General features: G+C 42.0%; 4 protein-coding genes across 6 annotated transcripts in view; 2 read left to right on the plus strand and 2 right to left on the minus strand.

Moving 5' to 3' along the window:
- Positions 1-2,793, minus strand: part of cmc1 (C-x(9)-C motif containing 1) — a 7,793-nt gene extending 5,000 nt beyond the window's left edge. For both annotated transcript variants that reach the window (XM_079164751.1, XM_079164752.1), the window contains exons 1-2: positions 2,720-2,793; positions 2,220-2,312 (exon numbers count right to left, since the gene is read on the minus strand). In XM_079164751.1, the coding sequence (XP_079020877.1) occupies positions 2,220-2,312; positions 2,720-2,738 (112 nt within the window). In that variant the 5' untranslated portion in view covers positions 2,739-2,793. The remainder of the gene's footprint in view (positions 1-2,219; positions 2,313-2,719) is intronic.
- A 14,762-nt stretch (positions 2,794-17,555) lies between these two features.
- eomesb (eomesodermin homolog b) lies at positions 17,556-21,192 on the plus strand (the record flags this gene model as incomplete). Its single annotated transcript, XM_079164030.1, has 6 exons — positions 17,556-18,082; positions 18,216-18,370; positions 18,622-18,743; positions 19,100-19,258; positions 19,567-19,628; positions 19,889-21,192. The coding sequence occupies 6 exons, from the start codon at positions 17,556-17,558 to the stop codon at positions 20,673-20,675; spliced, it is 1,812 nt and encodes a 603-aa protein (XP_079020156.1). The 3' UTR covers positions 20,676-21,192.
- An 822-nt stretch (positions 21,193-22,014) lies between these two features.
- LOC306699604 (ankyrin repeat and IBR domain-containing protein 1-like) lies at positions 22,015-50,512 on the plus strand. Of its 2 annotated transcripts, XM_079164258.1 has the most exons (20): positions 22,015-22,325; positions 25,106-25,385; positions 26,371-26,671; positions 27,473-27,655; positions 28,338-28,455; positions 30,991-31,199; positions 34,343-34,431; positions 34,555-34,699; positions 35,101-35,267; positions 36,684-36,772; positions 37,588-37,718; positions 39,767-39,901; positions 41,033-41,119; positions 41,472-41,538; positions 42,749-42,894; positions 43,368-43,546; positions 43,727-43,778; positions 47,018-47,129; positions 47,807-47,847; positions 48,782-50,512. In XM_079164258.1, exons 2-20 carry the CDS (start codon positions 25,198-25,200, stop codon positions 49,691-49,693), a joined length of 3,351 nt encoding a protein of 1,116 aa, XP_079020384.1. In that variant the 5' UTR covers positions 22,015-22,325; positions 25,106-25,197; the 3' UTR covers positions 49,694-50,512. The 2 variants fall into 2 exon arrangements, with proteins under 2 accessions (XP_079020384.1, XP_079020385.1); XM_079164259.1 differs by lacking the exon at positions 25,106-25,385 and having other exon boundaries at positions 22,016-22,325.
- A 721-nt stretch (positions 50,513-51,233) lies between these two features.
- Positions 51,234-59,266, minus strand: LOC306699605 (protein lifeguard 1). Its single transcript, XM_079164260.1, has 11 exons — positions 59,203-59,266; positions 58,149-58,275; positions 57,700-57,865; positions 57,251-57,329; positions 56,747-56,800; positions 56,350-56,440; positions 56,114-56,151; positions 55,390-55,477; positions 53,463-53,552; positions 52,783-52,830; positions 51,234-52,229 (listed from the first exon to the last, which is right to left on the minus strand). Exons 2-11 carry the CDS (start codon positions 58,251-58,253, stop codon positions 52,077-52,079), a joined length of 912 nt encoding a protein of 303 aa, XP_079020386.1. The 5' UTR covers positions 58,254-58,275; positions 59,203-59,266; the 3' UTR covers positions 51,234-52,076.
- Between the last annotated feature and the right edge of the window lie 9,186 nt (positions 59,267-68,452).

Here is a 68,452-nt window from a genome sequence, read left to right on the forward strand (position 1 = left end):
AACTTTTGTAGTCTAGATTAGCATCAGGACTCTCAGTTTGCATTGGTAATAACAGATACACTCAGCTGACGGTCTATTAAACACCTCCTGCCGTGTAATACAACAGCCCGACTATACATCCTACCTTCAGGAAGCTTATAGTGGTGAGATTTTATGAAGACATTACTCAATACAACTTCATTATGACCACATAATACAATTCTTAGTTGGAGGGTTTTGCTGACGATGGAGTTGAAAGAACATTTAGTTTTCTCTATTTTCATTACAGATCCACAAATGAACGCAGACATGACAAAAGAATCGCAGGTCCTTATTGAAAATCAAATATATTTGTGAACACAACTGTGATGTCACTGGTGTGACCGAGACCATCATTGTTCGGTACAGATTGATGGATTTTGATAACGATGGCTCACTTCAATGGCCTCGGGTCCATACAGTGCTCCAGTGAGCCAGTCTGCAGAACACCAATGGAGCGGACATCCAATGGAAAGACAACGAAACAATGACAAAATCTCAACTAATAAAGTTCCATCAGAAACTGCTCTGACGACCCAAAGGACTCTCAACTCACCGTGTGCCTGGACAAACGCAATCTTGACACTCGAACCAATTTATGAACTAGAAGACCTTAGTTAAGAGTGACACTACATGGTTTTACATGGCGGAAATGTTGAGTTTAATCCTCGCCATTCATTTATTATGCATATTAGGTACAGAGGTCTGTCTGTATCACAATAACAATGTCTATCTATGTTGTGATTTATATCAACTGTTTGATACTGTTCCACAGCGGAGATAGCTCACATTTCAAATACGGAAGAATTAAATAGACTGTAAGTAACTAGTATTCATTTGGTAAAATAAGGTTAAATTAAATAATCAAGACAGTTGATAGGGTGGGAGTGGTTTACATTTCACGCCATAAAATTGCCCCCCCCTCCCCCCTCCTTCTCAAGAAGATAAAGCAAGATGCACTTCGACGGGTGGTCTCCTTCCCCCGTTTCTAAAATACTACAAATATGATTGAGAACTTTTAATCCTGCACACCAGATCGCTCCCTTACGGTTCCACCGGTGCCGTCTAATGTGCCCTGCAGCTCCGACCTGCGATGCACCATTTACTCCAGCAACTATTGAGAGCAAGACACTCAAAAATAAGACTTGAAAATGAAAGACAATTTGAAACTGGCAAAGATGCCGCAATGACCCCCCGCAGCTACAAAAGGTGATAAGATGACTCAGCATCTTGCTGAGAGAGATGGAGATGAGGAAGAACAGTTCAAGCCCAACCTCAACGAAGAAGACGACCACATTCCGACGGTCTCAGAGGAAGCCGAACCAACTGCCACCGAGCGAGAGACGGAACGATGCGATTTAATCGACTACGATCATCCAACATGATGCGGAGGCCGTCAGAGGAACAGCATGCAGCTTTACCTCCCATCAGCCCATCAGAGCCGTCAGGTGAAACAATACCATTTCCAAATGTAAACGAGTTTGATGTTCTCTGGCCAAAAGACGGATTTTATTAATCACTCAATGATACGAGTCACTGATTCTACCTGGTCACGTGCAATCCTTTTCATTTTGTTGAGGTTCATCTGTATTGATTGTGCTCTTCATCATATTCTTCATTCATTCTATTCGTTTTGTTTATTCATTCACTTCATGTTTAGTAGTTTAGTTATGTGGTTCGTCTAATAAATATTCCATTTATAAAGAACTTGATCATTTGATTTGTGTGTATATGAAATAATCGGTCCCTGTACACCTCGAGAAGAACTCCGTAGCAACCCTGAGATTAGGGTTTAGTTGATTCATATACAAAATTTAAGTTTTCCCTATTTTGCCAAAATTGGATTGCATCAAAAATGGAATCTTATATTAGTTGAACTAATGGTGGCTTATGAGTACCATCATTCTTTCATACTAATTCATGAGTTTATAATTCACACTTAAATTATAAATAATAATTACATATCTTGATATAAATTCATTATTATTTATTAAATCTGCTACCAGCAGCAACGCTACACCAAGAACCACAAACTGCATCACCTAAATTAAACGCAGTCGCCTCTTTCTGCATAAAACCTCATCCTTATTGACAAAACAAGTATGGCTGTGGTCCTGCTTACCTAAACTCATTGTTTTTATGTGACTATGAAGTTGGGAAGGAAGAGAAGTGCTCTATCTGTCGCACATAGACACACACACCTTCAACTTTCTCAACACAGAGCTCCTTGGCTTTCTCCCTCATCATTTTGGGGATAAGGACATCTTTCTCCACGTGCCTCAGTTGGATCTCGTCTGAAAAAGCAGGGCACACATGAAGACAGATACACAGGTAAACGATCAGGACCATGGTTAGCACCAGCATTAGTGCTCGTCCCTGCCTCTTATACGTTCGTTCGGGGTGACGTTTGCCTCCGTAACGTACTCACACACGAGAGACACAATCTGGGGCTACCATTAAGGAAGGCTGTGAACATAAAACGATAAGCTAATGGAAACACGAACAATCATTTCCCATTACGTAGAGATAGCGACTTCAGTGTATTTATGCTAGCTTACGTTAGCTAAACACGAGTCCACATAACGTTGAATAACGTTAAAGCTGAATAAAGAGTTACGTGACTTGGATACTTAACGCTAGCTAACGTTATGTCATAAAAAAAACCCCGTCATGCACTTAATAGAGCAGAAATGTGTAATACCTGTGTTAGCTGCCTCCATTGTGTTTCTCAAAACATTACAAAACTGGACCAATGTGACCTCGCGTCCGCTCAAAATACTTCCGCTGACGTAGTTAGGCGGCGCAGGAAACTACAAATCCCAGTGTTACTCACGGAGTCATTTTTATGGAAAGGAGTTTCTGATGCTTTTGCCCTTTCCATTTACATTAACAAGAGACCCATAATATTAGAAACACGTTACACGCACTATGTGGTTAAGCATATAATAATAATAATAATAATAATAATAATAATAATGTTTTCATTGTAATTGCCCAAAAAATGAGGGGTGACCAACCATGTAGCCTATGTCTAAAAATATGTCAGTTAATCCCAATCCAAATAATGTGCTCCAGAAAGACATAACCTATACTGTTATTCCCTCCTGGTTGGACACATTTACAGTACAGAGGGGAGACATAATTGTAGAAATGCCATCCCATTAGCTGTTTTATTTTGTGAGAGATGTTGTTGCTAAGCATCATAAGTATTAAGGTCTTTTTTTTTTTTTAATAATGTAAAATAGTGTAACGGTGCAATGTTGTCAGAGCCAATGTGAATTTAGTGAAGACCACGTGCGTCCTCCCATAACCATTATTACATGACTTTTACTTAGATTTTAATTCATTAAAATGGAATAATTGTACAAATCCCTTTGCCAAAGTCACATTTACTTTTACGGCAGAAGTAGACTGTCAGTTATGATATGTATTAGCACTGACAAATTAAACTATTTCAAATTATGACTGAATTATTATAGCTTTGGTTTTGCAGTATTTAATGACTGAATGCAATAATGAATAATTCTTCTTTCTTTGTTCTTTCACATGGAAAAGAATACATAATCAAAAAATATCTGGTATTTGAATTTACTGGCTTGAGGGGAATGAAGCCATAAGATTGGTAAACGAGTACTCCGCTGAAAGTATCGTCCAACCACAATGTTTCTGAGCCTGCATCACAGACTGCATGTTGAGCAGTAAGCCTGACCACAGTCAGTTGTGGGGGGGACTGACTGTCTAGATCCCATGCAAGGAGGCCCCACCTGTTCAGTCAAAGCGACAGGTACACACTCACAGACATTCACACACACCTTGAAGCAAAAGACAAGATTCACACGTTTGACTACACTAAGAAATAAGCGTAAACTACCCACCTCCACATCCAAACCACATATACACCCAGTGCGCCTTCACCACTTACACTCACCCACTCACCCACTTGCCTGTCGACTTGAAGTTCTAACGGCTCTCTGACCTTACAATGCTAAAGCTGACACTTTACCTCTGTGGAGGAGCACATTCTTTTCATCTACAAAGCAAAAGCCAGAAAGAAAGAAAGAAAAAAAACAATGATTTCTACAAGCAAAAAAGAGACCCCCGTTAACAAACAGAGATCACAAGCCATCACCTGTATGAATTGCATGCTTTTTAAAATGTTTTTTTTCTTTCTACCCTAGACAGTTACAGCAGATGGACGCAAACATCTCCAAGCCCTACCAAACACCTCCCAGACTGCACACTCTTCTGTTTCCATCCCTCCTGACACCAGGTGGGCATCTGCAGATTTTAATATCAGCAGATCTTTCCAAAGTGTAGCACTAGCCAAGTTGTCACAACAAGGCCAAATGCAGCACATGTGAATGATTGCACACACTGAACCGAATATGACAAAAAAAGCTATATTTTATCTCTTGAATACTTGACAGAACATGAGCATTATTTTATGTTTCATCCTGCAATTAATATGTACCTTCCAAAAAAATAATCCACTCAGCTGAAGACAAAATTTGCTCTATCCACAATATCGTCAAATCTCTCAGACACAGTGTATGGTAACTATGTATATCCATATATATATACATAAGTAATATTTTGTTGATCAAATTAGTATATTAACAAATTTAAAGCAGAAGCCATAACATTAATGTCAAATGATGAGGAGGAAATATGTTACAATGGAAAAATAGCACATCATCTCCTTTTTTGGTTTACGAAGAAAATCAGATTCTTTGATGATGAGAAATGTTAAGTATTTTTCACCAATTCATCATAAATGCAAATTGTAATGCAAAACAATCATAATTATAAAAGCAGAAATTTGGACCAAGTAGCATGAGAAAACCAAGCAATTAGCAAAAGGGTTCTGATTCATCACTTTTCATGCAGAGTGTGCGTTTAACCAAGTTCAAACCATTCATATCCTTCATAAGAGAAAATAACTGAATCATTGCAGGTTTTCTGTATTGGGAACACAATATCGTAGCATGCAGTCTAACTGAATCCTTCTGATTTTCTCTGACAGTGTTGCCTGCCTACTGAAATGCTATAATGCTCACCCGTTACTCAAAGAAAACACTCTTTTCTCCTTCCTTATATTCTTGTTTGGCCACAGTATAAATATACAGAAACACCAGATGCTTATTCAGTGTAAGTGTGAACCCTCTTTGGGTTTTATAATGAGGTTATCAAACAAAAGATAAAGAATAAGAGAGCCAAAATGCAATAGTCGAACAGCTATCAGGTGGTTTTACTAATTCACTTACTGACTTACTATGCAAGACAAGCAACTAGTGGAGCAATTGCATATTGTTGTTTTGTACAACAGTACAAACCGGAAGCTCCACCTTTAAGGATAGAAATCTTAACAGTATTTGTTGATTTCCAGCTCAGCAAACCTATTAGACTCTCACACACGTCATGTTCTTTTTTTTTTGTCATAGGAGAGTAAACATCGAGCATAATGTGCCTTTAAAACAATATCCAAATCTGTATAATATTGAACAAGAAGGGAAAGGAATCAATTCTGTGTCTTCGGAAGAGAGCAAGTAAGCAAGTATCAAGCCCAGTTGGCTCCATGGGTGAAATTGCTCACTACCCCAGGTAGCATGCTGGCTTGTATGGCAGGGGCATGGGCTCCCAACACTGATCCAATATTACCCAAGCAGCAGGGCCCCATGAACCTGGCAGAAGGAGGTTAGCAAAGTTAAACCCTCTTACTGCATGCCTCACTGCTCAGGGCCAACAACCAGCTCCTCCAACTGTCCACTGACAGCCACAAAACAAGGCCCCTATCAGAGAAAGTTGAAGGATCATTGACACTGACACCTCTTGTGCACTTGTGAGTCTCCAGAACAACAGTTATTGTTATAAGATTTATATATATTCTTTATCTAAATGTAGAATCCACTAAAGAGCAATGTTAAAAGTGGAGGAAACTGTGTTGCAGAAGGGATGATAAAGCCTGTGTTGCAACAAGGATACTACTTTTACCTCGCATTGAAACATATACTTAAAACTTAAAAAGTCATTTTGAGTAGCATTATACCTACAACAGACTGTTTTACTATCGGCTCCTCTCCGCTCCACACAGCCACAGCGTGAAGGAGGAGGTGTGTTTGGATGTATTCCTCTGCTGTGCTGCCTCAGACCCCACTCCTCCGTATCTGTGACTTCCAAGACGTCGTGCGGCCGGCAGATGGGGTGTAGAGATGAGATTTTAGAGAGTGTTTAAGCCCGAGCAACGGGGAGCCTCTTCAGGGTCGATGGAGAGCAGATAATCCAACGACTCGGGTGAGGGGATTACAAACCTGCAGGCAGACCTCTGCTGTTGAGTCCTGCTGTGGGGCACCTTCCGTAGGTCACCCCTGTGAAATTTGGCAATGGTAATTATTGCCAATATCAACTAAGTGCAACTTGATGTTAGAGTGAGTCACAGCTTGGTGGCTTCACCTTGCCTTCTTGCATGGCTTTTGGTACCGATTTATTTGACACAAGATAGTAAGTATTCTGATGAAATAGCCATGGTGATCTGTGATGGAGTTTGTTGAATGATGGTAAAGGCAAGTCTTCCAATAATCAATCCCGTTGCCTTCCTGTTTTTTAATAAAGCTCAGCTCTTTAACCAGACCTATTATGCGTCACAGAGATTTTACTTTTCTAAAAAGACGGCAACAATTAACTCCAGCTCAACTGATACAAGTTTGAAGCATTAACTGCACTGGTGTGAGTGCCAAATGAAATCACCAGACAGCTATATGTAAAAAGCGTACAACCCAAATTCAGCAATATAAGAAATAACACAAATATTTTCCGGGCAGAATAAAGTTATACCATGATATTCAAATGAGCCAGAAAGCCTCTTTTGTTTTTTTTGGTCCTGTTGGCAACACCCGAGCAATGTCAGGATGCATTTCCTCTCAAGCAAGTGAAGGGGTCTGCCACTGTGCCACAATCTGCACCCGCTTCTCAGGCAGGCTAAACCCTTTGACACCACCATTTTTAATTAAAATTACATTAGGGGTAATCAGCCGGAAGAGTTGGGGATGGAGGTCAGAGGCATAGAGGGAGGCTTGGGTGAGCGGAGGTACGTTTTGCATAGATGATAGAGGGGGAGAGATTGACCCTAAAGCAGTGATATCTGCTGCCAGGTCAAATAGATGTTGCTATCGTCATGGCTGGTTAGCTCGTGGTTGTTTTAGTACTTTTCTGGAGCTGTAACAATACAGTAAGAAAAAAGAAATGGCACATTTCTCTCAGTCTTTAGTTTCGCACGAGAGCACTGCACATCTCAAATACACAATTAAACAATTCAACTGGACAATTTGCTAATTATTATAGATTAAACAGTAACTATGAGATTAAAGTTTGATAACTTCCTGCAGTGACTGCGTTATGCTGTCGTTCTATTCTGCCATGCTCAGTGGGGATTTAGAAAATATGTTTGTAAAATTAAGTTGTTGAAAGGTTTTTTTTAGACAAGACACATCTGGCTTTCTCACTGCATCTGTAAAAGTGGAAGACCAAATGTTAATATGACTTCCTTCTTCCCAGAAACAGGAGAGAGCTGAAGAGAGAAGGCTACAAAGACCCCATTCGTTCTCACTTGAGAGGCTCTCGACAAGATAATTATAAGCTTTATGAAAGTACACAGCGAAAAAAAGTGGAAGAAACCCACCAAAAGAATGGACAGGACAGGAGAAGAAAATTACTTTTCCCCTCTGCCTTCGCTTTATGCCCCCTTTAACAAGAGATGAGACGGCAGTGGATGGAGGAGGCCTTCTTCAGGAGGCATCCCGGGGCTTTTGCGGCGAGGCAAACGGGAACGAGGGAGAGCATTCACCCTTCTTGTGTTCCTCCCATTCATTAAGCCAGCAAACCTCTGACCATTCTACAATGACCAGAGTTTTCCCTCATTACATGGTCCATCCTGATGAAAAGATGAAGAGGACAGCGATGAGGACAACAAGGAGAGAAGAAATGAAGGCCAGGCCATTTGAATAGGGGTTTGGTATAGAACCCACTAGCACTAAACAACACCAAAGAGAACATCTTGTCTTTTGATCAAGTTTTTTTTTCTCCATCTCTCTCCCCTTTCTCTGTCCTTTTTTTTTCTAGAATATGAGCCTCCCTAGGCTGCTGTACCCACATTGCCTACACTGCGCTGAGTGTCTGAATGCGGTTAATTATCTAAAAGGAAAAGTTTGTACCTGTTGAAAAGCTATCCTCGGTTGCTTGGCTTGTTAATGCCAACAAAAAGCAGCCATAGCGGATGGTCAGAGGACACCACATGCTGCGGGAGCCTTTCAGACATGTCCCTAATAAGAATGCAGTGGTGAGAGCGCCTCTGAATGCACACAGGGGAGAGAAAGATGGGTAGGAAGGAGAAAAGAAAAGAAAGGGGAAAAAACATCTTTTACCTCTCCATCTATAATTACTCCAAATGAAGAATAGGCTGAAGAAATGGCTGGGGAGACTTTCCATTATGACAGAAAAAAAAAGACGTCAAGTAGAGAAGGGAAAGCGCAAGATCGATAGATTTTTAATGGATAAAAGAGACTTATTTTTTTTATAACATCTCAGAAGTAACGACGTAGCGTATGTGCATCAGCGTGCGTGGGAGTGTGCTTGCGTGTGTGCTCAAGTAAAATCACATTTGTGACTTTTAAATGTAAAAAAAAAGCACTGTCCAGACCGCCATTATGTCCCCACTCCATCAGTCCCACAGTCAGTATACTTCAGTATGCTACGGCAGCTGTCTGAATCTTTGCGTTTTTGAATGCAATGCTCAGAGATCTTTATCAATTGCTCCCACACTATGCAGGCACAGTCTTCTCTCTTTCCTCCTCTTTACTTCATCTGATGAAAGGAATTACTGAAGTAAGAAGAGGGCTGCCTCCTCTTTCCTCTCGGTCAGCGTTAAAGAGAGACGTTGCTGTCTGTTGGGCCGACAGTGATGATCTGTGTCTGTGTGTGTGTGTGTGTGTGTGTGTGACCCGCTGACCTGGGAGGAAGTGTCATCTCGTGCTGTAAATGGTTTCACACTCTCACAGGGAGGGTCGTGTGTGTGGTGAAGCTTTTGATGTCCGGCAGTGTTCATCTAGTCATCAGGCCCTTCATACCTTAAAACAATACACTAATACACACAACACTCACACATACAATGTGCAAGGTGTTGCACAAACCCCAACAAATCCATGTGCACTTGTTCACACTAGTGAACACAAGGTTTGGTCTCTCTCTTTTCTTATTTAGTACAGATCAATGTACAAAACATTTGCAAATGTCAACTAACAATTTTATTTCTTTGTCAATCTTGATATATAGTTCTTGACTATTGCGTAACTGTAACTGTTAAAATAGTTAAATGCTGAAACAAAATGAATGAAATAAGGGATTTGTTTTACGCAAATTCAATACTGCATTCACATTGGAATGCTATCCAATCCCAGATATTCTATTCCACCATCACAATATGAATAGTCTATTTTCTCAGTTTGATTTGGCGATGATCCTCTCTGAGAAGGTGAGTAGCACTGAAGGTTTGTGAGCAATTGACAGTGCTTTTATGGGATCAGTAGGTGTGTGTATGTCTATAATGAATTACACAAAAATGGTGAAAAATACACTTTGCAAAGGATGATGCAAATCAGGACCCTATCTAAAAGCAGCATGTTTATTCAATATAGACTCGTTGATTCAACGCTCTGTGCATGTGTGTGTGTGTGTGTGTGTGTGTGTGAGTGTGTGTGTGTGTGTGTGAGAGATGGGGACACGAGTGGGGGAACGGAAGAACACAGGCCTCACACAGGGGATAGGTGCTAAAATAAACAGTGAGAAAAACTGTGAATGTGACAGCTGAGCAATAGGGTGGATGTGGAGGAGTTGGGTTTTGTAGACAATAACAATCTATTTTTACTATCACTATCAGTAGTGGTATATATTTTCTTCAGAATACAAATGTGTGGTCTGAAATAAAGAAAATTGTTTTTTGCAATGTTTTCACTGGCCATTCTTCTCTAGGAGGTACTGTAGAGGGCATATTGATCATATTTAAAATCCTTCAAATGCATTTTTTCTTCTGCCAAGTGCAGACCTACTGTATAATCATAAGGAAAAGAATGAAAAGCAAATTATTCTCTCCTTACATACACTGACAACTTTTTGGAAAATGTCTTTTCCTGTGTACCGTTCCTATAGCACTCCTAAAGTAAGCAAACACATACGCGCACAGACAGCAAAGGGAGCAAGGAAGCAGCCTCTCAATTATCAACCTCTCTCCACTCCTCTCAACACCTCATGTTTCTCTGTTAATGACTGGATTAAAGCTCTGATTAAGATGCACTTAACCCATAAACAGCAGTCCCCATTCACATACTGTCGGAAAGCCAATTAAAGCAAGCCGGCACTTCAATTAGGACTGACAAAGGCCAGACAATATCAGAGGCTTTGTGGGTGAGGGGGAGCGGAGACCACATGTGTCACTTTAACTTCTGCCACGAGCAGAGATTTGGGTCAGGACATAAAAGTAGTATCATCTGATTCTGGGGGTTTGAATTGCCACAAAGTTTAATTAACGACTTACGCTGATTTGGTAGTGTCTGTCTGTAGGGTTGGGTTATTTGTTGTTTGGTGAGCACTGCATTTTTTAAGTGAAAGATGACTTTTAATGCCGAAATTGTGGTTTTTAACCAAGATACTTATAGAGACTTCTGAGACATGACAAAATCCCAAATTTCCATCTGACAAAAAAAAATGATATGAATATGAATCAAGGTGAATAAGATCTAGCAATCCTAATTATGTCTGTTTACCTGCTTAGTTTTGATCTTTTGCGGTAGTAAACAAGGGATTCTAAGTCACAGGGACTATTGCCTTCCAAGCAGTTACCAATTCAGACGGGCATTTTTTGCTTCCAAACTTCTAAACAAAGCCGATTAATTAACTCTCTGGCTTATACCTCTGAACCATAAAGAGCTTACAAATTACCGTGGGGGAAGTGATTACAACCATGGAAAACAATAAATCAATCAATGAATCTAATGAAGCCTGCGTGCCGTCGCTGGCATTTCGCTCTTACCCTCAGTGATCTGTGGAATAACAATGTGAAAGAGGGGGACCGTCGTTAAATTGTTAATCACAATGTGATACAACAGTCAGCAGATTCCCCATATGAGAAAAACATACCCAGGGTCCCGTCTATCGGCTCAAAGGGAAGGACATAATGCAGAAAATATTCTTTCCACCCCACTGGAGAGAAGGACACTCTTTTATACGGATAATGTGTTTATTCTTTTGCTATTGCTGGGTTATTATTGTGATGCTTTGTTACTGGTGGCTGGGTCAGTATATAGACCTGTGAATTCCCTATGCCTGTATGAGAAACAAAATTTATATTTAGCACCAAGTGTAATGGGATAATTGGTACAATGCAGTGATTAAGACACAATTTATTCTCATCATTATATATATTTGTAAAGATTATGAGCAGAATGGGACAATGTTGTAATAACATCATGTGATGCTGACACAGGCAGATTGGTGGGCAGGAGCTCTTTAACAGTACAGATTGGGTGATAACATGGAAGTGTTCTAAGCGGGCCCTAATTGGTCCTGGCCCGGAGACTTCTGCAACTTCCCTTCAGATAAGTGATTTTGGGAGTCACGTTTCTTGGCTGAGGAAAGCTTCTAGGAAGATGAGTCTCTTGTGTGAAGTTGTGATCAGGATGAACTGGCAGAGGAGGCCTCAGATCATCAGGGAAATGGAATGGGCTCTTGTAGCAAAGACAGTACAAAACAAGAAGTAAGCAGTGCCGTACTTTTGGTTTCAACAAAGGCTGGACTAGGTTGGGACCACATAATCTCATAAACCTGTCCTTTGCCTTTGTTGAATTTCAGCATAAGAGCTTTTACAGTATGTATTACTGTGAAGTTGTTACAACTGTTGCTTCCCTGGTGACTCACCATGTAGCCTCAGAATACTGATGTTGTCCCAGTGTTGCATCAAATTTGAGACTAAAACTATATAAGAACGCGAAGACCACGAACAAATACCTACACATTTACTGCGGGCCTTACTAACATCACCATCATGCTGCTCTCTTGGCCAGACCTCTCCTGAAAAAGACATTCCTTAATCTTAAATTGGACTAATTGGTTTGTAAAGGTTAAATAAATAGGACTTCATCCACCTCCTGTATTTGTAAAGAGATATTCATAGAGATAGCCTTCAGCATACAGTCATGCAAACAGGATCTCATTAGCAAATGCAAATGAGAAAACACCAAATCTTCGCGGCGAGGCAGAAGCGTATCTCCCTGGGATAGCTGGAACATGACAGCTCACCAACCGCCCCCACGCTGGGCACCAAATGTGATGGTCCGCTCCTGCTGCTTGTCTTAACGGGATGCAGGACCAAACCATAAATGTAAGAGTAGGGGGGGGGGGGGGGACAAGGAAGTGGGTCACTAGGGGTCTTCACCATTTCAAGTGATGACCATAAGAATAAGTATCCCATTTTATATATTTTTATAGTCTGCAAATACAACATTCTTCAAGTGTATCTGAGCATGAAAGTTTTAGTTTTGGCAAGTAGAATTTTGCACAAATTAAGTCAGTTCTTTATGCACTGGTAACTAATTAACATGGGCGGTTAAAAAAAAAAGGGTTGTAAACATTTTTTTTTAACAAAACTCCCATAATCCTCTATTACATCACAAAAGGTGAGAACATAATTGTGGTTTACTGCATGCTCTGCGAAGGCAGCTGTTCAGCTAGGAGGGCAGAACGCTGTGATCCCATTCAACTAAAGTGATAATTAATTAGGTTTCTATGTCTGTATGTTGTTGAGAGGGCATTTCCCAGGAAGTGAGAAATACAAACCCTCAGAGCCAATCAGAGCTCTCGTCTGCGAGCATGTCTGTCGTGACATCACAAGCTGCAGCGGGGAGAGTTCCTGGCATGGCTTCAGACCAACAGACCTTCTGCTCCCAGCAGGGTGGAAGTGGCCTAGGGCAGGGCGGCGATGGCCAGGTCACCAGCTTTTTCCTCCTGCCTGGCATGAACACTGCAGGAGGGGTGGCCGGCAGGATGGCAAGATGTCAGAAACAGCCCTTTAGACGTGTCAAAAAGCAAGCACAGCTAGGGGAAGCTGCTCATCGAGTGTGACAGAGAGAAGAGTGAGGCCACGATACAGAAAGCCAAGCCCAAAGGACGCATGATAACCAAGCAGCATTATGTGAAGTGTACTTGTTTTTGGCAATGAGATAAGCTGATTTAAGCTAGACGTTGTATGTTTTCATCATCACACAGAGCAGTGGCCTAAATAAGCAACGGGTGAACTTGTTTCAACAAATGCTGGAACGTTTATTTTCAAAGATCCCCTCAGACGTTTTAAAACATGCCCTAGTTTCAATAATAAATTGTGTCCGATATTGTTTTTTTTCACAAAATAAATCTAAACGTATTACCCGTTAAAAAAATCTGAAATTGATCTATATATTGTTTTTGTCAAAGGTTAAACTGCCCGACACAAGACGTCTCCTACCTGACTGAAAAATCCACTCACAGTGTGTGTGTGCACTGGTGGTTTTCCAGTTGCCACATCACATTTGTAAAGTTGCATATCAGTCTCGAAACTTGTGATGTCACAATATCATCCTTGCACATACCTACGTTCAATTCAGATTTAAAAGTTGCTAAATGCAAAATTGAGAGCATATCTATAGCCTCTCAGCGGCTCTCAACGTGGCAATGGTTGAGCCGGCTGCTCGCAGCTAACGGCGCTAACAGCGCCGTTATCAGCCGTAACCGCCATATTAGCTCACTGCACAGCGGCGGCCATGAACTAGCCAGTGGGGCATGCTAACATGCATCTAAATTGCACTTAAAGGCACACGCCGGCGCGCTATGTAAACAAAGCACAGAAAAGCTCGGATAACAACACGCAGAGGGAGAGTGACTTCATTCTCTGTTCAGGTAGACTTTACCATGTCTTTACATAGAAAATCATTGTTTTCTGCTATATTAATGTTCAGAATATCAAATAGAGAATATTTAAGGTGAGAACAGAGTATATTTCCCCCTTCAGCAGATGAATGTCAAAACAGCACACTCGTGTCAAACTGCACATACATCATTTGGCACGGTGAAGCCGAAACATCCAAGTGAAGTAACAATAAGCAAAAGACATGTTTGAGTGGAGGGAGGACTTCAAGGTATTTCTGAAGGAGGGTGAATCACAAATGTTTACATGAGTAATATAGTGAGTGTGTGAACCCCTGCACCACTGGGACAAACGGATGCTGAAATAGAAACTGTATAGAAACTATACAACCCTCAACACGTTCCCACTTCTGACTCATTGGTTTTACCATCAATGCACGTGGCTGAATGTGTTTGTGTGTGAAATGGGTAGTTTGCTAAATAAAGAAAGAGAAAGTTAGAGGGATAGAGAATATAATGTGAGATATAATATAATGAGAGTATAATGTGCTTGGATTTTAATCCAATACAAATTGACACTTGAGAAATGACATTTAACCCTATATGCATTTACCTAGACTCGCTGACGTACCAATGACGACAGAAAAAAGTAATGCAGTTGACAAAGGGGAAAAAAAATGGCCAGCAGGGAGAAATACTTCTAGGTCAAAGTAAATGTAAGACCACTGAAACCGCATGTGCACTCCGAGATCTGTGATCTCTTACTCTATATTCATGACTTCCTGAAATAATCAAACAACTCAATCAGTTTATCGGTGCAATCCGAGGAGGTGTAGCAGCTTTAGACTGTTTGCTGTGCAAACAGTTTACTCAAATAGTGTATTTGTCTTGTTTGATGTGCAATGTGTTTAGTTCAGGGGAGGCGACCTGCGTCATTAATCCTCTCACTGTCTTTATCATGTAAACGTTTCTCTCTAAGCATGCAGCAGCAGCAGCTGAGCATCGTCTGGTCTTGAGAGAAGAGACGGTCTTTAAAGCTGTTAATGGTGCCCCATTAACACAGCAAGGCAGCGTCATTTAAAGTCTGAATTTGTCTTCCTTTGAACTGAAGAAGTAGGAAGAATCAAGGAGAGAACAGTCTGATATGAGTTCCTTCACGAGCCCAAATGATCTGTGAATTCTTTGTGACACACCTATGTGTGTATTGGGGCGACAAATGGGCGACGTTAGTCATCACCACTCAACCTTTTTATCGGGGTGATCCCCAGAAATGAAAGTGTAGGTTTCCAGAGATCCTTCTTCATGTTCTCATATAGATATCTAAAACAAAAATGTGTTTTCTTTCTCTATGTCCGTGTCACTGTAACACAAATGTGTTTGTTTGTATAGTGTTTGATCTTTCCATCTTTTTTGTAACTCTCTTATAACAGTTCCTTCAAGCCTTGGCTGCTCTACATATTACGATATGGGGGATGCTATTGGTTTGCACATCTGTACTTCATCCACAAAGATACAGCTGAGTTTCAATCTTGTGCAGTTATTGATATGAAAATTAAAGAATTGTGTTTATTATATTTGTGTCTTATTGTCAGTGAGGTACATTTACTTTCCAAGTTTCCCATTTCACAGTCTGACACATTTTATACTACATGTTATTGCAGGTAAAGTATTACAATGGCTGCTTTCATTTCTTTAGGCTGATTTTGTAAATGTGCTGAAAGTTTTGAAAAGTTGTGGCCAACTTTAAATCTGCAACACCACCTTTCAGAAATCTGAACATTAATATCTTTGAAATAAGATGGTTTTTATATTTGTAAAAATCAGTGTTATAATGACAAAGAAAGCACAATATAAGGCCACCATAAATGCTGCACTATTGAAACCAGACACACTGATGGGACTGTTATTCTGGTGATTTCTTTGTGAGGATGATGAGATGGAAGCAATTCATGGATGGATCGAGGAGCAGCCTGGCTCTTATACACCTTGGCTGTAATGCCCCTCCCCTGGAGATCAGAGGAGAATCGATAATAGGCTGCTATCTGTGCGTCATGGCCACACGGAGAGAGCCTACGCTCTGATCAGTCCTCCTCCACATGGCTCAGGCTTTACCTTTCTACTCTCTCCTCAACCCCAAAGACAACATGATGTCCCGTACTGGTATGGGCTCAGCTTCGCAGGTCATTTTGCGCACTCTAGTTTTGATTTAGCTGAAATTACGCTGGTGTCTTGAACTTGATTATCAAACGGAAACAGGACGGACAATCGCTTGGTAAGTTTATATATATATATATATTTGTATACATATTATTTTTAAATGGGTTAGGCATATTGACATTTGAATGCTTGTGTTTTTATTTGGACGCTGCCCGGTGAAACATTTGTTTCATTCAGCACTGTAATTAAAACATTACTCGCACCAAAATACAACTGCAATTTAGGCATTGGAATTAGCAGGGATTCAAGCTACATTAAATAATTGTGTCTATACACAGATGTATTTGTATTTCTTTATTGTTTTTCCCCCTTGGACGGGATGGTTTATATTTGTTTGTTGCTGTCTGATCCAAGAAACATCACAGGTTTCTTCAAACGGAAAAATAATTGCCTATTTCCCTTTTTCACGTCGGGTATCCCGTTGGGATACAGAGTCGCATCAGAATTGAACGAATGCAAATTCGTCAACTCTGAATAATAATATAGGATTAACAGCATTCTGTCTAATAGAACAAGAGTATATATATATATATATATATATATATAAAAACAATTTCGCAAAGAAATGTTTGTGAAAATAAATATATTATTTTGTAAACACCTTGTGCAAATTATAGCACTATTTATTTTCACGAATTTCGCACGGTATTTTTCACACTGATTTCAAGAATCGTGGGTGTGCTTTCACTTCAGTTTTAACCTACACAATATAGCTACATCCCCCCCCCCCCCCCCCCCTAAAAAAAAGCTGTGATTTTGGCTACTTAAAGTTTGTCATGTGATTTACAAGAAATTGGCTCTTAGGTCGAGGCGATTCCCCTACAATATTAAGCTATCCTAAGTCACCACTTCACCTAATTTATTTTTGATCGGGTCAGTTGTAGCTATTACTGCTACAAATTGGTTATGGTTCATGTTTTTAGCTTTCCTTAATGGTGCCTTATTTTAATAGTGTTAAAAAGAATAATGTTCCTTTTTTTTTAAACAGAGAAAATCATTCAAAGAGACAGTGAGAGGAACACCTAGGCTATGGAAAATATGAACAGTTTTTAAGTTACTGTAAAGTCACTGACTTTTAATGAAATTCAACAGTCCAAGTTTTGATTGACTTCACAGCCACACCCTGATACGCGCACGGTCATTTGCTTTACTTTGATGTGAAAAAGGTCACTTTCCCCCACCATCTCACTGAAGGCCCGTACTCCTACGCGCAATTTGGCACTTTGGCCTTTCAAAAAAAAAAATGGTGAATCAGGTAGCCCCGTGACTGCGGATGTTGCCTATTGCCGAGGCCACTCTTAATCACAATCTGTTTCTGTCTCCAGATTTAAGACTTCAGTGGAAGTTGTTCTCAGTGTGACTAGACAACAGTAGCAGTCATGCTCGGCGGTGAAGGGGAGAGCAGCACCTTCACTTCTACGAAGGAAGCAGCGGAGGACAGGCGCAAATCTCCGGCTGTGGATGGGGACGATCCGACTGCTGGCAGCAGGTACACGGAGCACGGGATGGGGACTGACCGGTCCTACTACATCCCTCCTACGGGTTCTAAACAAAGCCCAGAAACACCGAATCCCTGCTCTTTTATCCCCTATACGCCCAGTGGGACGGTTTACGCCGCGTCCAGCGCTGGCAGGTACCCCTCATCTCTCCACCTGGGCTCCGTGTTGCCTTCCGCAGGGTTTCCCCCCTCCGCAGCCGGACGCAGTCACTTCAGCCCTGCTTACCAGCTCGGGCAGAGCCCCGGCTGCATTTACCCGTCCTACAGCAGCTCTGGGTCGGCTCTCAGCAGCATAACTCTACCCATCGCCGGCCCGGGGATGAGGGCCCAGGTGTACCTCTGCAACCGGCCGCTGTGGCTCAAATTCCACCGGCACCAGACCGAGATGATAATCACCAAGCAGGGCAGGTGAGATGGCAGGATGAGAGGATAAAGAGGATAACGAGGGTATCACTTTACATGTAATTTGCTGCCATTGTTCTGTAGTAAGACCTTGTTTTTATTCCATTATCATTTATTAGATTTTGTTTGGTGCTTTCAGACGGATGTTCCCGTTCCTCAGTTTTAACATAGCTGGCCTCAACCTGACAGCGCATTACAACGTGTTCGTCGAGGTGGTGCTGGCGGATCCGAACCACTGGAGGTTTCAAGGTGGCAAGTGGGTCACATGTGGCAAGGCGGACAACAGTGGCCAAGGTACTGAAACAGGTCAATATTTGACTTTACTAACATTTTATTTTGTTGAATGTTGAATTGAGATTTAAATTGAAGCGCTAACCCTAACCTCTGAATAATAATTTAAAAAAACACAATGATATAATGAAATAACTGAAATTATAAGATGTTTTACTTGCAAAAATAAACAAATTCGATACACATAAGGTCTGTATGCGTGTACTGCTGTTGTCTACTGGAGTTTGATGTTGGAATATTTTTTTTTATTTCAGGGAACAAAGTCTACATCCATCCAGAGTCTCCAAACACGGGGGCCCACTGGATGAGACAAGAGATCTCCTTCAGCAAACTGAAACTCACGAACAACAAAGGGACCAATCACAATACTTCACAGGTATGCCAAACTAATAAATAAATAGATAACCCTTAAACCCTCACCGAAGATTTTTAATAACTTGTATTACAATGTCAACATATATATTTTTTGCATTGAAATATACAGTTAAATATAAACCCTGGTAAATAACACGGAAACGACTCTATTAAAACGCACCATTAATCGTTTGACGTAAATCCCCAAAACTGTTTTATAAATGTTTTATTGTTTGGAAGTAAATTAATTTGCTTAATTAGACCAAACCACTTGTTAAAAAAAACGACGTATTTGCACAAATTGGGCATGTTTAGAAACTATTTTTTTTTTTTAAATGATCGGATGATTTAACGGATTTGACCATGTTGATTATGCAGATGATTGTCATGCAGTCGCTGCATAAGTACCAGCCCAGGCTGCACATCGTGGAGGTGACGGAGGATGGGGTGGAGGACATTAGCACTGACGTTAAGACTCAGAGCTTCACCTTTCCAGAGAACCAGTTTATAGCTGTGACTGCCTACCAGAACACCGATGTAAGCATGAGACCTTCCTCTCTGCTTCTCTTCTGTGACACAATGTGTTTTTTCTATAGACAGTTATCAATAAGCTACTCAGACTATCGCTGCTTTATGAGAATAAAAGAACATAAAAGTAAGAATTACATCTTGTTTTGATCAATTTGTAATTGAAACTCATTCAATGGATATACTTTTCTAATTCGTTAATCAACTGCTATTTACTTTGATATGTATATGGTTAATAGGCATGTAACTGCATGATGCTTGTTCTCTCTTTATCCTCTCATATCAATATAAAGCATATCCATTTTGCTTTGTTTTAGATTACACAGCTGAAAATTGATCACAACCCCTTTGCCAAAGGATTCAGAGATAATTATGACTCGTGAGTATTTTATTTCATTTCTCACCAACTACAAACTGAGAATAAATATCACACTTTTACAACACTGCAGGAATATCAAAATATATGTTTGATTGCATCAACTGTCGTACTGTTTTGTAAATGTTTTTTGAATTTACCATCTTTAGATCTGTTGTATGCTCGTGTCAACTCATTTTTAAAGAGGTTTTCACACCATGATTCTTTTCACCCAGACACTGCCCTCCCTTGACCTCAAGTTCATACGTACATGTATTTTCCAGGATGTACACAGCTCAAGAAAATGACCGCCTAACACCATCTCCGACCGACTCTCCCCGTGCCCACCAGATTGTCCCCGGGGCCCGCTACACCATGCAGCCCCTCTTCCAGGACCAATTCGTTAACAACCTTCCCCAGAATCGCTTCTATAACAGCGAGAGAGCAGTGCCGCAGACCAACAGCCTCCTCTCGCCTCAGACAGAAGACGGAACTTCGCAGAGGTGGTTTGTCACCTCCATGCAGCAAGGGGGAAACGGCACTAGCACCAGCAACAAACTCGATCTGACACCCTATGAGGGAGAATACTCAAGCTCCCTGCTTCCCTATGGCATCAAATCCCTGTCCATGCAAACATCCCACGCTCTCAGCTACTACCCAGACTCTCCTTTCACCACCATGTCTGCAGGGTGGGGGTCCAGAGCGGCATACCAGAGAAAGGTCTCTCCCAGCCTGCCTTGGACTCCCAGGCCCAGTCTCACCACTGGTTTCCCAGAAGACTCAAACAAAGTTAAACCACAGATTGAAGAGGAGGTGACCGGCAGTGGGAGCCTGATCTCCTCCTGGACGGACACACAGTCATCAGCCCTGTCCTTAGACAAGGCTGATTCTTATTCCACGGCCTGCAAACGAAGGCGTTTGTCACTCAATGGTCCCAGCACAGAGGACTCGCCCTCTGACATCAAGTGTGAGGACTTGGCCTCTGTTGCCATCAACGGTAGCTCCTATAGCAAAGAAGCCCCCTCAGCCAAAGGCATGGCAGCTTACTATTCCTTTTACACAAACCCTTGAATGGTTTTTCATCTCTCATTTAGTTTGCTCTTCATTTGCCACCATGAATCAGAACTAACATTTTACTTATTTTTTTATTATTATGTGATTATGTGCACACCCAGAATTTTTCTTGGTGGTGATAAATGTAGTGATCATATGTTTTTCCCCTTTTGTGGTGACAAAGGAAGGACACACAGAATAAAACAATGATGACATCAAAAGTCAAGGGGCATGTGGAAGAATAAGCATCAGCATCCTGAGTCACTATATATTTTTTTCACCACCTATGTAACTCTGTATTTGAAGTTTTGAAAGTGCAAACGCATTTGTTAAGTTACCCCCTTTAAAAAAAAAAAAACTAGTGTTCTGTGTGTGTCCTTGTGCATACATGACTGTATCTGCCTTTACAGTGAGGTTATGTGTTTACAGATTATTTATTGAAGGCCTGTTGATATGAAAAGTGTGCACTCATATGTGTGATGATGATATGCTGTATATACATACCTTCATTGCAATGTTCAGATATTTGATAATAAACGGCACATGTGTTCTATCGAGTATCGATTTTTATTTCAAGTTAAGATACCCATGTCCCTGTTTAAATACAAAATACGTTACATATGGTGGACTAATGGGTATATTTAATACAAGCATATGTTTGATATATAAATTCACCAGTTAAAGATTGTCTTTAATTCCTCGGTCATGTTTGATGCCGTAAATATATTTTAATTGATTAATTGCATATTAAGAACCAGCGCATGCATACGGGTGTGAAGGAGGGTAAAGCCACTTACGTTCAGCTGATCCACTTTTTTTTAATGTACAATAAATACAAAGTCAAAACTGACTCAAGTCATATCAAGACTGGACCGATCAAAGGACAACAAGCGCAACTTTATGCCCAACCAAAAGCACTATTTGTTTCCTTAGACTCTGTCGCACTCTAGTGGCATTTTATTGTACTAACAGCTACGAACTCAATCACTACAGCAGCCTGTTGAGTTGAAATCATAGACTGTACAGGTTGAGATGGACACTGAGCGCATCTGACGTACAATTCAACTATCATCCCATTTGATCCCATAGTTGGACCACAACATCCGAAAACTATTTGAAGTTGGATGACTTTGTTTGTATTCTCTGTCCATGGGGACCTGTGGATTGGTTACATATTTGAGTAGGACATGCTGGTATGTACGTCACGTTGCCATATTGCAGCACACATGCTGAGCCTTCGCAAAAACATAGGAAGACAACGGATACTAAGCGGGCGTCGAAAATAACAAACCAAAAATGCATGCACTTTGTTGACCATTGCATGTCACCAGTCCAGAATACTGCGACGTTGTCACATTAGGTTGCAAACCTCCATGAGTAGCGTCAGTTGTGTGAGTGTGTTTCTTCATCGTTAGTCTCTGAGGAAAACGAACCATTTCTTTCCTCCGCCTGTTTTGGGGTTTGAGCTGCAACCTGGCAACCCGTGTAGCAGGCAGCCAGCAGCAGAGCGAGTCAACGAAGAGTTTACAGGAACAACATCATTGGGCAACATTTTGGGCACACATTGTTTATGGATTGCCTCGCTAACAAGAACGCCCCCGTTTGTCGCTAGCGAGTGACAGTTGATTCACAAGATCAGGTCAAACAACGGCGACATGTACCATATGTGTAAGTCTGAATACTTGTTTCTCGTTGTTTACTATGAGTTGATTAACTGTGCTAGCTAAGTTGGGCTAGCAGCGCGGTTAGCATGCTAGCTGGTCCGCTAGCGTGTGCACTGACGTTAGCCAACGCAGATACAAGCGTCATGATGTGTTTTGTATGTTTTTTTTAACAACATCCAGCTAACAAGGGTTATGTATGCCGTGTATTGTGACATCTGACCCTGACAACAAACGGAGTGATTCGCAGTCAACGCTATCTACGGTCGGTTGGCAGGTGAATGTTTTCATTAACCCGAAACGTAACAACGCGTTAAAACGGACTGTTCGTTAACACAGCACAACACTCTGCCGTCGGTCTGAGCTAGCGAAAATGGTAAACACCAGACAACACGGGGAAAGGCCTGCATGAAGGACTTCACTGACAAGTGGAAAGCTACGCAGACAAACTGTTAACATCGATATATGCTTAGCTGCTACTGCTAGATGATCTTATTTAGATGTCCGTTGATGTTGTCATGGAGGAGTGTCATTAACAATTGTCAGATACGTTAATTAGTTATACATTGGCAGAGTGTCCTTATCGTGTCGTGTGTGTTATCAGCTACGGGGTTATATAACTCCGTTCAAAGATCAAGTGTTTCACAAGTGTTCAACAAGTGTTCACCAAGGTGTGACGTGCTCTGTTCGTCTCGACCTCTGACTTTGTTGTGATGATGGTGCCCGTCCTCACATGGCTCGAGCTTGTCACAGATTTAGTGATGCAAGTTAACTTGTGCCATCTGGCTCCCATGTTTGAGTGATGTGCCATTTGCTAACGTTTCAGTAAGCAGTTAAAGCAGCATTTCACCATTTATAATGGCCATCTAACCAAGTAAAGTTGTATCAATTAATCTTGAATTCTTGAAGAAAACTTTTTTTTTTTCTCGCGTGACTCCACGGGGAACGGAGGATCCGAAAACAGAGTCAATCCTTGATGAATTGAAGTTAACGGAGGCCCAAACTATTTCAAAACATCCGTTTACAAACTCCCGTATAACTTACAACCCAAGTCTCGTTTATTCAGTCGGCTGTTGTACTTTCCAAACACAAATATGCCAAAATATTGCAACACTTCCGCTGCAGCTACGTCCAAATGGTCCTTTTACGGGTGAAATATTCCTTTGCCTTGTTAATATTATTTTAATGTACGGGTCCTATTTAAAGGATGGCTGGAGATGATGTCATATCCTACACATGGCACTGGATTAACACATTTCAATAAGTATTCAGTATGTCGTTATTTAGGTGGTCTGCATAAAGAACAAATGATCCATCATGCATGTAAACTCACTCCCAGTCTTACAGAGGTCAGGAGTCCCATCTCTGGTCCATTTACCTCAATGGATGCTTTCTCTCACCAGTCTTCCTAGAAAGTTTAGAAACATTACATGATATAAACTAAACTTTGATGTAACATGTGAGCACCACATAGCTTTACCAGATTAACGTACTCTTACTAAATCGTTGGTTTATTAGCTACAACTACTGCAATACATCCTTACAGGTATTTTATTTTGTCCACCCCACTTATATCAATGATGATAGGAAATATAACAGCAACACCTCTCTTTGTATAGTATATGTACAGTTTCACAGTGACACAGACGACATCCTCCAAAAGTACATTGAATACACTTCTCACTAAATCAGTTTGAACAAAATCTGAACATCATAACCTTCATGGTGGTGGGATTTATTGCAGGAGTGTTATATTAGACATTAGTTTTAACCAGGTGTATCTGATAAACTGGCATCTGAATGTATACCGTTGCTTTTTACTTTAGACATGTTTAAATATGACATTGAAAATGCCCCAAATTACAGTGAGAATAACTTTTTCCTGCCAAAAAGGTAACAAAAAAAGACCTGGAACTCGCTCCTCTTCCGTTCCTATCTATGACAAAATACACAGAGTCCTTTTGGTAGTTTAAGCTGATAATGTGTAAAGATTACACCAGGGAGTCAGGTTCATCCACAGTCTGGACTCTGTTTACACAAGCTGCGAAAAAAAAAATCAATTGTCCTGCAAATGGAATGTCCACTTCCTTTGTTGTTGTTGCTAACTTATGGCGAGTTAGGCCGATGTTGTGTATTCTTGAGCTTTTCAGGAAGCGTGTTTTCCTTCTATTGTGTACACAAGTTGCCTCCACTAAGCCATTAACTGTGCAGAAGGATTTTCATGGCCCTGAGAATTCACTTTAGTTCCATGAGCTATATTATGCTGAAGGAGATCATGTGTTGTGTTGATTTGCGCTGTAGCTCACCAAAGGACACATAAAAGCGTCACACTGAACAAACAGCCATGACCATATGGTGCTCTGGTGGGAGCGAAATGCTGACTCGCTGCGTGTGGCTCTTCAGTCGAGGATACCTCGTCTCACAACGGCTCCCGGCCCCAGTGGGATGGGCAGCGTTGGCACGGAGAGGCGGAAGCTCCCGGTGATGCCAGAGGAAGTCTTGTCCTCTTCTCCGTGTGAGCTTTGTTGGCCCTATGTTTAGTTATTTAAAAAAAAAAAAGAGATAAAAAGAGAAACACAGCAAGGTTGTTTACTGTGCTGTGGAGATGCTGACATAGGGGCTTGTGGCAGAGCAGCCTGTGCAACCTCGGAGATGCAACTCTCGTCCTTGTGATTCAGAGGCAGTGGAAGTGATTAATACTCACCCTTCTTTTAGTCAAGAAGGCCTCATTTGACTCGGACACGGCCACTAAGGAACTAAACTCCTGCTATTCTTCTTTTTCTGAAGGACATTCAGTATGCTGGCCTATTGGACTTGAACAGGTTGAGGACACCCATCAGCTGCTGTGTCAGTCAGAGCTTGAACCTGCAGTAGGAGAGATGGGGAACACGGCGACCAAGTTCCGCAAGGCTCTCATCAATGGGGACGAGGTGCTGGCCTGCCAACTGTACGAGAGCAACCCGCAGTTCAAGGAGGCGCTGGATCCCAACTCTACATACGGAGAGTCCTACCAGCACAACACTCCACTGCACTATGCTTCCCGACACGCCATGGCCCGCCTACTCAGGTCAGGATATGGTCCAGTTACAATCAGACCAACAAGCAAGCAAGCAGACATAACGTAGACACAGTTGCCTATTTTTGGACTGGCTGCGGTTAGTGGAGGGAAAATGGATATCTAAGGGACGAGGGACTAATTTGTTGTGCTCCAGATTTTCGATATGGTGCAGTTTATTCATTCAATACGTTATGTATTTCTTATGTCGCACCGGTGTACTTATCTTATTTTTTTTTAGCACTCTGTTGCTGATCAGCTGGTCGCTTCTATTACTGTATTGCTGCGTCGTAAGATACGTTTTTTTGCATGTTTTGTCTCTATACGTCTCTGTCCCATCTGTCTCTCCACATAGCCATCTGTTAGCAGCTCTCAGGAATGCAACATGCTGGGATGGAACAGGACGGGGCTCCAAGAGCTTCCCACCGCACAAGCTACCAACCGTGCATGTGTTTGTCTTCTACTTTAAAGACACTAGATTTTAAAAAGCAGGTTAAGTGGAAGCAAAATATTGGACCGGACAGACGGATAGATATGAATCTGATGATCCTAGTTTCCATATAAAGCACCGGAAATCTGAGCCTAATAATAATCTCCACATGCATCTCTACTGTCATTTTCTAGAGTAGTACACTACTTAAAATGCTGTAGAATATTGAGTTACACTAATCTATGATTAATAAAGCATAACAGAAGTATGCGATATTTGTTATTTCCACTTTTTTGGGGTTTGTCAGAGGATAAAATGGCTTTCGCGTTATTTGCCGTGTTGCCAAAAAACACCTGCCAGGGGGCTACAAATAGGCTTACAAAAACAAAACAAGATAGGCCAATAATTATAAACCCTAGAAGGTTACTTTGTTGACCAAAGCAGAAATACAAAGTGAACAAAAAATATGCTAGTTTGCCCCAGATATTAGCATGCAAAGCCATTTCTGGGCCAATAAGCAAACGTTTGAAATCAATAGTTTTTCCTGTGTCCGTCTTATTCTTTTAGGTCCTTCCTCTTCAGCAAGGATGGGAATCCTAACAAGCGTAATGTGCACAATGAGACATCGCTGCACCTTCTCTGCATGGGGCCACAGATCCTGACCTCAGAGGGGGCCCTGCAACCTCAGATCTCACGGCCGTACGAAGACAGACAGCGTCGGGCTGAATCCCTTCAAATCATCCTGGCCTGGACCGGAGCGAAGCTGGACCATGGAGAGTATGAGAGCGCTGACATCAATGCCACCGACAACAAGAAAAACACCTGCCTGCACTACGCTGCTGCCTCAGGCACGAAGACGTGTGTTGAGGTGTGGACATGTTACAGTACGGCAATTTGAGTGCAATGAAGATAAAAGGGGGCCAGAGCAACCATCATTTTTAACTCAAATGATTCAGTGTCTGCCCTTTTGTACTATAAATATTTGTAGAATAGTGGCTGATGTGTGGTGTGTTGCTCACATCCGTTATGTTAAGGTTGATCAAACCGCAGGATGCATCACGTACACAAGTCACATTTATGAATCAAGCCATCGTTGTGTGTCTCTCAAAGACCTAGTTTTGAAACTGATTTTGTTCCCATGATTCATAATTGTCATCTTGCACTGTTAATGTTTTTTTTTTAAATTTCACCCTGAAAACCGTACAGTGGCATAGATGGCAAAATGTAACTTGCACCACTTGCAAAACCAAATATTTAAGTTGGTATACATGCAGGTCTGGTGGTGATAGAAGGAGAGAAACCTACATAGAACTTTGTAATTTGTAAAAAGCAAAGTGAACCAATGATTGGGAAGCTGAAATTACAGATTTATAATGCATGGAACAAGTCACTCAGCCCTAGCCATTGGGGAAAAAACACTTATTTCAAAGTGCAATCCACAATAGGTCCTGAAACTGAAACATTTTAAGTAATAATCATGATCACAGTATAGATAAAGATAAGTGGTGTAGGTAAAATTGTGTAGCCCTTCCATCAACTACCACCACAGAGTTACTGGCACCACTCCTGTTTCTGTCATGTAAGGTGTTTCAAACTACACAAGCCATTAAGCCCCTCGCATATATAGTGTGTGCCCCGTTATCTAAAGCTACATTTTCCTCTTGTTCAGTTTCTGGTGCAGAGAGAAGCAGACCTGTTTGCTGAGAACGACGACCGCGAGACTCCATGTGACTGTGCAGAGAAGCAACACCACAAGGAGTTGGCCCTGTGCCTGGAGTCGCAGATGGTCTTCTCTCTTGCCCCCGAGGCCGAGGGTATAGAGGCGGAGTACGCAGCCCTTGACCGACGAGAGGTACAGAATAACACACGGCTTTGGGTTTGTCCCCCTCAACTGGTGTCACTTCCAACGTTACCGACGTCAACCCCCTATGTAGCCCCGACCAAACAAAATCCAAAGACGGATACACGTTTTTTGTCCCTTTTTAGTGCTGTTTCAGATCAAACTCTTTTGAGTAAGATGCCCTGGATATCTTAACCTTGCCAAAGCCACTCAGGGGGTGTAAGAACTGAAAGCTCTTCAGTCATAGAGTGTGTAGGTCTGTCGTGTCCTCTTGGAGCCTATTTGTCTACGGTCCATTTTGGCGGAAGTTCTGCTTCACAGGCCCCCACACCGTAGATGCTTCGGTTAGACACAAACACACAAATTAGTCACACAACACAGCCTGCCATAAGGCATGTGACTCCCATCATCGTCACTCCGTTAGCTCACTGACTTAGTCGAGGCATCAGCAATTGTCTTATATTTGATTTGATTTAAATACTTCTACTTCCCTTTGCCCCATCTTTCCTTCTACTTCCACCCTGATTCCTCTCCCTCTCACCCTGATCACACCCTCTGTTGCTCCCTCTGCTCTCTTATTACTTTTCTCTGCCAACCCGTCTTCTTCTTTTTTTCCCCCCATACCTTCCTTTAATCTCTTGTCACCATCCTTCTTTCCTCCTCTCTTGTCTCTGTCCTTTGCCCTCCTCTCTAGATGTACGAAGGCCTGCGGCCTCAGGATCTACGGAGGCTGAAGGACATGCTGATAGTGGAGACAGCCGACATGCTGCAGGCCCCTCTCTTCACTGCAGAGGCACTGCTACGTGCCCATGGTACTATCAACCTCACACACACACACACACACACACACACACACGCGCAGAGTGTCTGCTTGTCCTTAAAATGGTTGGTACCGTCAGTGTCCTAGTAGCCTGGTATACCGTATATCTGAAACATCCCAGGTTTGATTCTGGCCAGGGACCATTGTTGCATGTTACATTACATCTACACTGTCACTATCTATTAAAGGCAAAAATGAAAAAAAAAGGTCCTGAATATTAAAATTCAAGGTGATATGCTACCTTTTTTTTTTTTTTACCTTGTTTCCACAAAGAGCACAAACAAAGCATAGTTTGCTGTTGACTTGTAAAGAAAGCTTTTGTTTGTAAATGTATCTTATACTTTATTTGTATTGGGATTAGAGGGGCTGTATCTCATATAAACTCCGTGCTACGCTCCAGTGATTCCCTTGCAGTGAAAGGGGCAAGATGTGAACAGCCTTTGTTATCTAAAAGAATTCCACTTGTATTGCCCTCAGTGGAGAGTGCCATTGTCACATGCTCTGAATGCTATTTTAGTGGGCTTGTCCTTTCCTCCAAATATGTGAAAACACCGGCGCATTCGAAAGCTAGGGTACTTAGACGGTTGACATTTACCATAAAGCACATTATCCGCAGCAGAGACTCTGGCTTTTCATACGTATAATAACACAGAGGTCTTTGCTTGTATTGCTTTGCTGTACTGCCACGGGAAAGAGCCGTCGCTCACATATTTGCACTTTTTTGTTTATTTCAAGACTTTGTTTTCTTCCTGTCTTGGCTTACTAGAAATAATTGCGTGCAGTGGAATGCTGCCTGTTTGAGTATACACACTTTTTTTTTTTAGCAAGTTTCTCGTTTACTTCTACTTCTCAATAGACGCTAAATAGGTTGCTTAATGTTCACAAATAGGTAATGGCATGCTGACATTGAGCTTGTGAAGTAATGTTAGAGTAAAAGTAAAATGTGAGTGAAGCAGAGCAATAATATATATGAATGGTTTACTTCAAGAACACACGTTTGTCTTTAACCTCGCTAAGATAACGTGTATGGAGAGCTATAAATGTTTAAAACAAAGTTATTTCATTAGAAGCCTACCCTACTTAATTCAACTTGGCTCAGATTATGTTAGTGGAGGACTTGAAAGATGTGTCACAGTCTTAAAATACCCTGTTCTCTAATTCAGTTGGCTCAGTGACTGGCTGTTGAGCTGTGTGTGCTACATATTAGACATATTTTTGGGAGATTAGAGGGGTGAGCCCCAGATTACGGCTATATTTATTCACCTCTATCATGGGATTGCCGTCTGTCTGTTTAATAGGGATGGAACATTTCAGGGTTTTTGTTAATCTCAAGGAGAAGAAGTTTTTGGATTTATTATATCATTACTTGTAAAACTTTATAATTTCCATATTTTTCAGTTCTCTTATCACAGTGCTTGGTGGTTTCCTGCTGAGCTGCCAGCCTGTCGATCGGTCTGTGCTTTGGACAATTTATATTTCCCGGCTAATTTTTTTTATACTTAAGACTAAATATGAGGACTTTTAATTTCAGACTCCATTTAAAGACCATAGGCTGGAAGATCGAGTCATACTCATTGATGAGTTTTAATTGAATGGAGATGGGGGAAATTGTTGCAATATTCATTATCTTAACGAGGCCATTTAGAGTCTGAGGCCTTTGATAGGTGGTGAAACGTGTCTCGAGGCTGATAAAGGCCTAATTGCACAGTTGACCGGGTCACGCTCTCGATGTTAAAAGGGGATTTATTTATTCTTTTTGGCAGAGAAAATTTGGATTCAGGCACAATCCACAAGTCATTTAATATTCATACTGAAAAGTTCTCCAACTTGTGCTAATGGGAGACAGAACAGCTATTCTAAAACAGAAAACCAGATGGCAGCAGGTGTATGTTGTTGTGTTTGAAAGGCTTAGGTGGTAGCGTTGCCACTATGGAGAGGAATCTGTGTGGGCTTTGGTGGATTTAGCATTCCGCTTACCAATTCTTACAAACATAAGACAGGAGGGAAGACAGAAAAAACAACAACACGTTTTTATGTTAATACATTTTGTGTGGATGAAACGAGAACAAGTCTTGTTTTATCAGGTTGAATGGGGATTATGTCATACGCTGCCCTTGAATGTTTATCCATGCGTACATTCCTGAGGACAAAAGCTTTTGTTTTCTGCTCTTGTGATTTACTCAGTGATTCTAGATTAGAGCTGCTTTGTGTGACGTGGTCGTGTCTGTTTGCCTATCACATGGTTTTAAAAAAAGTCAATGTTGTCATTAAAGATAACATGTTAGAATCTTTTTATTTCTTTTCAGGGCCAACTCACTTCTGGCCTTTTACTACATTTGTGTATGAATTTACCTTTTTCCCCTCTCAGCTTAATTTCATCCAAAATGTATTTATGCCTCACTGCGATGTGCTTAGAACAAAACTAATTGGTTTCTCATTTACTTTAATTCGGCCCAATTCCTCTCTGTTTGGTTTCATGCATTAGCATTCCACTCTCTTTAATTATGTCAATTTTTTTTTGCATCAGATTGGGATAGAGAGAAGCTCCTCGAGGCCTGGATGAGCAACGCGGGGGAATGCTGCCAGCGCTCAGGGGTACAGATGCCTAACCCGCCTCCAAGTGGTTGCAATGCCTGGGACACCTTGCCCTCGCCCCGGACGCCACGCAACACCCGCTCCTCCATCACTTCCCCAGACCAAATCAGCCTCATGCCTGCCGACGAGGAGTCCTCTCTGGTGAGAGATGTCTGCCGCTTCCTGTTCACCAAAAATAAATTACACAGTTGTCATCAAACGCCTTTTCACTTTTGATAAATGTAAGGTTAACATTTACAATAGCTGCGATCAATTTGCTGAAAACTGATGCCTCTCACAAGTGTCTACAAGAAATGGTTCATGAGTTATGAAAGAGGGTGTGGCTTAAGTATAGAGGGCAGGGCTAACCCACACCATTGAAACAGGAACTCTGCCGAGTGCAAGGATCAGGCAGCAACCTCCGGTTCTGCCGATTGAAGCCAAGTGTCTTAAAACTTGCTTTCTCTCGACTGACCAGCAGAGGGCTACTCCTCCTGCACCCAGGCCGACCTAAAGCATACTCCTTTAAAGCGGAGTATGCTTTAGGGCGGCCTTACTGTGATCGACAGGTCAATGCCGCTACCAGAGCAGTTCATGTCGTCTCTACGTCACTCCTCCGCATTCCAAATATGGTAACTTCCGTTTATCGGTTGCAAAAAAAACAACATGGCGACGACCGTAACCCAAGATTGCGACGGCAAAATGACCGAACTTGAGGCTCCAAGAACGGCAGTCCACAAACCGATGGGTGACGTCACGATGACTACGTCCACTCCTTACATGCAGTCTATGGCAAGGATGCATCTCACAAAGAGTCTATGACAAAACGGTTTGTGACACCTCCTAGGGCGAAAACTGTGGACCGACCGACAGAGTGAGCTATAGAGCTGCTGGTCTCAGCTAAAAAGTTTAAAGAAAACTTTAAATGGGAGTTGGAGATGTGGTAAATGAGAACACCATTTTAGTGAATGCTATCATTTAACTGTACTTCTCAGTGAAGAGCCATAAGATAAAATTAAACCACAAGACGAGTTGCCCCGGGGAGGCTCCTACAGCAGCAAAGGATAAAGCTAGCATGGAAGCCCACAGACTAGTAGTTGCTGGCAGTGTACCCATGAAAACTCCACACAAGTGTTTATTTAAATTGAGTCCCTCCGGAGTCCTGAAGAGTTTCTGCTGAATTCTTTAAATTTTCAACGCCGCACCTGTCTTTCTGCATAATGTTGCTTTATTTCCCAGCATTGTATTGCAAGCAGTCATTAGTATGCACGCCGGTGGTCTCGCCCGCCAACATAAACACAAGCAGTACTTCCTCTACTCCTCGGAGAACAAAGGGGTTTGTTAATTATGGTGTAAGCTCTGAACATGAGAGAATATTGTAATACTTTCCAAAATAATGTTATTAGTGTATAAAATTCGACTGTCGATAGGCCAATAAAAATAGGTGGTAAGAGTATTCCACAGCGGCCATCTGCTCCTGTGCCGAGCATGAGGGAATGCGTAATCAAATTGTAGAGACCCCCAGATGTTGTGTGGCACTGTCATGCTCTCTGCTTAATGATTTCACTCTACACCTAACATAAACCGGTACCAAGCACCGCCTGCAAAGTCAAATTTAAGCACCTTGCAAGTTTATCAAAGATAAAACAAATATCTGGTGAGCTTGCAATAACTGCAGCCCCCATGAGTCGTAGACATGCAAGTGTGCTCTCAAACAGGGGTACTTTCCACAGCTGTGCTACTAAAACTGCTCGTCTACAAGCACCTTATTGACCGACTCCTGCAAGAGGGTCCCCCCCCCCCCCCCCCCCCCCTGTTTATTTGCCCTCCCGTCCACCTGATCTGGGGTTTCCTGATAGTATTCAAACATGCTTGACATTTTCCTCAGCAGTCTTCTTTGTGAGCAGTTGTCAAGATGGAAATCATGACAAGTAATGTGAGATGTCCTTTATGCTGTTGGCCATTTGTCTGGTTCGACCACTCGCTATAGAAGACTGTCAATGAAGGGATCAAGTGTGCTTGATAACAAGCATGTGAAAGGCAAAGAGGCTGTCCTTGGCCTAAGGACATGTGTTCAAATTTGCGGTTAATTATCAATTTATTCCTGTAATTTTACGGTTAAAAAATTGGGCATATTTCGATTTTAGTGTGGAAAACAATATTATGAGCCTTTTAACATATTAAATGTGAGCAAAGAATATTCATGCTTGTTGTGATGTGTTTATAATGAATGCTGTTAATTGTGTACATATACATTAAAACGTATCTGTACGCATACATGTGGCATTTCCACTGCCATATTTGTAAGTTTATATGCACAATAATGATGGAAAGCTGATCTTCTCAAAACCCCCTGTGTGTGTCTGATGTTTTTGACACCTGTCATTGGTGACCAGGGACTTCTAAGCTTTTGAAATAACAATTCTACCTGTGGGGAAAATCACACAATCTTTTTTTTTGCATGAATGCTCATTAGCGTTTCAGAAATAAACTGTTGATAGATGGTAGCTGAAGCCGACAGCCTTGATATTCATCAACTACTTCATGAGAAATTACAGGTTGCGTTTGGCTGACAGTATCTTTTGTTGTGACTTTGTGCCTCAAACTGCACTGTGCCAATCGACCGGGTCTACTCAAGGGCCCGTTTAAAGGTTCCAGTTGATTATATCACATTCTGCTCTTTCACAAATCAATACTTACATTGTTGAAGTACACTGCCTCCTTTATGCCTTTTGTTCGGGTCAGTCTTTCACTGTAACGAGGCCTGTGTGTGGGACTGTCTGTGTGTGTGTGTGTGTGTGTGTGTGTGTGTGTGTGTGTGTGTGTGTGTGTGTCTGTGTGTGTGTGTTTGTCCCTGTTTGTGTCTCAAGTTTCTGTGGATGTGAGAAAATACGTCTTATGACAGAACAGTAATCCTAGAATCCCATGCTAATGAGAGCTCATCATCGAGGCCTGGGCGGGCTTTTAGGGCAGGAACTACCCTTGTGTGTGTGGTTAAAGTATGAAATCGGCTCGTTGCGACGGGGGTTTTCTGGTCTAGTCATCACATTGAATATTAAAATCAGGCCACATTTTTGAGAAGATGGGCCAGACAGCCTATTCTCAAGGTTGTTGAAATTCAAGCAAAAACCTGTCACTGACTCAAAGGCCGTGTGCGTTTGAATTCAAAGGGTGATGTAATAACGCATGCATTGTACTGGAGGGCCTTTTGAAATTGCTCTCCAGAGTTCTAAGAATTACTCTTTTTAATCTAGACTGAAACTAATTGCAGCGTGGCCTTAAGACTGCTTTCTTTTGTATCGCAGTGTGGCATCTGCATGTCTTCCATTTCCGTCTTCGAGGAACCCGTTGACGTGTCCTGTGGCCACGAGTTCTGCAGAGCATGCTGGGAAGGGTAAGTCATATGTTTGGTTAAGCCTGCGGATGATGCAGATAGGCGCAGGATGTACCTAATTTGCCAACTGCGTTTTTCACTGTCAACCTCATTGCTGTCTGCAATGTACATATGCTTCCTCAGGTTTCTAAATCTAAAGATCCAAGAGGGTGAAGCCCACAACATCTTCTGCCCGGCCGTTGACTGCTACCAGCTAGTGCCTGTGGAAGTCATTGAGAGTGTGGTGTCTAGAGAGATGGATAGGCGCTACCTCCTGTTTGACATCAAGGTGACAAGATGAAAAAACAGAGACGTGCACTAAACACATTACACATAATATTGACGTGATAACACCCTCAGGGTTAAGCACATGACTCCTGCAGTTCAATTTCAATGTAAAGAACCCAGTTGACTGACATGGTAAGCCAGAAAGGGGCAAACATTAATGAGAGTACGGAGAAATTATTGGTTTTGAAAGGTTAGCGGTATTACATGTTTTTATCAGCGTGATTCATGATTTCTTTTTTCAGGTTTTAAAGGCCTTTTGTAAATTAACACCAAGTGGAAAAGTGTTGTTTCATTGATCTCCTCTGGCAGACACTTTCGAACCTGTAACGGATAATGTGCTAGAAATGAGTGTCATACCCTCACTGAAATATCTTTAATCGACTTCGTTCCTTCTGTTGACAGGCATTTGTGGAGAACAATCCAGCAATCCGCTGGTGTCCCGAGGCTGGGTGTGAAAGGGCGGTGAGACTGAGCACCCAGGGCCCTGGGAACTCCTCCTCAGACCCTCTTAGCTTTCCCCTCCTTCGGGCTCCAGCTGTAGAATGTGGCAAAGGCCACCTCTTCTGCTGGTCAGTAATCAGTACCACACCTTATGAAAATGAAAACATTTCTGTAGTTATTTGCATTATAGTTATTGCAAGACATTCTAATGTGACATTAATGGAGCACATAACGTGCTTTGATCCATTAGAAGTCAGATAGGAGTTTACTACAATAGACATTTATTGTGTCTGACAGAAAAGCATCAGTGACATTAGAAGTGTGTTTCTCCATATATATCTTTTTACCGAGAAAAGTTAAAATGTATCAAGAGTCATCTGGAGTTGAGTGTGCCAGTAACTTGGAGAGATTGGCCGTTTTCAGGGAGCCACCGAAGAATCCAATGGCCTCTCCAACAGAGCGCTCTGAAGCTCTGTTGGGAACCATCCCTCCAACAAACAGCTCCGCATCGATCCTCTCATAAAAATAGAGTGGCCAGATTGTAGCCAGATTGAAGCCACTCCAGAGTAAAAGGCGTATGACAGCCTGTCAGGAGTTTAAGATATATCTGAGTATGAGGAAAAAGATTTCCTGGCAAGAACCAGGTACCACTCATAATCTGGTCCAATACCAGTCTTTATGATAAACTAAGCTAAAGTCCTCCCAAATCAAGCTTCATACTTAACGCAACGACATGAGATTGACATTGATAATATGCCTTTTAAGTGTATTTCCCCAAATACTGAACTACTCCTTTAACTTGTGATGAATGAACACATCTTTTGTTAAAATGTAAAAAACATTTTTCAATCGTGGGATATGTATTGGTGGACACAAAATAATTCAATCTGTTTTAAGTCTTTCACAACAAAATGTGTAAACTGTGAATTCATCATTTGTAATACTTTATGTGCCCATATGCACACGGCGAACATTGCCATTGAATGCCAAATTCCAACACCTATGCTGTTTGGATGCGTTTTGTTTGCATGGGTATCCATATACCTTCTGTGTACATATATTTGTAACTGTTGTCAGCTTGGCATCATGCCCAAGGGCAGAAGGGCCCTGATGCTGTGTAGTCCTCCACCTTCTGTCCTCTGTATTACATCATCATCATAACACGTCCTCCACCCCAACTAACACTACCCACCTCATCTCGCTAGCCGGTGTGTGAAAGTGTCCGTCAGGTTCACTTGTCTTGTTTACTCAGGAGTGCAGTTGACTTGATTGATTTGGTAATGGAGCTGGATGTAACACCGGTCCGACTTTAATAGTCCCCTTGACACGAGGAAGGCATTTAGCTGTGAGGCAGATATGGCCAATTGATGGTGGTCGACAGTTTTGACAGCGTCTCAGACAGCAGTGTGTGTTTGGTGTGTTCATATGTGTGTTTATGTGTTTATGTCTTCATTTTTATGTGTGGTCCAGGGACAGAATGTGTGCTTACAATACATCTCTTTAGCTGTCTGCATCACCGTAATCTGTCTGCACATATATTCCAGGGAGTGTCAAGGCGAGGCCCATGAGCCCTGTGACTGTGAGACCTGGAAGTTGTGGCTCCAGAAAGTCACGGAGATGAGACCCGAGGAATGTGAGTATTGCCATCAATTTACTGTTTCAGACATACAGCCAAATTTACAAACCGCACAGCATTCTGCCGTGAAACTTTCAAACGTTTTTGTGCCGTTTGAACAGACATGATGCCAAATGGTTTTAACGAGCCAATGTAGTTTTATTTTATCTGTTCCAACATCAACCGACTTAGTCATTATTATGTTAAGCTACCTGGTGGTAAAGTGCCAGTCCCTTTACTTGCCCAGATTTGTTGAGTTGCAGTCAATTGATTGATTTGGAGCTAAATTGCCTGGAACTCAACCACAGTAATTAGAGACAGTTTAACACTAAGCCAATTCAAATCCACCATGTTGATGATGAATTATTAAGTAAAATGAACAACCCACTCATTGAGAGTATGCAAGGTTTTGAAGCAGTAATTGGACGGTGGGATATCTAATAGATGATTTAAGATGGCCCAAGTCGCTCCAAAGTGCCACTTCCTTGACGCGACAGTTACAGATAAAAGCAATTATTTAGCTTTGGAACTATCTTCCCCTTCGATTTCCCCAGATTCTGTTTTATCTTGGCATTTCAAACGGCACATCAGAGGTGCTTTGATAACAGCCAATTATTCTGTTTGTGTGTGTTTGTGGTGGTGCTGGTGAAGGGGGGGGGGGGGGGGCGGTGCGTGAGCATCTTGGGAGATGTTAGCAAAATATATAAGCAATACACATTAGTCAGACAGGACAATTTCCCACTCAGTGCAGTGGTCTGTTTAGACGCCGGGGTAATAGTCATTCTCATTCTGTCTCATTATGCCTTTATCTGTTTACCTCCCCCTCCTCGCAGTGGCTGGTGTGAGCGAAGCTTACGAGGATGCCGCCAACTGCTTGTGGTTGCTCTCGAACTCCAAATCCTGCGCCAATTGCAAGTCGCCAATACAGAAAAACGAGGGCTGCAACCACATGCAGTGTGCAAAGGTAAGTCAGGGTGGGAGGTTTCGCATGCGTATCTAGATGTTGCAGGTAGTCTCTCACAATGGCTGAAAAATGGGGAGTTGAGCAACTGAGGGAGGAGAGTGGGACTGATAATATTCATCTGGTGTAAGGATAATAAAAAGTTAAGTGGGATTTGATTTGAGCATGCTGGTTTTAAATCAGCTTTAACAGAGGTTTAGGTGGGAGCATCACGAGGGAAATTTGTTCAACACGAGGAAGGAAGCTGAAGGCTCAGTAACGGCACTCACATCATTTTAGAATCTATTGCACTTCTGTCCATCATGGTAGAGGGGATCTGTCCTCTGTTGCTCTCCCACAGGTCTCTTCCTCTTTTTTTCCCCGTTAAAGGGGTTTGTTGGGGAGTTTTTCCTGTTCCGATGTGAGGGTTCTGGGACAAGAGGATGTCAAATGTGTACATATTGTAAAGCCCTCTGAGGCAAATTTGTGATTTTGGGCTATACAACAATAAATTGAATTGAATTGAACATTTGGTCCACCCGAGAAACTCAGTGAAAAGCTGCTCCATTTTTAAACTTCCGAAGCCTAATGGAAACAAAAGCTTTAAAGTAGGGGCTCATGAAATATTTTCCTTTAGGGCAGGTTTAGCAGTGTTCTAGCACTATTTGGGGTTCTTATGATTATACGCCTTATTTAACTTTCAAATATCTCACAAAACAGTTTTGGGTTATTCGCTTTTGGGCAGTACACAACGTTTTACACTGTCTGTTATTTTTACAATAGTCTGCCAGGTTATTATAATTTACACCTTGTACTCAACTGATATTTATGAATACATCATTGAGTATGAAACACTTGATGTGATACATCACTGAGAGCATTGTTCTTAAGAAGCTCTTTAGTGTTTGGTGAAGGTAATCGTAGCAATGATGTTGTAATACAATTATGAAGGTGAATATGAGTAATCGCATTCGAGCTGCCATCAGCCAAGTTTAGCAGTCATTATAAAAGATTGTTTTACAAGTGGCAGCGTATGATACTGTCGTGCTCACAAACAATCCACAAGCCTTCTGGGAAGTCCTGTAGTTATCCAGCAGCTTCTGTCTTTCTTAGATGGACAAGAGAGAGTAATACAGAGGTGACTGAGGCAAAGAAAGACACTCAGACAGAGTGTGTGAGGCTGATAATCACACAGACTGCCTGACTGCATCTCTGTTACTACCACTGTCGCTGGAGGGGCCAGGCCATGAAAGTCGCACAGTGCAGTCATACAGCCTCCTTTTGTCTCGGTGACAGCCCCTCTCACTGTCTCCATCCCGGTTAAAGAGGCCGACTAGAGATGGAGATTAGTTTGAGAGAAACAGAGCAGCTCTCACAAGCTGAGAGGCCACGGAGGGCTCAGCCTCTTGACCCGTTGTTACCTGGCAAGAAATGGCTTTGCCCCCGTTGCTTGGAAACACGGGACTCGGTGTTGCAAAGGACCATCTCTCTGTCTTTTCGCTGCCATTTCCTTCCCTCCGGTCTGGCTTAACACTTTATTTCTCACCATTTCACAAGCTATCTTGTTGTGTCTCTCTGCCCTCCCACTCTTTTATTTGGTATTGATTTTTCTGAAGCGTCATGTAAGCATGGTGTTTCCAGGACAACAGAGGTCTCAGCCTTTTAGGGTTGTGTGATGCGCTGGCTAACTTGTCGCCTACAGAAGTACTTGTGGCATGGGGAAAGAAATCACTTCCACCCAAATAGGATGCAGATTCGAGCGGCCGCAGTGTTTTGTAGTTTTACAATACCCAATGGAACTTGCGTTCTCAAATATAGTCTGAGTGCCTTCTAGTGGCAGCAGTGCAAACAAAAGCCTCTGTCCATTAAACTCTGCCATTTATAGAAAAAAAATAATAGATGGGAAGAAGATTGAGACAGAGACAATTAATCAAATTGTGTGTGTATTCAATTTATGAGATATAAATTACCCCGGTACATCTGGACTAGTATTGGTATTTACCTATCCGGTTTTTGATGTGACGGCTGACCAGAACAGGTTCAAGTCTGATATTTCCTTTCTCTCCCTGTAGTGCAAGTATGACTTCTGCTGGATCTGTCTGGAGGAGTGGAAAAAGCACAGCTCGTCAACAGGAGGCTACTATCGTTGCACTCGCTACGAAGTCATCCAGCAGGTGGAGGAGCAGTCGAAGGAGATGACTGAAGAGGTAGACACACGCACATTAGAGACGGGCACTGATTTTCAGATCGTCCTGCTACAAAATTAGGAAGCAGAGTGGCTCGAGTTAATCAACATCACATTCATCATGTGTTTCAGCACACTTGAATGTCCCATTTCCAAAAATGTGACTTCGCAGCAGAAAAAAATCCCCAAAACAAATCCTTCTACAGTGTGCTGTAATCATCCAAAATAAGGTTTTCACATAGCAGCTCTAAGACAAGGCACTTCCTGAATCCCTGCAGCTTTTTACAATGCATGAATTGGCCTAGCAGCTAGCAGACTTTTCCTTACTCATAGCTCTACTACTCCCTCTACATCTTTTAAGTCTCTGTATCTCCCAACAGAACAAATTTGCAGTTGAATTTCAGCCTGCATGATCGTTTTTCCAGCCCGACGACGTTGAAACAGAGCAGCTACTATTAGTAAGCGAGAGCAACAAGCTGGGCGACTGCCGAGTGATGGAATGTCTCAGCATCCACGCACACGTAGTGTGTGTTTGCAAAGCTCCGCCCTCGGTGAAACACAGAGATCAGAGGAGAGAAACTAGCGCGGCAGACAGAAAATGACAGCAAAGCGTAGTAAAGACTCCCTCTGAGCCCAAATGAAACCAACCTCATTATGTTCCATCACCGGATTGATGCAGAATCTTTCCCGTCCCCCTGGTGAGCCATCTTTTAAGAAAATCTTGGTAGAATTTCAACCGACCAACATGATCTTGGTTGATTACAGACCTACACAGCAATACATTGCTTAGCTTCGGTGCCGCTAGTCCTGTCCAAACTGGGGGGCAAGCCCACCGCCATCTCCTGTTCAAAAACTCTGACCCATCCCTTTAATACGTACTCTCTCTCTCTCAGTCGTAACTTTCACGGTTACACAGCCAAGAACAGTGCTTGTGTTTGTGTGCTTATACACTCCAACAGGAAAGCATTCGAGTCCATGGAACCTACAGAAATAAGATGGGAAAACACGCACACAAGCTATATGTCTAGATTCTTAACCATGGAGCCATCCACAATGTGCTCAACCAGAGTGTCTACTCGTTTCCTCTGTGAGGGGGAACAACATGCTCATGGCTTTATTGACTGTGACTGGTGTCTCATCACGGTTTTTGCAGGCAGAAAAGAAGCACAAGAGCTTTCAGGAACTCGACCGTTTTATGCACTACTACACACGCTTCAAGAACCATGAGCACAGCTATCAGGTAAGCAGGCCCGGCTTTGCCTTTCAATGATGTCCGCTTTGCATCGTGTACAGTCATGTAGGGGTTGAGGCAGCGGGAACTTGTCCTCCATTGTACTGGCACATGGCCTCATAGGTGGGCATACTCGCTAATGCAATAATAAAGTATGGTAATTCTGTATTCAGTGCATTTACAATATTACTGGCGACTGTCCTACTTTTTCAACGATTGCTGTGGCAGAAATAATTGATTTATTGCCAATATATTCAGCTTCATATAGTGGCATTCTATTCATTGTTTCGGCGGGCAGTCTTCTCCAGACATTTTTCGCTTCACCGTAAAACCTAACGCCGTCTTGTCTTCCTCACAATAGCTGGAGCAGCGCCTCTTAAAAACAGCCAAAGAGAAGATGGAGCAGCTCAGTCGGGCCCTGAGTGGAAGTGAGTGTGCAGTCTTCCATAACGGTGTCAGTCTTTATAGCACATTTAGACTCATCTTAATCTCGTCCTCTGATACTGAGCGCTTGGAGGTAGGCAGACGCAAAGGTGTGATGTTAATGTATTAACAGCACAACAATGGCTATAGTTCTTAGTCAGCAGGCAGGTCTACCTCACCAGAAAGCGGTGCTTTGTGAATCAGCTTTGTTTAGAGTGCTTTAAACCCCCATCGGTACAAGCAATTACAACCTGTTTAGAACAGCCAAGTTTTCTTCTGATCCACAACGCTCAGCTTGAATTTCTGTAGATTCTGATTGCAGTGGTGTTACTAATATAAGTCTGATCAGCTGACAGAGAAATGGAAATTGCCATAACTCGTTGTTTATGAGTGTGGCTCAGTTGAAAGTTTGCACAATTCATCTTGCACGATACGTTTGCAGACAGGTTTTAAACTAAAAAAAATAGCAAACAAGCACGATTGACTATATTCAGATGCAGATCTGAATACGGATGTGTTCTTTTATTGTATTCAAAAGAGCACATCATAATGTCATGGCCCTCCCCCGCCATCTTGATCACTTAAAGGGAACATTTGCAACCGTTTATGTGGATTTCCATACAGTGCTAATTATAAATGTTGTTCGATGAAGAAATAAATCCCCTGGTGCGAGCTATATTGATTATTCGTGTTTTTTTTCCATCTGTCGCTACTCCCTCAGAGGCAGACCATTAAATTAACAAAATACAAGTCGCCCTGCTGGTCTTGTTTGTCTTTTCATATTGTGGGATGCCATTTTTGCAGTTGAAAACCTTAATACAAGCGAAGAGAAGAGCAGGACGTTTTTTTGATTGGCATTGTGCCCCGCAGCACTCTGTAGTTCTTCCTTCACTCCGACGACTTCAAATGATGTCACTGGGTGCAGGAAGGACGACAGATTTTGCAGCTGCGCCCCAGAGAACATCGGTAAGAACTGCAGGCGATTTTCACTCTAGATTTCCCTATTAGATAGGTCAGGTTGAAAATCTGTGAATTTTCCCTTTAATATAGAATAACAGTATCTATAATAGCATAATTAATACAACTGAGCCATCATATGTACTAATCTACCTAGATGTGTAGGTCATTTAGGCTGGAATAAGGGATGCACTCCACAAAAGTAAAGCAGAGACCCATTTTTATTTTTTTATCTGACTCTCTACTTCTCTTCTCCAGGGGAAGGAGGCCCACCTGACACTACGTTCATTGAAGATGCGGTCCTAGAACTACTAAAGACTCGCCGCATCCTGAAGTGCTCTTATCCTTACGGGTTCTTTCTGGAGCCCAGAAGCACAAAGAAAGAGATCTACGAGCTCATGCAGGTTTCAGTCCTACTTATTCAGAAAAAAAAAACAAATGTTCACAGCAGCCGGTTTTATATGGGCCATTTAGAGATTTGAGACTAAAGCTTTCTACCACATGGTCTTCACAATCTGCCCCAGTTATACCCATACTGTTATGCCCATCTCAGCTTTTAGTTAAAGATCTAGCATTATATAATTCATGATTGCCGGTAAAGACGAGGAAAGTACTTACCTGCTATCTTTAATATTGTGGCCTTTTAAATACTGTAAAATTAATGGGGAGGCACACATACTTACAGCATTGTCTCTTAAAGGCTTGTAAAAATAATACATTTTTAAAGATACATACACACGAGCCCTAAAAGCAGTTCACTTCTAAAGTCCGTTTGTCCTTAGACTATGAAGTTAAACTTGAAATCGTGTATTCACACACCACTAAAATCACTTTGCCTTTCCAAAATAAACCCAGCCAGCTCTCTTTCTGTCCTCAGACGGACCTGGAGATGGTGACTGAGGACCTGGCACAAAAGGTTAACCGGCCCTACCTCAGGACGCCGCGCCACAAAATCATCCGTGCAGCATGTCTTGTTCAGCAGAAGAGGCAGGAGTTCCTTGCCTCAGTAGCCAGGGGAGTGGCCCCCAATGACTCTCCTGAGGCCCCCAGGCGCAAGTAAAACCAAGACATGCAGCTCAATAAAATGTCTAGTTTTTACTATGAAAAACAGCGCTGTTATATAACAGAACTGCAGTTTCAAATAATACAAAGTGACTAATTAGCTCTAACAATTCAGCAATTAATCACAATCTTATAGTGACTAAATCTTTCCTCCGTCTCTCTCCTCACTTGTAGTTTTGCTGGCGGAACGTGGGACTGGGAGTATTTAGGCTTTGCATCCCCTGAGGTAACAGCCGTTCTTCATTCATTCTCAGTTAGTTACAACATCCTCTGTGCTGTTAGAATAAAATGTGCGTGGGACTTTTGACACGCCTAATCACAGCCTGACAGAATTTTTACTCAAATGCATGTTTTTTTTTATATTTGTTGTCTTATTTTTCCAATAGAACCTTGACCTACCTGAACAAATTAGTAGTGCCCCTTAAGATGATATACTATTTTAGATCCTAATCATTCATCATGATGCTAGATGACTGATGAGAACACAAGTTTAATTGCACTTCAACGTGTGACAGAAGACTATTAATTAATAAATCTACAATTGAAATCAAACATTAGAATACTGTAAAAATAAACATCAAATTAGTTTAAATCCAATGAAGATTGGACCAAAAAATCTCAATTACAATGTAATGAAATGATGCAGCCCTACATTATACGTTGTTTTATAAAGTCAGTATGTATATCTAAACCTTTAAATACTGCTGGTTTAACTTCGGATGTGTAGCAGCACTGACAAACCACGGTGACCCAAAGATCACGGTGTTATTTAACACACTGGAACAAGCCAGATGGTTCAGTGTTCCCCTGTGCAGCCAGTTGGAATGATTGAAAGAGTAGCACTCTGGCAAACACCTTAAGCAGGTTGCTCCCAATCATTGCGCATTAGTAACAGGCATTTGCAGTTAACTTTTACAGTCATAAAACTGTCAACCACGTATTGGTTTGATTATTGACCTGCCTCCGTTTTCTGCACAGCTTGATACATGTAGTGGTGCATTAGAGAATACGCTGGAGTTACTCCTCTTAAGCTTTTATTATTGTTTAGTTTCTAGACTGTGGCGTACAGGCTCCTCATCCGGAACACATTCGCTCAGCTAAACAGCTCTCCTTAGGCTCCTTAAAGCACGATGCAAATCTTACCGCAAACCTGAGCCTCTCGGGTTTACTGTGCACACCTTTTTAACAGCATAAAGCTGGCATTTCCCTATTGACAGGAAAACTAATGGCGAGATCAGTATGCTCGGCCAGTTTGATGAATGAATTATGAATCTCCTTATCCTCTGCCTGCTCAGCACCATGCAGTGAGGCATAGGTAACGCTTTGTATAAGGCTTTTGTTTACTCAAGGATTACTGAGTAAAAGGTCACTGTTATCCAAACCTGGACCCAGTGTGTTAAGCTGTGTTCCAGACTTAAAGCATCAAAAAAACAAGACTCTTCACTCATGCAAAGGATGTCTGAACAAAATGTTCAATTATCTTGCCAAGGTACCATGATCCAGGTAGATCCTCTGTTGTCTGTAGATTATACATTATAAAACCTCGTGACATGGTCTTGCAGGATTTTGATCCTCTCTGCTGTTATGTGGACGTTTATGTTTTGCTACACCGTGAAGTAACTAGGAATACTATTTGTTTCGTTTGCTGACTATCATCTCAGTCATACCTTATTATGGAACCTATCTATTTGTTTACTGCACAAGATAAGATGATCTAGGCCAGGCGCACACTACAAAGATGGGACTTATCTTCAAAAGAACAAATTATCAATGTAAACCTCATCTCACCTCAGAAGGACAAAGGCGCTGGATTTAAACTACAAACAAATCATCAAAAACATATTTTGGGCACTTGTGTCTATGAGGAAGTTCACAATAAATGTTGCCACCAGATGCGAAACACTAAGCCACTCTTAAAAGAAAAAAAAGGGTTTTTTTATTTTTGTCCCCTAATTAAGAGCTTGTGTCTCTCAGCTGCAGTAGTTAATGGGAACACCACAGTAATAACCACGGCCTGATGACTCTGCCTCACAGGCACAGCTACAGATGGTCCGCTCCAGGCTTCTTACAAAGCCTGCAGATCACTTCATACTGGGCTATTTTTAGAGCGGTGGAAACATGAAAGACAGTGTTTGGGTGATAGGCTTTTGATTATATGAATGTGACTTTTGCAAATGTATGAGACGGGTGAATGGAGAATGCAGTTGATTCTGATATGCAGATGAACAAAGTCAGTATATGTGACCTTTTCATGTTGGTCTCCAACCAAAGAATACAAATTCTAGGTTGGCAGTGGCATTGCAATTGACTTTGAGTGTGTAATTGACCAGTACAAGTACCATCTGGTTGAAGCTGAACCCCGAAAATTATAATTCATACTCTGTAGAAATATTAGTTCAAAAATAACTCTTGCTTGGTTAGAAGTGAAACTAAGATGAAAGACGCATACACTATTATATTCAGTTTGAAATTCTATACATGTAATATATGCTTAAATTAGATATATGCTCCCTATAAAACTCTGTTTTATTGGACTTTTATGACTTAGAGCGTTCATCTTCTGACACCATCATATCATTGGATCTCAGTCTCTCATCAGTTAGCAACATGTTTAAATGAACACAACAATCACACGCACACAGACGTCCTATAATCAGAAATACATGCATGTAAGCACACAGCTATTACACTAGTCCTTTATTGTAATATAATTTAGACCTGCTGTGTCAAACACAGCGTGTGTTAACTGACTTAAACTCCAGAGTGATAACGTGCTAGAAATATCAGCTTAGAGTTTTGTTGTTTGTCATAATGGTAAAAGATATGCTGAGAACATGCAGTAGCGTAAGACTGCTTTAAAGCGAGTTAAATGTGGGATTTAACATTATTCCATACAAATTATAACTGAAGCTGGACAAAATACGTCTCATTTTGAATTCATTCTGATTAGTGTTTTTTAAACTTGCCAGTAAATGAATATTTCACTTTTTATTTACACCACTCCTGCTAAGATGTTCTGGTTGCTTTTGAGACTAGTTGGGCACACGCACACAAAGCATTTTCAAACATCTGAACCTCAGTACTGAATTTACAATTCCCTTCTAGTGCGTGAGTGGGTCCTCTGCTTGGATGCAGTCTAAACCGGAGCCTAATGATTGAAGGCCTGGGTAGGAGATGAAAGGGTTTGAATGAACTCTCAGATCGTTGATCTTTCCTGGAACAGAACACTCAGACCACATTTGAAGCAGACTGCATCACTTCTTGTTACAGTTTACAAATTCACCTTTTAATTGTTTATAACAAAAGGTAGGAATCAAGGAAAATGTGCAACCGCAGCCCCCAGATCAGCAGTAGATGACAACCTTTTCTGGTCAGACAGCGATGTGTTGATGATGAGAGTCAAGGACATTGTGACTCACGCAGCATTAAATCATTTGTTAATTGTTGTTATTGTCGTTATTTCAGGAGTACGCAGAGTTCCAGTACAGACGGAGACATCGGCAGCGGAGGCGAGGTGACATGTCCAGTCTCCGTAGCAACACACCCGACCCCGATGACTCCAGCGACGGCATCTTAGGTACTGCAGTGGACACACAGGGACACTTTCTCAGGGCTGGACTTTATTCGCATGTGTCGACCTTCATTTGTGGGGTAGTTTGTCACAGTTGGTTTTTTTGCAAAGTCAGGAAATGAGGGTCAAGTACATAAAAAAAAAAAAAAAAAAACACTAATTCAGTGTAGTGCTATCGCCAGGTTTTGTAATCTATGATTAAATAATATGTATACAACAAATTAAATGACATTGATCCAGTAAGCCTCCCTCAGTTTTCAATAATGATTTGTACAGAAACCCAAATGAGGGTACTGGCCCAAACTTTGGAAAATCACAACTGCTGAAGTTGAACAAGCCAATATTTCTAATCCATCACTCTTGTCCACGACAGTGCTGCTTTGTTTTTGGCTGTCTGCGGGGAATGAAACGAGGACAGAGAGTTTGCAGTTTTTGAAGCCAGCTGAAAAGATTTTGTCATGTCAGAAGGGTTAATTGATTTCAGATGAAGATACGAAATTAGCGAATTTCCTGGGGAAATGCTGAGGGCACAGGTTGCGTACCATCATTTCGCAGTGTTCACTAAAATGAAGATGATTTTCCTAAAAGTGGAAATTAGGAATGGGTTAAATTAGCCATCCAGGTGCAGCTGTAAAGATTCAGTTTAATGACTGGGCTATTGGTCTGTTTCTTTTTCTACAAAGACACACAGGATCTCGGAGGTGGACGTAGACATCATCTGATGGTGAGTGCACAGATGCCATTTTCCTCTCAGCTCAAAGCTTTCATCCTTTGAAATCTCTCAGACAATGTCAAAGGTGTACGGCATTAATCTAGCCGCTTTGTTTTCTGAAGGGATGTTTTATTCCTCACTGTGGCAGTGCTGAGGTCCGGGGGTTAAAGGCAATCGTAACAAAACATTTTTAAAAGTCTAATGCACTACTTTCAATAATAATATTGTACACTTAAATCATACAAAAGATAGAAGATTGATGCAGATTCAAAATGGGGGTCTTAAGATGCAAAGACAGTTTGTATGAATCCTGTGATGGCAGTAAGGCCTTGTGATTTCTGTCTGGTAAAATAGACCGATTAAATAAATGTAATTGTGCAAAAGAAGTGAAACTCACCTCCGGTTTAGACGTGAAGACCTCCACTGTTGGGCGACATGCTTCTTTATCACAATGAACATGAGTTTACTTACTAGTGCACCAAATCAAATACATCATCTACTCTGGTTTGTGTAACGTTTGGTAAAAACATACAGTTCCCAGTTGGACATTTTTTGCCTTTTTAAAAATAGAAGTATTTATTTAGCGACAGGGCTTGGGGGCTGACAGCCAGAGACTGGCTGAGCACGTTGGAGCACACTGAGGCAAACCAAATCACCGTTATTTCGTTTGTTTGACAACAAAAATACACATTATTACCAGCCTTTATCTTTTACCATTGTGGAGTTTTAAACTGTAAAACCCCACACAGTATCTTTAAAAAACAACATTGCCTGCTATCATTCTCCTAGATTGTTCACAGCATGTTCCCGTCTGCAGTTCTAACCTGCTGCTCCTCCTACTTCCTTACCAATAGTTGGTGCAGATTGGAAACTGCTGGTGCTTTATAAGTGGATGCTACTGGTTTGGCCTGCATCACTCACACTGTATCCTGGATTTTCCTTGCAGGGTCTAGATTCTTTGGATGATGATGACCCGAACATTCTACTGGCCATTCAGCTGTCGCTCCAGGACTCTGCGATGGCGGAGATCGAGTCCAACCGCGCTGTCCTTGCCAACGAAGCCTCACTCGGCGCCATCGGCACCTCGCTGCCTTCTAGGCTCGAACAGAGCGCTCCAGGTGTAGAGGTCCTTTCCAGAGCTTCTCTAAGCAGCTCAGAACTGCTGGAGCTGGGCGATAACTTGGCTAGACTTGGCAACATCGGCAGCCGGTACTCTGCTGCCACTGGTGTTCCCGCCCATGTGCAGCACAGCGACAGTCACCACCGGGCCTACGGGGCTTCAGTGCCGATACCAGTGGCTCCAGGAGGCAGCGACTCTTCGACGGGCCTCTTCTCATCTTCCAGCGACACGTTAGACTCGACCACCTGCGGCAGCCACGACCCGTCCACGTCCTCTGCATTAGGAGCAAACGCTAATTTGCTGGGCAACATCATGGCATGGTTCCACGACATGAATCCTCAAGGCATCACCCTGGTCTCCTCAACCTCCTCCGACACCGACTCAAACCTCGGCGCACTCCACGGGGGCGGAGAAGGGTGCCTGCGTGATGACGAGAAAGACGGGGGCGTCCTGCCTGAAAGCAGGAAACCTCAGGAAGGGACGGCAGAAGTGGGTTTCTTCTCTCAGAGACTGAGCGACGTGGAGGAGAAGGAGTGTGCCGTCGCTCAGAGGCCGACACAGTTGGATCTAGTGGGGCTGGACACCGTGCCGCTACCCTACATGGCCACAAGCGGAGACCCTGCCGAACGGGGAGGCTCAAAGGTCTGCCGCGTCGACACTCCGCAATGCGACTCGGTGTCCGACCAGCTGGCCAGCACCAGCTCCTCCGAATGGGAGGACCAAGTGCACCTGGTATGAACCGACTGGCTGAGACGGGAAGGAGCTTTTTTTTTTCCAGAGAGGCCAAAAAAAACCCACTATAGATTGCAAATGAAATGAATTCAGGTGGAATGTATACAGAATGAAGAATGTGTCAGTTCGTCGGGGAAGAAGTATTTAGACTCTAGTCCAGCATTGAAGTCAGATTAGTTTCCTGCGTTTACTGTATTGTCAGCCCCCCCCCCCCCCCAACAACAATCAGCCCTCCTGAAAAGAAAGCACTCGTGGACGGAGACATTACATTTGATAACATTTTTCCTGAAATCCGTTCCAGAGGAGAGAAGATACTTTAGCGTAGTGCAGGTATTATTATAATTTGTTTTCCACTGGAGTAAAAGCCTACTGTATGTGTCTGAATCAGGTCTGAGGGAGGTTTTTCCAACTGTACATAAGAGCAGACTCAGCCTGTGGGGGGTACAGGTTTGGGGATAGTTCTTGCTTCTGTCCAAACCTGCCTACTATATAGGTGCCAAACACTGACTGGCAACAGCACAGTTTGCCGTCACCAAGTGGATTCTTCAAAGCAAATTGTGCCTGCTTATTACAATCGCAACGACTCAGCTAAACGGAAACGTCTCGAGCCATATTTGTATTTTGAGATTGCGGTGATTGTGATATTTTCAAATCTCACCATCTAAAAGCTGCGGCGTGCTGTGTGAATCTGTAGTTTAAGACCATAATGGTTGTGTACTTTACTATGTGAAACATTCACACACACAAAAATGTAGATTCATCAGCCAAACAAAGGTTGGTGGCGTCCTTAAAAAAAAAAAAAACATTTCAAAATTGACCCGACAATGGTATTCACCTCAAAGCCTCAATCCTAACACACTTTCAATGAGAAAACAAGAGCTGACGGGGCCAGAGGCTGCCGAGTGTCATTCAGTCGAGTTTATTTTGAATTCCATTGTAGCTCGTTTCAGTCCTGCAGCTGAGCGTGACAGACTGAGTAGACAGTGCGTCGTCTGGTTTGTATACTGCAGGAAAGGCCAGTGAGAGAGATAATCAGGCAATCTCATTCAGACTTTGGTGGATTAATCAATCACGCCCAAAGTCACTGTAATTAATCTCTGGGTCCCATTAAGTGTAATTCTTGCTAGAGCTCCACATACGTACCGGGCTGCAGGGTAATGCGTGGAGAATTCATGAATGTGTATTGCATCTCAAACACATGAGTCCCATGTGTTTGTGAAACGGTTCTCTACACATCTAGAGACACAGTGCCTTTTATGTCAATCGCTGTTGTTTCTCTGTTTTTCACACATTTTCTGAGTGCTAATTACACAGTAATTACAGTGTAACCACCACCTTTTACCTTAAAGTTACTTCTCTCACATAAAGTTTAGAGTGTGCAGGCATGAGAGCTTGATTTTATTATTTCTTTTCTCATCAAAATATTTGTAGCATGAGGCTTTTTTTGTCGGTTCTAGTAGTATTTTGTTAATGGATAACACTGATTTATATTATTTGGTATCATGGGTAACGGTTAATGTCATACCTTCAAATTTTGTTCCCAAAAGCAAAAATGATTTGGTTGCTCTTTTTTTTTTTGTGCAGAAGGGCTTCTTGCCCCACACAAACTAAAATCACTGTCTTGACTTTGGAATGAGTTGACCTACTGTATGTGTATCATGTATGTTACCTAAAGACACTAAAATGGAGAAAAGTTGCAATATAAAGTAGGTATTTATTTGCAATCTGTTTAATCCATTAAATGGATTGTGAATACCCAATACGACACATTGATCAGTGTTTTACCTTTAAGACTTGTGTTTTTTGCACAGACTAATGTCTGACTGAAGTAAATGACCTTATATCTCGTATAGAGCCACATTAAATCTAAAGATAGTCATGATGACAAGAGTCTTGAAGTTGTGAAACTGTGAGTGCCATATGGTTAGTGGAGCTAACTTTGTATGGAAGTAGGTTTGCCCTTTTTGTGCAACAGGATGCTGTGCATGAAATTGGGCACGAGTTGAAATGGAATTTGTACTTCCTTTGTATTTCACGTCTAATGTTCAGGTGATTTATTTGAAAATGGCATATAACATTTTGTAACTCACTGAGATTTTCTATTGTAAAGCAACTAATCCTTGAAATGCTATTTGCACTTTCATAGTCTATACTTGATACATTCCCTCTTTATATGAAAACATGTTTGATGTGTGATGCCAATAAACTATGTGGTGAGTTTTAATTTGTTTTTTTTTATTTGTCATTGAAATCTGCATTCTAAGCAAACATATTTTGGGACAGAAACAAAAGAAAAAGAAGAGAGAACCCACCCGGGTTTTATGGGATATATTGTGTGCAGGAAGACATTGGGTGTTTCTTTAGGGAGGCCTGTCACAGAGAGTCAGTGTTAGCGGCAGAGGCCGATGAGCTGCAGCAGCAGGAGGAACAGGGAGACGACGTCCAAATAGAGGTTGAGAGCAGCATACACATACTCCTCAGGAGAGACTTGGTACTTCCTGTGTTTCCCACCCAGTATAAGCTGTGTATCAAACACCAAGTACTGCGGAGAGAGAGAGAGAGAGAGAGATGAGAGATGCTTCAGCGCCGCGTTTGTGTGATGAAAGAGACAGCGAGCCGGTCTGGTACAGGGATCGGTCTGAGAGAAAACACGGGCAGCCTTCCTTATCTTTGAGAGCGGGGACTGCGCAGATAAACAGGCCATGTAAATAATCGTGTAGGCTGGAAGTGAGTTGTGACTTGCCGCTGACAGCCTGTTCAGCTCTGTGTGCAGCAGCAGTTTGTTCCACCAGCTGACGGGATGGGTCACAACATTTGCTGTTAATGCCAAAGGCACGCAGAGAGGTGGCTGTGAGAATGAAGCCTGCTGCTGTTAAGCGGGGCGATAATTGAAATTAAAGGGCACGAGGACATCAGAGTCCCTCTCTTTTACGCTAACTAGGCTACTATGACAGACACCGGAAACCGTACATCGCACACGCTCACTTGACATTAAAGCCTCGATGATGGTTTCTTTCATTTTAAAATGTCAAATGTCAAAATTGAACCTCTGTTGCATAGAACAATGTTCTGTCATAAAAGTTGTATGTACTTACTAAGGAAAACAGCAAGGTTCCCAGGCAGGCGTATAAGATGTAAAGATACTGTTGAGAGAATCGGAGACAAGATCAGCAAAGGCACTCAGCAACATTCTTTTATTAAAAAAACAACTCCATTTTACCATTTGATATGAAATTATTCATTTAGAAGTTATTCTCCATCTTAGTGTAAATGGTAGTGTGCTTGCTGCAGACACAATAATTCCACCTCATCCTGTAAAATTGAGCATACTTTAATCCCTTTTTCCATTCTAGTTGTTCCGCACGGTAAATATGATTGTAAAGGTTTGATAATGGGTGCACACAATATGCTTTAAGAAAGCGGTGTTTATTTTCTGTTCCACTTTATTTGTTGTTGTGTAAAAATAGCAGTTTGAAATCAATGGAATGCTTGTTTCTGTAAATTTGCTGCTTAAGGCTAAAACACTTACAGCCATCATCACAGCAAACAGCGGTGTACATTTAAATGCATCAGTTTGAGATCAGGGCAGCTCCTGAGAGGTTTGAGAGTGCACGCTCTCCTCTTTATAGTCTGCTCAGCACACAGGTCAGCGGCCGTACATCCTGGGGATGAAAGCTACGAGGCTGTGTGCACTGTCTGCCTCTGACTGCCGTTCCATTCAAAACCTGCTCTCGCTGCAAACGCAGGTGTAAACGTGACGGCTTTTTTGATCTACCTGCGATCGGAGGATTCCACAAAGCAAGGCGAAGGAAAAGAGGGTCCAGGTGAACACCCACAGGCTCCCATTTGCTCCGGTGAAGTCCCACTGGTGCCAGAAAAGGGGGGGGGGGGGGGGGGGGAGAAGAGAGAAGACACTGAATGTGACGAGCCTCTCAAACAGAAAACAGTAGACGGAACATCTCTCATTCAAACTCATCCTTGCCATGAAAGCCAGGATGCTCAAGGTCGACTGCATTGCAGCTGTGCTTGGTGGGGTGGGGGGGGGGGGGGGGGGTCACAGATTGCTAAATGATGAAGACATATTGCAGTTCAACATTTTCAACGATTCTGCATGTAATGATCCTGGATAATTAATCAACAAGCTGCAACGCAGGCACAGGGGAGGGCAGGGCTGGGGAGGTGGCCTTTTGGCCTGCGTGCCCTTTTCAGACAGACAGAAGAAAGATGGCAGTTACAAGAGGAGAATGACTAACACTGATCACCTGAGGAGCTGTGGGCTAAACATGCAAGGCAGTCTGCATGACATTTACATCAGAGTGGCCCAGACAAAAAAAAAAAAAAAGAGATAGCCCTGGAACTGCAGAGCAAGAGGTGGAGCTGGAAACTGCAAGAGGAACGTGTATGCATAAAGAACAATAAACCAAGTAAAGTGCAAGTGTTTGCAGGAGTGAACGCACGCAGAAAAAGAACCTCTTTTATGGGGTGAGGGCACAGCCAAGTACTATTTATATCACAGTTTCCCCCTCTATACGCAGGCTATTTAGACCTGATGCATGTGCCTTCTTTCCACAGATTACTAATGAGCAGAGAGCATTTAAGAACTGATTTATTCTCAGTATAATCATTAGACACCTGCTTGCTAGTTTTCAGCCAATCTACGCAGTAGAAATAAATGTCTGTAGCTCCTTCAGATGCAATAAGTAGTAAAATGTGTGAAATGCCAAACTACATTTAGAGCCAATTAAGGAGGGACTCTAAATGCAATTACAATTTGGCCTACACTTGTGGAATTGTTTGCCCCACTGCCTGTATGATAACTTTTGTCCTGAATGAGCAATTTATTGAAAAAGCATGACAAACTATCAATGAAGTGATTCTCAAAAGGTCTCCACACTTCTGCAAATTGACTGTTGCTAACAGAGCATCACAACTTGTTTTAAATGTCACTTATGCAAGCGTACATTTATATTATTATATATGAACCAAGTGGCATCATTGAGAAATAACAGTGTTGAAGTACTTTTTAAATCAAATTAAATAAAATGGTGGAGGAGCTATGTCAGGGTCCACTTTGAATTATCAAGAGTTGTTCATGTATTACTGGTGTATTTTAGATGAGATTAATGGTGAGGGATCAGGATCGGCAAAGTATTTTTCAAATTAAAATATAGTATATCTGGCTGGAGGAGCGGTCATGTTCACCCGTGTGTCCCTGAAAAGGACCCTTTTTAAAGATGAATCTCTGAGCGTGTTTGCTTTATTATACACTTCATGGTTAAAGGAGACAGATAAAAAAGAAAGAGCGGGGATTTAGCAAATAATAAAAGGCTCCGGGGCCATTTCTGAACTCAAGATCCATGGTCCATCCTCTGCCAGCATGACGACAGCCCCGGAGGTTTAACTCTGTCCCACCACTGGACACAAGGAATTGACTTGACTGACAAATACACCGATCTCAGCAGTAATCATACTTTTGCCTGGACAGCAAAGCCATCAGAGTTTTGAACCCTTGACTGCATATAGCAAACACTGCATGAGAGAACCTGGCCGACAGCTCAGTTTAACACCTTTCCTTTGACTGCACAGGAAACACAGCTCAGTATATGCACATTTACCACCGACAGCATGGCAAAGCTGCACTTTATGAAATTTCACTTTTGGCTGCACTGCAAACTGAGCTCAGAGTGTGTGACCGATCTTACCTTTGACTGCATAGCGAACAGAGTCAAGGCGAAGGACACCAGCGCCGTTGCCCCCACAGCCCACAGAACTGCTTCTGCCTCAAAGTGCCTGCAGACAGAAACATCCAACGGATATGCAGCGAGAAAGACACCTCACAGTGTCGTGTCAAAACGAGTGTATTCGCCAACATTAGGGTTAAGTTCTATCATAAAAGGGAAACATCACTTTCCCATAGGAAATGTGGCCGTTTTTCATTTCATAGTCTGTGTCATGTGTCTGAACTAGAGTGATGAGTGAGGACCCCCTCCGGACAAGCATGGCATAATGTATCGCCTGTGTTCATTGCATATCAGTTACAGCCTCAGTTATGGCAATGTCCCATAAATATGGTAATTTCAATATATTATTGATAGTCAGGCAGTTTAATGTGAGAGTGACACGCTGCTAAGAGACGAAATGTCTCTCAGATTGAAACGGTAACGTGTGTTTACACGCGCACTGGTACAGACAGATTGGTTTTGAACTATTTGTGTGATGCTTCCCATTTATCTTCAGCTGGAAACACGGAAAATATGATTCCATGTACTTTTTAATCTGTTAAACCAGTTATGATAACATCTCATCAGGTTTGATGGCTTCATTGCTGGCATCCAACACGCTACCAGATATGGATCAAATCGTGTTATTATTGTGTAAATGAGTCAGCATCAGGTTGGGGATTCATCCTTGGAAACAGATACTCACACTGAAACAGCTCCCAGCATCAGGCCCTCTGCAATAGTCTGAGAGAGAGAGAGAGAGAGAGAGAGAGAGAGAGAGAGAGAGAGAGAGAGAGAGAGAGAGAGAGAGAGAGAGAGAGAGAGAGAGAGAGAGAGACGGACGTGCAAAAGTAAATGCATGACCAAAAAAACCCCCCTGTGAAATAGAGCAGGTGTGGTGGGGGTTTAATTTGATGCCTGGCTGGTACTGCGTCTACTCACAAACAGGCTCAGGGCGATGAAATTGAGGGGGACTTGACGACGGAGGTTGTCACAGCAGGACAAGGCCACGATGAGCACCATCACCAATGCCCTATTTCACAGAGAATATAGAGTGTATCGTAAATAGCAAATAAAAAGGCTATAAACAGGCAAAAAAAAAAGCACTATGTTCAATATGTGAATTCACTGAGTGCATTATTTATGCAGTGTAGCTGGCAGTTTCCTGGATTGGGATGCAGACTGGGGTGACAGCCGGTGATTTACCTCTATGGATTTCCATGAGCGACATTTTCATTTCGGTAACTCGCCCACAGGAGATTTGTAGTTGGTCAAACTGGTTAAAGCAAGAAAGTGTGTAGCGTCTAGACAATCTAACTGAATGTTTTTGATGGCTTACATTGCTGTGTAGGAGAACCAGGAGTTGGCCCATGTCCATCTCCTGAGAGCGTCCCTGTTATTCCACGAGAGCAAGGGAGAGAGCGCAGTGTTTAATAGCGGCATCATTTATTTGATAGAGGCAGTAGAATGATTTTATTAAATATTAACAGAGGACAGAGCATCGTGCACATGGGAGCAGGATACAATTTATGAAAAGAAATTACTGTAGCAGCGTTCTACCACATCTATTATACAAAACATATAAACCTTTCAAACTACTGCAAGCCAAAAATATTATGTGGCAGAGATGCTCTTTTATTCTCCCCCATCTTGTCTCGCCTTACATATTTATGGGGATTCAAGCCGTGTTGGGGTTGCATGCTCAAAGTTTTTGTGGGGACAACTATGGTACTTCTGTGTGATGTCGGATGCTCTTACACGCGACACTAAATGTGGATTGATGGATGGGTGCCTGACATGGATTCATCTCTTTTTGGAACTCCCTTGTGTAACAGTGTCTCACCAGTAAAGAAAAGCGCAGATGATTCCGACAGTCACCAGCAGCTGAATCATCAAGGTCAAGTAAACTTTCCTTATGAAACCTGTTCACAAAGAAAGACACCGACACATGGTGAGACGAGACGGATAGATAGACGACAGCATTTAAAAAGAAATCTGCCAGTGCGAAGCAGACAGGCAGGCAGGTAGGGTTGTTTACGTCGAGAAATTGTTCTGTTTTCACTAAACAACCTCTCATTTAATAATTTGTGTCGCGTGGGAGGACGACGAGATGAGGCAGGGCACAGCGGAGATCAGGGAATGATTTTCAATTTCAAATCTATTTCAAGAAAACACTGCAAGGCCAATGAGGGAGTACATATTGTTTATCCTTGTTTGCAAACAAAAACATACTGGTTGCTCTTCCTTTTCTTTCTCTCCCTCTGCCCATTCCTCCCTTCTTCTAGCCCTCACCTCTTCGTATGGCGGCGTCACTGAAGCTGCTGTCCTCTAAGCCATGACTGTAGTCAGGTGGAGCTTCACCAAACTGCTGGTCGCCTCCGGCTGCCGTGTCCTCAGGATGGACCGTGTTATCGTAGGGGCCAGGAGGGGAGACCACTGCAACGCTCCCCTTCCCTACCTGATTCACCCGAACCAACAACAAGAATATTCTACTCAGGATTGAACACTTTTTTTTCAGCGCATCATTGAAAGAAAATCAAAAAAAATCAATCATCCATGTCTAATCAAATGATTTAAGGTTTAATATAAGGTTTGATGATGATACCATGATCAGGAGACGGCTGGTAGTGTGTGATTCTGACTCATGCTGTACTAATAGTTGGACATTAAATCCAAAATGAAGAGGAAAAAACAGTTTCAGCTCACTACTCATTAAAAAAGGCTCCAATAGTGCTACTAACCTGATAGCTCATCCCTGTGTAAGAACTCTGTCCGTAGTCCTGAGTGTTGTACGGAGGGGGAGGAGGTCCATGACCGCCATTGCTGCTGCTGTTAGTCTGGTCCATTTGAACCAAAAGGTTTCATCAACTGAGGCCCAGCAGTAACGGAGAACACACGTCAGACATGCAGGTAGGTTAAGGTCGTGGCTGAGACCACAAAAGCATCCTGTTCAACAGCGTCAGCGCTTTCATCGGGGAAGTTAAATTGGCAAATGGGGCGATGTCAGAGTGGAACAAATAAATGGGTAATTACAAAATGATGCATCACACAAACACAAGAGCAATCCGTGACTAACGTCCATAATTATGGCCTTAAGCATCCATTTAATAGAGCTGTATGTATATTTAATGGCCAAATAGGTTGCGCTTAATTGCTCGCAGAGGAAATTCAGTTGTCATCAAGGACAGACAGTAATCTCATCCATTCTATTTTATATATAGCTTGTGAAGACATGAGTAACAGACAAAGTCCCTGGTTTTGCATTAGTCTTTAAAGACACAACATTCTCATTAGCTACACAACGATCGATGCTGTATGATATAAAACTTCAGTAAAGCCAGGACTGCACTGACTGTAGACAAAAGAACTGCTACAGGGTCCACACAACACTTTCAAAGAAACATCGGCACTGAGCATTTAAATGGTTTAATCAGTAACAACATCCACTTCCTGTAATATCAGTAATTAGTAATGGCTTTGGAACTCATGGCAGTGATAAATCATCTGGCACCTAAAACCACATTCTGACTACTTCAGCTCCCCAAACTAACAGCTGTGATGGACACGACATCATGGAAATATATTTAGACTCATTTTCAAATATTTACACGACATAAAGTGGACTTGGTTTCTGTTCGCTTATTTAGCCCGAAAGGCTTGTACATCCCGAGATATGATGAATGAAGCTTTCAAAAGTACCCATTATGTTTTTTAAGTCTTCGACAAGTGATCATTTGACTGACTTAAAAACAAAATCAATGAATTACGGCTGTAATCCATTCTAATGTGTCTTACCGCTGCTGTGACGGCCAGGAATCTGCTCTGCAGCTCTTCCCGTAGTGTTGGTTCGCCTTCAGGGCAAAGTCTACCTGCTATCAGTTGGTTCCCACAGAGACAGGACTTTAGCTTCAGGGGGAAAGGATGCATCCCTCATTAGGCTCAATGTGATATTCACATGAAGTTCTTAAAATGCCATTAATCTGACAGGGCTGCTACTTTGTCAGAGCAAATCATATCTTTACCATTTTCTTTCAGCGATACTGATCCACACAGGCTTTTGGAACGAGTTCATTCTGGAGCTTTAACAGTATGTTTTATATATCTAGTTCCTGTAATGGTATACCATTACCTGCATTGTTCAAATAGGGAAATACAGCACAACGGCAGCCCGTGTAATCCTGGGAGTCAGGAAACCTTCCTGGTTCATCGTGGTTACACATTGATAGCAACCTGCCCGTCTAGTGACGGAGAGACGAATGAATGATTGTACGCCATCAATCCAACCTACACAAAGGGATTATGTTGTGTCACAGTAAGGGAGAATAGCAAAAGACATACTGTATGCCAAAAATACATGCAGTAAAGTAGGTCAATACTGTCTTAGTGCTTCTGCGTGGAGAATCGCCCCTCAAAGGGATAACATGAAGTCTTCATCCATGAATGAGAAACTAGTCCAGGATGACTCCTTTTAATTTATCTATGGAAAAAAACCTAGCTCAAGTAAATTGTAATTTCCACTTCTTAGCATTCATTTAATTTGATTACACTAAACATTCAGTGTTTTAATATGGTATTTAAAGTAATTATGCCTCAGATACCAACCAGTAGTGGAAAGTAACAAAGTATCTGATTTTTACTAGCAGTTCCACCAAAGAGACATTTTCCCCTCAAACATCTCACATAGTTTATTTTCAATAACTGTTACAATTGAGCTACAATTGTTCTAAATCCCCCATTAATCATCTCACGACCTCTGAGATTTATCTTGTGACGCTTTGGAGGGGCCCGACCCTTAGGTTGGGAAGCAATGGACTTAACTACTTGTAGTTAAAAAAGAAGTGAAAACTACTTTCACCTCCACCAGTTAACACGCTTAAATGCTGCTGGCATCAGTAATACCAATATAATAATGAAATATACAATGATATATATCAGTCACTTTGTCATTTCTCTGCAGAGCAGGTACTTCTACTGACTTATTTTAAATACATGTATGTACTTTTACTTGGAGAGGGTTTTGGATACTGAATTTTATTTGTCAAGAAGTATTTCTTCATGGTATTGGTATTTAAATGTGAGTAATAGATCTGATACTTCTTCCACTACTGCACATAACAAAATGAGCTGCTTGACCTCTAGATGGCATTCCAGCCTCTTATGTTGTGAACAACCGAAGAGTCCGACAGACTTCCTGCCTCCTGTGCAAACATGCACATCACAAATCCCAGCATTTCACAGCAGAATACAGACACTAATGATATATCAAGCAAACACTTGGGGGCACTAGTCTCCTGTGCTTCCTGTACTAATTGCAGTGATTTGGTTGTGACTCTCCCCCTCCTATCCTGCCACCTCCCCAACCAACCAGCAGCAACCAGATCCTCCAGAGAGCTCCCTTTAAACCAGCTGCCTCTTCGTTTCAACTGCTGGATCAAATCCTTCATGTCTCTCATCTACATGTGACATGTTGTTAAGACAAAAAGAAACATTGTTTTTCCTCTTCAGACAGCAATACACAAGGAATCAAATAAAACAATGAAAGAGAATATTAAGACTTGAGCATGAACATCACATATGAAGGGACAGACAGCTTTTCTGTTACAAACACACATCCTCACTCTGTTCTGTGCTGATTGGTGTGTCTGTCAACACGGGCTGGATTTGCACTGCCTGCTCAAATGTGATGAGCTTGCTCTCACCTGTTCATGAGATCTATGCAGATTTGAATGGACGGCACAGCAAACAAAGTCACATTTGAGCAGGCAGTTGAACTACGGCCTGTGTTGACACACCAATCAGTGTGAAGCCCAGTGTGAGGCCACATTTAACACAGATCTAATTGTCTCGGTGCTGTCCAAACACAACGGCACGTGAGGCTGAAGCCACATGGAGCAGAATGTGTGCAGAGCAGAGAGCTGTGTCCAGATCGTGATAGAATGGAGGGAGGGAGGAAGGAAGTCAAGTCAATTTTATTCAACCCAATATCACAAATTTGCTTCATGGTGCTTTACAATGCAAGACAGATAGCGAGATAGACAGACAGACAGATAGATAGATAGCCTGTTCTCTGTCTCGGTGCAGACAGACTGTGACAGCTCTGTTTTGTCAGACTGCTACGATGCTCTTTGGGGCTTTTGGGACTGAAGATCACAGCGGGGAATGTTCTGGTGTCACTGGAGAAGAAGAGATGTAGCCATCATGAGTCTCTCTTTCCCCCGAACGCAGTTGCAAATTACTGCTTCCCGGCCGGTCAGGCCACAGAAGGATTTATTCGGAGAATTGAAATAGTGGTTTGTGTGGGGCCTCAGAGAGCCCCAGTGCTGGTCTGGAGGTCTGTATCACAACATGCCTCTTCATTTCTAATTCACAACCCTCCTGAAGATGCTAATGCAGAACTTCAGCAGGGTGTAGGGTTGATGGAAGACCTCTACAATGGCTCACACTGCACACTGGGACTGTATGTGTTTCTGTAAATAATGAGACAGGCTGCACTGTGTTCCATTTAATATCAGCTCGACCAGCTGTGTCAAGCAATGGATCATATTTCAGTCAAATTAACAATCCTGACATTTTGACTTACTATGAGCGTGGCATTGGTGTTCAGAATGACTCGCATTATTTTGTTTAGCAAATGAGTGTGATACAAAAGGCACAGCTGCAGTCAATCTAAGTCCATGGACATAATTAAGTGAATAAACGACTGTTATCCGTAGTTGATTTAATATATTACACAACTTTAGCAGAGAGCACCACACTGCAGATGAATTTATCCTGATTAGAGTCAGAGTTAGCTGTGTCTACAATGAGCACTTCATTACTGAATTGTAAATAATCTCCAAGAAACTTCGGTCTATATATCTATATTCAACAAGGAGCTTTATTGATTGCATATCATCAACATGCACTGTTGCAGAAATACCTAAACCGCATTCATTCAAATGGTTCAGAGTCATCGGTCACAATTTGTCTTCAAAATAACCATATTAAAGAGAAAATATGGTTCACTTTGGTTATGTGAAATGACTAAACTCACAGATCCTGTTCTAAATAATGCTATTACAGTGAGACACCTAATGCAGCAGAATGTAACACAATACACCGGTTTTAAAGTGCGGTGGCTGAAATCGTTCAAATATTTCATTATGTAATTCCTCTAAAAACAACTACAGCAAAAAAAAACACTTTAGTTGCATTACCCCAGTTTCTCAGCAGCATGAGGTAGCTGTCAAAAGCCAAACTAATCTTTACTGGCTCTCAAGGCTAATTAGCTAAACTGTCCTCAGACCAGCGCAGACGCTTCAGTCCCCAGGCGCTAGTTGCTGGGGATGCTGGTCTGACTGCCTTCATCGTAGTTTTCTCTTTTTCTGCTACTCTGGCCCGTCTCCAACAGTGGAGTATAGCAGCTTCTCCACCAGCTAGAATACATTGGTTAAGCTTCATCTAGCAAGCTAAGGGCACAGGGAGCCTGTGGTCACCTCACAGCCTACGCTCCGTCAGAGCTATCTAGCCCGACAATTATCTCTCGCATTTCTCTCTTTTCTTCAGCACACCATTTAATAGATTAATGTTGCAGTTAAACTAGGAAGTTAGAAATTCTACTGGAACGCCGCCTGAGGTCAGATTTCCAACTCAAAGAGACGGACGGTACACTACAGTCCAACTTATATCTGTGGACATGTTGCTATGGTGTTTATACTGGCGTAATACGTTGTTAACTGGTATTGCTGACAATGACTACTTGTTGTACTGGAATGCAGTCAACTCTGGTGAAGCATCATTCCCAGCGATGCTACCTCCCATCATGGAGAAGGACGATTACGGTGCTCGTCTGTGCACCAACAACTTTTGAATATTGACAGTGAGACATCGATGAAAGAGAAATTGAAATTAGTTTGAAGTAGAAATCAAAGTTGTTTAAGATGGGTCCTATAATTAAACATCATATATCGAGCCAGAAGTTGTAAAATCAATTCCGACCCTATTCTAGGACAGGTTAAAGCTCAATATCTGTACACATTTATTTGATCTTTTCAGCTCGCCTCAGATTCATTTGAAGTTTTAAGAGACTCCATCAAATTAACTTCTTCAACAAAAACTGCAATATATAACATTATCCGCACTGATAATGAAAACCATTATTGCATTCATTCACACTGCAAGTTTATAGAATAACACTTTGCTAATACTCACATAGCTGAGTCACCAAATTAAATGTACAAGTTGTTTAAAGTTAATTCAGTCGAACACATACACATGGTGTGACAGTTTTTAAGGCATCTTCGACGTCTAGTGTCTACTTAGTCTCCAATTATTTTAACTTGATCTGTTACTTGGACAGATCTGTAAATGCTTTGAGAGCTTCCAATGATGAAACTGTTTTGTTAACATTTGGTACTCCGGGATAGCTGAATTAATGAACTGAATTTTAATAAGACATTCTGTTTGGGTAAGAATTTTGACTGTACTGTCTACATTTATCAAGCCTCTGATTTTATTATACCTTTTATGTGTTTTTCTGTCCAAACATGAAAAAAGTCAGGTTTTTTTTTTACAGCAGAAGCTAAGCCAGTTAATTAGAGTCTGTATATGGATCAGATTCTGTCTGGTTATTCTTCCGACGCAGTTCGTATTCTGAGGTTGGGATGTTGGAGCCGAGTCAGAGTGGAGTGTCACGATGCCATGAAAGGAAAGAAAATTTCTTCGAAGCCATGGCAGTGTCTGACAGGCTGGAGGCATGCTGCCAGGTCAAATGTAGGCTGGAGCTCTATGAAATCCCTCAGGGTCAAAAGCAAGCGTCATCATGGAAAAGTGTCCTCCTCCTTACATATTCCTGCTGCAGGCATACCTAATAATGCTTCACATTTTCAATTACTAAATAACAATGCTGGGAAGAACTGCTAATTAACTTGGGAACTACTTTGCCGAACATATGATTAGTTGTTAACTCACAAAAGAAAATCAACATGGATTTGGCAGAAAATCCATGCAGAAAAGGCAGAAAACTGGCAGAGAAGTCGCCAGTCCAATCTGGCAGATGATCAAGGCAAAATGAGTAAATCATTGTAAACTACTTTAAAGAAAATGAAGCCATTGTGAAAGACAGGAGGCAGTCCAAGGACAGATGGATGTGTCATCTGTGACGGGGCCATGTAGCCATTTGCTGTCAGACGCTCTCTGTCAAAAACTGGGCAGAGAAGATTTGAGTTTAGGCCTTTTCTTCCCTGACAGAATGTATTCAAACAGAGAAAATGGATTTGACATAAGCCATGACAACCACAGAACAATAACTGACAGTGGCATTTCACTGCTGGTATGGCTCCGACAAGAGGAACCACTGCTGCCACCATCCAGTGGTCAAACGTTAACCTGTTCCTCTCTCGGCTTTATGACACGGCCTGCTTGGTTATTTAATAATCTCAAAAATGGAAGTTGTCTGAAAACCTTGCAATGGAGATTACTTTTCATTTCAGTCACTTTGGCCATCCGTAGATATTGCATATATTAGTTGAAAAATGGAAAATTGATGTTTGGCAGCAGGGACATTTTGACCTTGTGGCGGAACTCGAGAACTAGAAGAGTACTCGGAGAGCGCAGACCTCCACCAAAGCCAAATGCCCTATCTCACAATGTTAACGAAAGTGAAAAACAATGTGTGTATCTGCCCTGTGATTTGGATCGTCCAAAGGTTTGTGTGTTCTTCCTTGGCCCATAACACACCCTTCAACACATTTTTTTTTTAAATCAGGCCAGTAGTTATTCCACAATCTTGCTGACTGACAAAAGAAACCAATACGAAAACATGACCTCCTTGGCAAAAGTAATACTCCTCTTGGAACTCTATGGCAACCTGGCCGGCAGAGACACTTTGACTGAACTGAAGTGTTGTGCATGTACACAACAGAAGACCCTACATTTCTTGTCAACTACTTATGGCTGGTGAGCTTTTCTTTGGTTGGATTGGAGTGCAGCATCCAGACAGGGAAGACAGTAAGGATAAAGGAACTGATGACAACGGACAACAATGGTCTGTAGCAGAGCAGAGGATGAAGGCCAGTGCAGCTACAGAAAAACAGCTTTTAGTCATTCTTTTGTACCGAAAGCTATGTGCCAACTGTGAGGGAACAAACAGCAGACACCTGCAGTGTACGAGTGATTCTGCACTGGAACTATAATGTCTTTTTTTTCTCTCGTGTATTACAATAAATTTCCTCCAGGGCGATATCACAAATAAAACAACATGCGCACGCTCATTCATATTCCAGTAACTTACATGGCAATTCTTGTCTGCATGTTGATAACGTCTCACTTGCTAAAAATACAAGGCTAGTTTGGCATAGATGTTTTTTTGCCAAGCCTTTTTAGCAGAAACATCTGCAGATATTGTTGTTGCCACATTTCACACTTCACTTTCAAACTTAATGCATTATGCAACTCTTTCTCCATTTCTGTACGGGGTTAGCATTTTTTTTGCACACACTACACAATTGGGGATACCTCACTAGAGGAACGTGGTTCTGTTTGCTGCATTTACTTTGTGTTCATCCAGCAGAAAAACAACATTTAGAGGCAGCCGTTAAAAGCCATACTATATTAGAATTCAGCAGCAGGATTATGACTTTAAAATTATTTTCAGATGACCTTCATTATATGGCTTCAACTGTGCGAATCAATAGTAAATGGTGCAAAACCAGACAATGGCACGAAGCTCAGGAGTGACCTCTCACTGTTGAAAATGTTGTGGCCTGATGCCACACGCGCAGGAAGAGGGAATGGACAATAATGGGACAAACGTTAGTCGTAGCCAACCGAATCATTCCTTCCTTTATAAACCAGTGAGCTCTGATAAATGTGTGAGGTAGCTAAGTCTCCAGAGGGAGGAGACAAAAGTGTAAGCCAAGAGAAATCCAATGTCCTTGTGTAGGATTTGAACGACTGCCAAAAGTCAATAGATGGCGGCCTCACTGAAATTAGATTGGGTGGAGCAAACACATGTTCTTACAATGTTGCTCTGTTCCAAAGAGAATTCAGCAAAAAGCCAAACAGAAGTGGCAGCAGACTGCAGGGACAGTTTGGGTCATCCATCAAACGGTCTCTAACATCTGAAGAGAACGTAGCCGCCTCCACACTCCCAACTTCTTGCAACTTCCACAGTACAAATCCATTACATTCAGTCAACAGCGAGAATGAAAAATGCTCAAAGTCGGTTTTATTGCATGAGTGATTTGGATTTATCTACTTGCAGATAAAATCTGCCAAATCATCCACATAAAAGATGGTGGTAAACTGATGTGCTCTTGAATTCCAGAATGCAGCTGTGCCTTTGCGTTTCTGACGTAGCCTGAGCAGGAGGGCATCCAAAACGCACAAATCCAGTGATCCTTGACACACTAATAATAACTATTTGCCCTTAATGGCTACTCACACACCACATCTGGTGCCTCTCTTCCCACTGAGTCACCAAAACACTTAATGGTGTTCTAGAAGGAAAAAACGAACTAACTAAATACTTCCATAAATAAACCTGTGCTTAGATTTGCCACTTGGTTGACACAAATCCCTGCCATGCAAAGCCTCGGCTTCTCCCTGTGAGCTGTGTAACAGACAATTTAAGATGTCCTCTTTCGGAAGACGCTGCAGGCACCACTGTGGCACATTAACATCAGCAGAAGACCATGTGGTTATTCCTCGCAGGACAAATTTGCTCAATCATATGCTTAGATAGCATCATATGTGGCACAGTTTCCCCTCCTCTTCAGTTTTATACTGAAATGAGTTCCACTTCCTGCAAAGCATGCATGATAACAGACCCAAAATGTCAGTGTCCTATGATTTATAACAGAGTCCTTCACTGAGAGGTTGTACATCATGCCCAAACATTCATTGACAAGGAGAAATGTCACATATATTTATGTTGAGGCTGAAGTGTTGGCAAACGGTCCTCTTACTTTTGGCTAACGTTTGCTACCGATACCAAATCAAGCTGAAATTGTACATATCTGGTCACATTTTTACATTTACAGCTTCATATTTATAAGCCTTATGAGCATCATAAAATATAATCTTAGTTAAGTTAGCGTTAAGAGCTTCTCATCGTATAGGATTGATCATATGATAATCAAGTTGTTTACTGGCTGCTGTGGTTCCAACTGGGACATACTAATATACAAGGACATTCCAAGTTTCAGTGTACTTTCTTCACCATGTTTTAAGGTATCAATAGAAAGCATTACATTGATATATTCAAACATATAATCAAACTGGTAACCAATAACAACGTTAAGATCGAAGGATAGAGATAGATAAGAGGATATCATTAAGCACATTTCAATGAGACAATTGAGAGTGCACTCAGCAAGAGAAAAAAGCAGGACAAAGTAGACAATAACACTGAAGTCCAACAGAAAATCTTGCTGGAAGACATGGATCTCAACTCCATTGAGGATGAACATCCAATCAATTTCTACCTCAATTTCCTGGAGGAGCAATGCAGGGGAATGTCCTGCTAGAGATCCGAGAGGACTTGCTGGCCACTTTTCTTGATGATCTCCAAGAAAAGCAAAACAGTTGGCGCCATGAGAAGGATTGTATCCAGAAGGAGATATGCGACCTGAAAGCCAAGCTGGATCAAGCTCAGGCTGAACACACCAGGGAAACAGACGACCTGAACTACCAGCTGATAAGGACCTGCCCGATAACTGCAGGATAACTCAGAGTCATCTTGAGCAGCAGACCTCCAAAACCAACGACCTTGAAGTCAAATTGGAGAAGATGAAGGCAGACAAAGAGGCCCATCAAAAAGAAGTGGATGCAATCCACTCAGAGCTCCGTGCCTTAAAGGACCCCGGTGCCGTGGTTGTATATAACCTAGAGACCGCCGTTCGCTTCCTGAGGCTGCAGGTTAAAGACACCACAGAGTGTGAGGCTCGCTCAAAGAGTTAGAGAGCTCTCTTGATTTTAAGATGGTTGAAGCTAGGAAGCTGATTAATTGCATTTGTTCCTGGTTTCTAAATGCATACTGTACCACTGTGCTGATGTAGCATTTCAG

Source organism: Pholis gunnellus (assembly GCF_910591455.1).
Source record: "Pholis gunnellus genome assembly, chromosome: 8".
Taxonomy (NCBI): domain Eukaryota; kingdom Metazoa; phylum Chordata; class Actinopteri; order Perciformes; family Pholidae; genus Pholis; species Pholis gunnellus.

Excerpts from the sequence above, each read along its gene's own strand:
- LOC306699604 (XM_079164258.1), top strand. The coding sequence starts at position 25,198 with ATGGGGAACACGGCGACCAAGTTCCGCAAGGCTCTCATCAATGGGGAC. Across the intron at positions 27,656-28,337 it reads CAGCCCTTGACCGACGAGAG|ATGTACGAAGGCCTGCGGCC; the intron begins GTACAGAATAAC and ends CCTCCTCTCTAG. Across the intron at positions 47,130-47,806 it reads CTCCAGCGACGGCATCTTAG|ACACACAGGATCTCGGAGGT; the intron begins GTACTGCAGTGG and ends TTTTCTACAAAG.
- LOC306699605 (XM_079164260.1), bottom strand. The coding sequence starts at position 58,253 with ATGGACCAGACTAACAGCAGCAGCAATGGCGGTCATGGACCTCCTCCC. Across the intron at positions 55,478-56,113 it reads ATGCTGGGAGCTGTTTCAGT|GCACTTTGAGGCAGAAGCAG; the intron begins GTGAGTATCTGT and ends TTCTGTCTGCAG. Across the intron at positions 52,831-53,462 it reads GTGGAATCCTCCGATCGCAG|TATCTTTACATCTTATACGC; the intron begins GTAGATCAAAAA and ends TTCTCTCAACAG.